The sequence below is a fragment of the Erinaceus europaeus genome, chromosome 13, assembly GCF_950295315.1.
Source record: "Erinaceus europaeus chromosome 13, mEriEur2.1, whole genome shotgun sequence".
Taxonomy (NCBI): Eukaryota; Metazoa; Chordata; class Mammalia; order Eulipotyphla; family Erinaceidae; genus Erinaceus; species Erinaceus europaeus.
In genome coordinates this window covers 33,523,660-33,595,748 of record NC_080174.1, presented here as the reverse complement: position 1 = coordinate 33,595,748, position 72,089 = coordinate 33,523,660, and positions in this window count along the sequence as shown.

Genomic DNA, 72,089 nt, shown 5'->3' with positions numbered 1-72,089 from the left:
AGGAATTTATGCACCCCTATGTTCATAGCTGCATTAATCACAAAAGCCAAAGAGTGGACTCAACCTAAATGACTACTGACAGATGGCTAGATAAAGAAGTCATGGGGTATATATACTCCATGGAATGCTACACTGCAATAAAAAAAAGACAATATTGTGTCATTTGCAACAAAATGGATGGAACTTCAGGTGACTATGCTTAGTGAACTTAAAGAAATAAAAGACAACTACAGGAGAGTTTTACTCATATGTGTAAATTGAGGGAAATGATACATTTGAACTTGCAAAAAACAAGAAGAAGCAAACAAACTGTTTCTAAAACTTTGTGAAAACTATGATGATTATCTTTGCAAAGTGGGAGGATAGGGACACAGAACTTTGGTGGTGGGTTTGGTGTGGAACTAAACCCTGTAATCTTACATTCTTGTAAACCTACTATCAATCACAAAAAAATTAAATTATTATTAAATAATTAATTAATCCAGGCTAGAGACACAGCACAATTAGAAATTCAGGTGAAATAAGCAGGAGAGGGAAGCCTTAAATAAATAGGTCTATGACTTGCATGGTGTGGAGAAGGTGTGGGTATATCAGTTCTTGTGTGTGCATCAGACATATAAGTATGTACATTCTGCTTGCATAGGTGACTTTGTGTACACATGTATGTATGTTGCACCTGAGGGAAGGAAGACAGAGCAAGAAGGACAAAGTGATGCAATACCTAGAGGCCTTGTTACCAATATAAATCTCCACTTCATTTATGAAAACATCCATCAGTTTATTTGTTTGTTTCTCAGCTCATGAGGCCCTGGTAGTAGCTAAGTGTGTGCAGTGGGCTATGGTGTTGTTTCTTTCCGGCAGCTGGAGCTTTTTTTGCGTGGCCATGCTCACAGAATGGCCTGTGGGTGGGGAAAGGCTGACAACATCTCAAGCCTGTTGTAATGAAAAGATTCCTGGGTGGGGGGATACATTGTATCCTTGTGCAGAAATACGTTGTTTCTATTCCCTGGAGCTGAATTGTATAAAGGAGACTCATAGGGTTCATTTCAGATGTTCCCTTTTAAAGCTTCCATGTGGTGCTGTTGCCAGTTAAAAGAGAGTTTCATACCACACAGAGGCTGCCCTCTGGCTTTGAAGAAACATATGAACCTCTGTTTTGAAATGTCTGGAATGGGAAGCCATAGCTGGAATCTATTCTGCAGAAAATGTTTGCTTTTTTTCACTCATTTTACTATTTTTTTATATTTGGTTAATTAATTAAGTTGCTACAGACAAACAGAGGGAAGGGGCAATGACAGATAGAGGATGGTTAGATAGGTGATCATAGATAGATGGATAGATAGATAGATAGATAGATAGAGAGATAGAGAGATAGATAGATATAGATACATGATAGACCAGCAGAACTGCTTCACAATTCTCCCCTCCTCCAGGTGTAGATAGGGGGTCCTTGTACACGGTAATGCGTGTGCTCAACCAGGTATACAACCACCTGGTTCCACTTTGACTATTATTTCTGATTATTGTGATCATAATCTTTTTGTCTTTCAGATCTGGAAAACAAAAAAAAACTTTAAAATAATTCTATATTTCACAAGATATCATTTTATAGAAATGGCAAGGATTACATCAGCATTATGTAAAGAACAGTCTTATCAAAAGGAATAGCATCAAAAGGTATTGATATAAGAGATAAAAGACAACTACTGGATGGTTTCGCCCACATGTGGAACCTAGAGTAATGTACACATGTACCTGCAAAAAAAAGTTACAGAAGCAGGTAAACTCTTCCTAAGACTTATGAACTATAGTGGTTATCTTTGGGAGATGGCAAAGTGGGAACTCAGAACTTTGGTGGTGGGTATGGTATGTTAAATACTATAATCCACAGAGTTGGGTGGTAATGCAGTGGGTTAAGCACACATGGCGCCAAGCGCAAGGACCAGTGTAAGTATCCAGGTTCGAGCCCCCAGATCCTCACCTGCAGGGGAGTCGCTTCACAAGTGGTAAAGCAGGTCTGTAGGTGTCTATATTTCTCTTCCCCTCTGTCTTCCCCTCCTCTTTTCATTTCTCTGACAACGACAATATCAATAATTACAACAATAAAACAAGAGCAACAAAAGGAAATAAATACAAATAATTTTTAAAATACTATAATCCACTATTAATCACAAATTAAAAATGCAAAAAAATTTTTTAAATAGTTAAAATAAGCAAGAGTCCAAGGTAAAAAAGGAGGAGGAAGAGGAACATGAGGAGGAGGGGAAGAAAAATAATAGCAGGAATGTTAAGGGATTGGACACCAGGACGCTAAGGAGGGTAATGTGAAGGGGATGACGGTTGAGGGTGGCCTCTGGTAACTGTCTCCAGAAAATTAGTTTCAGGCCCTGATATAGAGCAAAGGTGAATAATTTGATGGGCCTGGATCTCTATTTCTTCATGTGTTATAGAGAAATAATTGTTCATAGCATATTGTTATTTCAAAAAATATAATGACTATTTTGCAGATAAGGACATATTATATAAAATATAATTAACATATGATACATAATCATTATAGTACTTATCTTACAACCAGAGTTACCACTGGGGTTTAGTGGCTGCACAATGAATCCATTGCTCCAAGTGACCTTTTCTTTCTTTTTCTTTCTTTCTTTTTAGAAGCAGAAAAGAGGGAGGGAGAGAAAGATACAGGGGCCTGGCAGTAGTGAACCCAGTTAAGCCCACATAGTACCAAATGCAAAGACCACACAAAATCTGGGTTTGAGCCCCCAGCTCCCCACCTGCTGGGGGGGGATGTTTCAGTAAAGCAGGTTTGTAGGTACCTCTTTCTCTCTCCCTCTGTATCTCCCCCTCCCTTCTCAATTTCTCTCTGTCCTTTCTAATAAGATGGAAGAAAAATGGCCACCAGGAGCAGTGGATTTGTATTGCCAAAACTGAGCTCTAGCAATAACCCTGGAAAGAGAGATAGAGAGAAAGAGAGGGAGAGAGAGAGAGAGAGAGAGAGAGGAATCATAGTCTTTTTGTAACCAAACCTCAGAAGCAGTTTGTTTACAAGTATCATAGTTCCTGCCAAATACTGATCATCAGAAAGAAGTAGGCAAACGCTAGAAGAAGAAGAAATAAATAAATAAATTTAACTCAGCTGCAAGGGGATCAGATTACACATAGGAGGCAGGCATCTGTGGGGGCATCTTAATGTCTGTCAATCACAGCACATTAAGGAGAATCATAGGGGAATTGCCTCAAAATTGGGATCCTGTAATTTGTATCTATCTATTGGTCTTTCCTTTGGGTCCACTCACATAACATTTCTCATTGCCTTCCACAACCAGGCATTGTGTTATGTGCTTTGAGACTATAAGACAATAAGAAAGTCCCTGTACTGTAAGACAATAAGAAAGTCCCTATACTTGGACTTCTCAGTGAAGTGGACTAGAAATAGATCACCTTGAGCTATTTTAACTCACATTATATGAATATGCTTTACTGCTAAGAATTCCCAATGAGAAGTAAGAAGTGACATTATAAGATATGGGCATATTATATAAAATTTAATAAAATAATATAAGAATAATAAATAATAATATAAACAAAATGTGGTCTAAGGATCACAGAATAAAGTAAAAAAAAAAAAAAAGAAAGAATGTTAAAAAGATTCTCCTATTCTCAGATTCAGGCTCAGCACTCAGAAGTCCCTCCCCAAGGGAACACTTCTGCACTGCTGGTGGCAATGTAAATTGGAGAATTCTCACAAGACTAGATATGGACCTTCCATATGACCCAGTAATTCCTCTCCTGGGGATATACCCCAAGGACTCCATAATACCCAACCAAAAAGATGTGTGTACTCTTATGTTCATAGCAGCACAATTCATAATAGCTAAAACCTGGAAGCAACCCGGGTGCCCAACAACAGATGAGTGGCTGAGAAAGCTGTGGTATATTTACACAATGGAATACTATTCAGCTATTAAGAACAATGAACCCATCTTCTCTGACACATCTTGGATGGGGATAGAAGGAATTATGTTAAGAGAGCTAAGTCAGAAAGACAAAGATGAGTATGGGATGATCCCACTCATAAACAGAAGCTGAGAAAGAACAGAAAGAGAAACTCAAAGCAGGATCTGACTGAGTTTGGAGTAGGGCACCAAAGTAAAAATTTCTGGGTGGAGGGTGAGGGTGGATGTTCAGCTTCACTCAGGGGAGGGGGGTGGGGGGGAGATCGGGTCCTTTGGTGGTGGGAATGGTGTTAATATACACTCCTATTAACTTGTACTCTCATGAATCACTATTTAATTAATATGAGAGGGGGAAAGCTGATTGGATATCTCAAACCTTTTAATGCACAAATCATAGGCTGAGTATATGTTCCTTTAATCTAAGCACTTAACTTCAAACATGTAATCAGACTAAATTTTAACAGTGGTCTCAAAATGTTAATACACTTCTAGTAATGACTTGTTCTTTGAAATGTTAACTCTCCTGAAAGCTTAGACCAGGGAGTCGGGGCAGTAGCGCAGCAGGTTAAGCGTTTGTGGCTCGAAGTGCAAAGACCTGCATGAGGATCCCAGTTTGAGCCCTGGCTCCCCACCTGCAGGGGAGTTACTTCACAAGTGGTGAAGCAGGTCAGCAGGTGTCTACCTTTCTCTCCCCCTCTCTGTCTTCCCCTCCTCTCTCCATTTTTCTCTGTCCTATCCTGTTGTTGTAGCAGTCAGGTGTCGGGCTGCACCGCAGAGAAGAGAGTGGACGTCCAGAGCAAAGGGGTACACAAATCTTTATTATAGCCGTCCCCACTACCTGACCACGGGGCGAGAGAAGAGGGCAAGATCTGAGAGAAGGGGGAGCTGAGAGCCCAGGGGGGGGTGGTGAGGGGGCTTTTTATTGGGCAACAACCAGGGGTGACATATGGGGCCAGGATTGGTTGAAGGGGGCACTGCTAGGATTTCGCTGAGCATAGTAAAACCTGGAGGCAGAGACTGCATCAGAATAATTCCTCAGCAACACTATCCAACAACAATGACATCAATAATAACTATAACAACAATGAAAAACAACAAGGGCAACAAAAGGGAAAATAAATTAATTAATTAAAATGAAAGCTTAGACCAGGGAGAACAGAAGCAATCAGCGGCATTACTTTATAATTTATGGTGATGTCATGTATGATAAAGCAAATCCTAACAGTGGGATTTTTAATGTTAATCTTTTTGCCAAATAATTTGATTATAGCAATAACTATCTGTTGCCTTCTTTTTTTAAAAAACTTTTTTTTTTAAATATTTATTTTATTTATTTATTCCCTTTGTTGCCCTTGTTGTTTTATTGTTGTAAGTTGTCATTGTTGGATAGGACAGAGAGAAATGGAGAGAGGAGGGGAAGACCGAGAGGAGGAGAGAAAGATAGACACCTGCAGACCTGCTTCACCGCCTGTGAAGCAACTCCCCTGCAGGTGGGGAGCCAGGGCTCGAACCGGGATCCTTATGCCGGTCCTTGTGCTTTGCGCAGGCCGGTCCTTGTGCTTTGCGCCACCTGCGCTTAACCCGCTGTGCTACAGCCTGACTCCCTTCTGTTGCCTTCTTAAACCCTTAGAACGCAGGAACCTCAGGAGTCAGGTGGTAGTGCAATGGGTTAAGCGCAGGTGGTGCAAAGTGCAAGGACTGATCTAAGGATCCTGGTTGAGCCCTTGGCTCCCCACCTGCAGGGGAGTTGCTTCACAGGTGGTGAAGCAGGTCTGCAGGTGTCTGTCTTTCTCTCCCTCTCTCTCCTCCCCTGTTGAGGAATTATACAGATGCTGTCTTTGCCCTCAGGTTTTGCCACTTCCTGCAATATTCTCGCAGTGCCCTTTTCAACCAATCCTGTCCCGACACGTCACTCCTGGTTGTTGCCCAATAAAGCCCTCCCACTTCCACGCTAGTTCTCTCTCTTGCTTGGTGGTGAGGTAGCGGGGACGGCCATTTTCGGCTGACTCCATGTGGCCTGAGCCACCCTGTTTGATCTGTAATAAAGATTTGTATACCCCATTTGCTCCGGATCTCCTTTCTCTCTTCTCCGCAGCACAGCCTAACACTCCCCTCCTTTCTCCATTTCTCTCTGTCCTATCCAACAACGATGACATCAATAATAACTATAACAATAAAAAAGGCAACAAAAGGGAATAAATAAATAAAATAAAAAAAGAAAGAAAGCAGGAGCCTCCCACTTCCTCTATAAATCTCCCCCAGTCCTGGAACCTCTAGGGAGGGGCTCACTTTCTTGCATGCTTCTCTCAATTGATACCAAATGCTATTACATCTGCTGTTCTCAACCTAATCAATACAACGAGTACCACCTGGGCATGCTTCACTTGCGACTGTGTCCAGATGTCAGGTATGTAATGTCACCCCTTCACCCTCATTACTTGAGTGAGATCTTTCCTTTCTCATAGGATTCTCTAATTTCATTTTGGGTGCTTCACTTCCTAATAAAGCCCCAAAACCTAGAAATAGGCAAGGTCCCATGAGATAGGGCAAATGCACACATGTATCCATAAATTAGAGAATATATTTACCTGAGAGAAAAAGTGCACAATAGTCTTCAGTGAGTCAATAAATGAAGCAAGCAAGTAGAAAGACCTAAAAAGATACCATAAAGTACCTAGTGAAATAGTTTCTACTGAGACCTACATATGCTCCTCACCTACTTCCTATTATACTTCCCTCAGTCACTTCAAAGCTAACCTTATCAAAGTAAGGATTACAAAAGCTGAATAAGGGCAAGAGACTGGCATACCTTAATGATGACTCTCTAGTCACTATCAAGCTAGCCCATCAGCTGGGGCCCTAGTCAGGGAGTCCTGGGATTCCCACACAGACATGATGGCCCTAGACCTCAAATAGATCCCTTTCTCCATTGTTACTGGTCATCTCCATAAGGAACAACACAATGGACCCCTTTGTGGGCCCCCACAGGACCTTGCCCTCAATGTGAATCAACAACAGTAGAAAATGTTCCATCCTGCAAAGGAAGGATGTACAACATATTATATCTACCACCTGAGGAAGATGGATCCTGAAATGGGGCTGCTTGGAACATTCCTATTCATGACCATAGAATGTGAGCTCAGACCTACAGGGATGCAGAGGTTACATAAGTTCCTAATTTAAATTATGAGCCCAAGATCAGATCAAATTGATGGGGTTTATAGTCAACAATATTTATACACCTTTCCTATATTTGGGAGCTACGCTCTTCCCTGATCCAGCTTTCTGGTCCTTTTTACAGCCATGACATCATCTCCCCAGACAATAATTTGGGTCCACCTGCATATCAGATGTCAGGCTCAGGGAAAAAACTAATATAGTGATGGGCCCTTTGGAATATAACTAAAATATGCCTACTAGCTATCTTCAAAACGAAGACCCCAAATCTTCATCTGCAATATTCTAGCCTTTAGGTTTATGATTAGTCAGCAATGTGTTCGGCAACTCTTTTTTCAGCCACTTGGTTCCATGATGCCAACCAGACTTTCCTGGGCCACCACCAATGTGTCCTGATGACCCCACCAATGTGTCCTAATGCCCTGCTTCCCCAGAGCTCTGCCCCACTATAGAAAGAGAGAGACAGGCTGGAAGTATGGATCTACCTGCCAACAGCCATGTTCAACTGGGAAGCAATTACAGAAGCCAGACCTTCCACCTTCTGCACCCCATAATGACCTTGGGTCTATACCCCCAGAGGATTAAAGAATGGGAAAGCTATCAGGGCATGGCATGGGATGTGGGGTTCTGCTAGTGGGATTATGTGGAGTTGTAACCCTCTTATCCTATGGTTTTGTCAGTGTTTCCTTTTTATGAATAAAAAAAAATTAAAGTGTTCCACTTAGAGACCCTGGGAGAAGTTACTGAAAGAAGCAAGTGCAATCCAGTGCCTACTTCCAATCAGAAAATAAGGTGGTTGCTTCCATACCAAACATTCCCAGTGCCCTCAGTATTCTGATGTCTTCTTTAATTATTTTTGTATATCCATTTTCCTCAGCAGATGGGAAACTCCGCTGAAAGCACTCTCTCCCTATGTTATATAATGTATATACCCTCCTGTAGCCCAGCAATTGTCTTCTTTCTAGCCAATCTCCCTCTTTAGTTGATTTCATTTAATGTTCTTTCTGTCAATATGAAGTAGATGCTCAATATATTGCTGTTAACTTTAAAAGTAGATAAAATGAGAAGTAAATGACTACAGAGGTCAGAGAGATAACTCAGTCTGTCAGAGTAGAAACTAGCATGCCTGAGGCCTTAGAGGACACAGCCTCAATCCCCAGTCCTATCATATGTCAGAGCTGATCAGTGTTCCAGTTCTTTCTCCCTCCTTCCTGCATGCGCCCTCATTTTCTCACATAATAAAATAATAAATCTCTATGTTAAAAAAGGATTACAGAAGTTTAGAAGAAGGATACACTTAAGTAGGAGACTTACAGAGAGAAATTAAAAACAAGCTGAGATGGACAGCCAAGGGGAGCAAAGAGAATCAAAGGTATTTGTGCTGGTTATGTTCTCTGGCTTTGAGTCCCTGCTTTGCTTCTTAGCAATAATCTTTAGTTTTAGATGACTCTGAAACAAAAACATCCTCACATCTTCATAGACTGAGAGCTTCTATCTTATATGGTTGCCATGAAAGTTGATGCGATAATGTTTAGCGAACATAAGATTATGGGCTTAGTACAGCTTAATAAATGTTAATTATCATCATTGTTATCCTGAGTTAGGATACAGCATTAGCTCAAGTGATCTGAATTGGAACTATCCTGAGAAACAGGAGCAAAGAGTCTTGTTTGATTGGATTAAGGACTCCAGAGGGGGTCAGTCAGGCTTAATAATGAGATCTTCTTGCTTTGACCCCTAACCTGTTCCCTTTAAATTGAATCAGTAGGGTACAAATGGGCATTTATTTCTGTTATGTGAAATTCTGTAATAATTGATGATTCAGAAAACTTTGCTTTCTCTATAAAAAATTATTTAAAACCTTTCAAATTATTAAATAGGAACATAGAACATATCTTAATGAGAGAGTTAGCTAGCTTATTTTAGAAACAATGCCATTTTATGTTCTCTTGAGTCACAGTATCAGATAATTTAAATAAATATAAGTCTTTATTTATTACATATGAGATAGAAAGAGAATCAAGAGGAGAGAGAGAGAGAAAGAGGGACAGAGAGAGAGAGAGAGAAAGAGGGAGAGAGAGAGAGAAAGAGAGAGAGAGAGAGAAACTAGAGTACAACTCTAGTACATATGGTGCCAGGGATCAAACTGAGACCTCAGGCATATAAGCCTATTGCTCTTTCAATTGAGCTATTTCCCAAAAAGTTTCAATAAAAATACAGGCTAACCATTGAGTTACAATATCCACTATAGTAGCCACTGGCTAGAAATGGCTATTAAAATCTTGGGTGATAATTTGCAGTAGAGCATCAGACCTGCATATCAAAAACACCAGATCCAATCCCTGCCATATGCCAGAGAAATCCTTCCTCTCCCTCCTTCTCTCTCCCTCTCTCTCCACCTCCTCTCTTTCACACGCACACATTAAAAAACAACAACAACAACATTAGTAGTCAGGCAGTAGTGCACCAGCTAGAGAGCACACAGTACCATACAAAATTACCCTGATTCAATCCTTAATCCCCAACTGCATTAGGAAAGTGCTGCATGTGTCTCTTCTCTCTGCCTCTCTCTGACTTTCTCTCTCTATTTCTCTCTCAAAAAAGAAAGGAAAAAATGACCACCAGGAATAGTGGAATTGTGCAGGTACCAAGTACCAGCAATGACACTGGTAACAAAACAAAAAAGATTCAAATATGAAATGTGTCCAGTCTGATTTGAAATATGTTTTAACTGTAAGACTCCACTCTGGAGTTTCAGAACTTTATAGTAAAAATAAATTTAAAATATCTCATTAATAATTTTATATCGACTTTATTTTTTTAATTTTTTATTTAAGAAAGGATTAATTAACAAAACCATAGGGTAGGAAGGGTACAGTTCCATACAATTCCCACCACCCAATCTCCATTCCTCCCCCCACCCCCGATAGCTTTCCCCCTGGGAGCATGGACCCAGGGTCATTGTGGGTTGCAGAAGGTAGAAGGTCTGGCTTCTGTAATTGCTTCCCCGCTGAACATGGGCATTGACTGGTCTGTCCATACTCCCAGTTTGCCTCTCTCTTTCCCTAGTAGGGTGGGTCTCTGGGGAAGCAGAGCTCCAGGACACATTGGTGGGGTCTTCAGTCTAGGGAAGCCTGGCCGGCATCCTGATGACATCTGGAACCTGGTGACTGAAAAGATAATTAACATACAAAGCCAAACAAATTGTTGTGCAATCATGGACCCAAAGCTTGGAATAGTGGAGAGGAAATGTTAGGGGGGTACTCACTGCAAACTCTAGTGCACTTCTGCTTTCAGGCATATATTTTGCAGTAGTTTACGAATACGTGTGAACATATGCTCTCTCTCACAGAAACTTCTTCAAGGAAGTTCATCTACGCCGATGACATCTGCTGTGCAACTCAGGCATACAAGTTCAACATCCTCAAGGAAACACTCACGAAAGACATGTCTCTGATATCTGATTACTGTAAAAAATGGCGACTAATCCCTAGCACTGCAAAAACGGTATCATCTGTTTTCTATCTACACCATGCCTTGGCCTCGAGTGAGCTTAATGTGCAGCTTGGCGATACGAGAATCCGGCATGAAGCCAGCAAGTCTATCTTGGCGTTACTCTCGATCGCACTCTGTCATTTCACAAACATCTCATAAAAACTGCAGCAAAGGTGGGCGCGAGGAATAACATTGCAAGACTGGCCAGCTCCTCATGGGGCACGAGCGCTTCCACACTACGATCATCATATCTGGCATTATGCTATTCCACTGCAGAATACTGTGCCCCAGGATGGTTCCGTAGTCCCCATGTCCACTTGGTCGATTCCAAATTATATTCCTCCATGAGGATAATTTCTGGAACCATCCGTTCCACCCCGGTTCCATGGCTGCCAGTTCTTAGCAACATCGCCCCGCCAGATATTCATCGGGATGCGGCATCATCTAAGTTCATTTCCCACGTCTACGCTCGACCGGACCTGCCAATATACGCGGATATCTTCGCCCAGCCTGTTCAACGCTTGGCGTCTCGTCACCCAATCTGGTCCCCTACGCCTACACTGAACTTCTCTGTTCCAGTCTCTTGGAAACAGAGCTGGCAGTCAGCTGAGGTAAAGAACAAACGCCTCATCACAGACCCCTGCAAGCGTCAACCCGGCTTTGACCTAGCACGTTATGATTGGGCCCTCCTCAATCGCTATCGAACAGGCCATGGCCCGTGTGCCGCTATGTTCCATCGCTGGGGAGCCAGAGACGACCCGAACTGCCCCTGTGGCTACAGACAGACTATGACCCACATAGTCAACGACTGCCACCTCTCCAGATTCAAAGGAGGTCTCGAAACTTTACATCAGGCTCAACCTGATGCTGTTGACTGGCTACGGAAGAAGGGCAACACTAGAAGAAGAAGAACAGAAACTGGTGTATATCTAGGTTTGGGGACTTTGTTAGAAAGTGAAACACCTGAGATGGAATTAGAGTATACTATGAAAGGAAAGGTCTCACCCAAGTAATGAAGCTGAAGGGTTGTCATTCCACACGTGAAGTCTCTGGACATAGTCTGAAGTGAAGCATGTTGAGGTGGCAATCGTTGTGTTGGTTAGGTTGTGATCAGCAGATGCAATATTATTTTATATGGATTGGGAGAGGCATACAGGAAAGTGGGCCTGGGAAGTGTTCCAGGACTGGGGTAAGTAGAGGCTCTATAGTGGAGATGTGAGGTTCCTGCAGTCTTAGGGTTCAAAAAGACAATTGATAGTTAATGTTAACATCACATTGTTTGGTAATTGGGTCAACTTTGAAAAGTCCTTTTGTTAGGGTTTGCTGTACAGTACCCAGTATCTTGTATATAGCTGTGCTATTGGTTGCTTCTGATCTACTTGGTCTAGGCTTTTGAGAGAGTCTGCATATCAATTACACAGCCTATATATTGAAAAGATTCTGTTTGTGTTTTGAAAAACTTCGAGACATACAATTAATTTTCCCCCTATCGTATTAATTAACTAGTGATTTATATGACTACATTTTACTAGGAGTGTACATAAACACCATTCCCACCACCAAAAGACTGTGATCCATCCCTCCCACTCACTCCCACCCCATACTGGCCCAGGAAGCTGCATGTCTACTCCTTACCACAGAGTTTTTACTTTGGTGCCCTACTTACAATTTGGTCAGGTCCTGCTTTTAGTTTCCCTTTCAGATATTCTTACTCAACTTCTGTTGATGAGTGGGATCATCCCATACTCATCTTTATCTTTCTGACTTAGCTCACTTAACATAATTCCTTCTAGCTCTGTCCAAGATGGGTCAGCGAAGGTGAGTTCATTGTTCTTGATAGCTGCATAGTATTCCATTGTGTATATATACCACAGCTTCTCAGCCACTCATCTGGTGTTGGGCACCTAGGTTGCTTCCAGGATTTAGCTATTATGAATTGTGCTGCTATGAACATAGGAGTACACATCTCTTTTTGGTTGGGTGTTATGGAGTCATCGGGGTATAACCCCAGGAGAGGAATTACTGGGTCATATGGAAGGTCCATGTCTAGCCACCTGAGAGTTTTCCAGACTGCTCTCCACAGAGGCTGCACCAATTTACATTCCCACCAGCAGTGTAAAAGGGTTCCTCTGTCCCCACAACCTCTCCAACATTTGTAGCTGCTGTCTTTTTTGATGTATGCCATTCTTACAGGAGTGAGGTGGTATCTTAGTGTTGTCTTAATTTGCATTTCTCTGACAATCAGTGACCTAGAGCAGTTTTTCATATGTTTGTTAGCCTGTTGGATCTCCTCTGAGGTGAATGTTTTGTTCATATCCTCTGCCCATTTTTGGATGGGGTCATTTGCTTTTTTGGTACTAAGTTTGCTGAGCTCTTTATATATTTTGGTGATTAGTTTCTTGTCTGATGTATGGCATGTGAAGATCGTCTCCCATTCTGTGAGGGGTCTCTTTGTTTGTTTAATAGTTTCTTTGGATTTGCAGAAGCTTTTCAATTTGATGTAGTCCCATTGGTTTGTTTCTGCTTTAGTCTTCCTTGCAATTGGGTTTGATTCATCAAAGATGTCCTTGAGGTATAGGTGGGAAACTGTTTTACCAATGTTTTCCTGTACGTATTTGATTGTTTCTGGTCTGACATCTAGGTCTTTGATACATTTGGAGTTGGTTTTTGTTTCTGGTGAGATAAAGTGGTTCAATTTCATTCTTCTGCATGTTACAACCCAGTTTTCCCAGCACCATTTATTGAAGAGAGCCTCCTTTTTCCATTTAATTCTTTGGGCCCCCTTATCAAAGATTACATGTCCATAGATGTGGGGGTTTAGTTCTGGGCTTTCAATTCTGTTCCACTGATCTGTGTGCCTATTTTTGTTCCAGTACCATGCTGTTTTGATGATGATGGCTTTATAATATAGTTTAAGGTCTGGGAGTGTGATGCCTCCATTTCTGTTTCTTTTCCTCAAGATGGTTTTGGCAATTCTAGGTGTTTTCATGTTCCAGATAAATGATTTTAGTGTTTGTTCTATTTTCTTAAAGAAGCTTGGTGGAACTTTGATGGGTATCACATTAAATTTGTATATGGCTCTGGGAAGAATATTCATTTTGATGATATTTATTCTTCCAATCCATGAGCATGCGATATCTTTCCATTTCTTGGTATCACTTTCTATTTCCTTGAGTAGCGACTCACAGTTTTCCGCATACAAGTCTTTGACTTCTTTGGTCAACATTATTCCTAGATATTTGATTGATTTTGCTGAAATAGTAAACAGGAGTGATTTCTGGATGTCTTCTTCAACAGATTTAATATTTGCATAAAGAAATGCCACTGATTTTTGTATATTGATTTTGTAGCCTGATACCTTGCTATATTGCCTAATAACTTGCAGTAGTTTTCTGCTGGATTCTTTAGGTTTTTCTATGTATACTATCATGTCATCTGCAAATAGTGAGAGCTTGACTTCTTCCCTTCCAATCTGTATTCCTTTGATTTCTTCCTCTTGCCTGATTACTATGGCAAGAACTTTCCAATACTATGTTGAAGAGTAATGGTGACAGTGGACAGCCCTGTCTAGTCCCCGATCTGAGGGGGAATTCTTTCAGCTTCTGTCCATTGAGTATGATATTGACTGTAGGTTTGCTATATATAGACTCCGCTATCTTGAGGAATTTCCCATCTATTCCCATTTTTTTGTAGAGTTTTGAGCTTGAATGGGTGTTGTCAAAGGCTTTCTCTGCATCTATTGAAATAATCATGTGGTTTTTGGCTTTGCTTTTATTGATGTGGTGAATGACATTGATTGACTTACAGATGTTGAACCAGCCTTGCATTCCTGGGATGAACCCCACTTGGTCATGATGAACAATCTTTTTGATGTGCTGTTGTATCAGGTTGGCCAAGATCTTGTTTAATATTTTGGCATCTATGTTCATCAGAGATATTGGCTGTAGTTTTCCTTTTTTGTTCTGTCTCTATCAGCTTTTGGTATCAGGGTGATGTTGGCTTCATAGAAGGTGGAAGGGAGTATTCCTGTTTCTTCAATCTTATGGAAAAGCTTAAGAAGTATGGGTACTGTTTCCTGAAAGTTTGTAGAATTCATTTGTGAAGCCATCTGGTCCAGGACTTTTGTTGTTGGGGAGGTTTTTAATAATAGTTTCAATTTCTTTGTCAGTGATTGGTGCATTTAGATTTTGTAGTTCTTCTTGGTTCAGTTTTTGAAGGGCATAGGTTTCTAGGAATTCTTCCATTTCTTCAAGATTCTCTAGGTTGGTGGCATATAGTTCTTTATAGAAGTTTCACAGGATTCTCTGGATTTCTGTGGAGTCAGTTGTGATATTTCCTCCATCGTTTACAATTCTATTAATTTGAGTCTTCTCTGTTTTTTGTTTGGTGAGTCTGGCTAGGGGTTTCTCAATTTTGTTTAATCTTTAAAAACCAACATTTGTCTTCATTGATCTTTTGTATGGTTCTTTTATTTTCGATGTTGTTTATTTCTGCTCTAACTTTAGTGATTTCTGTCCTTCTGGATGCGTTAGGGTTCCATTGTTCCTCTTCCTCTAAGTCCTTGTGGTGTGCAGTAAGGTCGCTCATTTGAGCTTCTTCTTGGTGTTTAATATGTGATTGTATGGCTATAAGTTACCCTTTCAGTACTGCTTTAACTGTGTCCCAAATATTTTGATAGGTTGTGTCTTCATTTTCATTTGTTTCCAGGAACATTTAAATTTCCTGCTTGAGTGAGTCTCTGACCCTGTGGTTCTTAAGGAGTATGTTGTTTAGGTTCCAAATTCTGTGACTTTTAGTAATTGTCTGTTTGTTGTTAAATTTTAGTTTTACTCCACTGTGGTCTGAGAAGATACTTGGGATGATTTCAATGCTCTTGAATTTATTGATGCTGTCTTTGTGGCCTAATGTGGTCTATCCTTGAGTATGTGTTATGTGGATTTGAAAAGAAGGTGTATTCCAGTTTTTTGGGGTGAAGGACTCTGAAAATGTCCAAGAGTTCTAGTCTGTCAATCTCTTCATTCAATTCTCTTGTATCTTTGTTGGTTCTCTGCTTTGTTGATCTGTCTATTTGTGAGAGTGGGGTATTGAAGTCTCCCACTATTATTGTATTAGTATTGATGTATTTTTGAAATTCTTTCAGTAAGTGCTTGACGTATTTAGATGGTCCCTCCTTGGGTGCATAGATGTTAATGATTGTTAAGTCTTCTTGGCTGATTGATCCTCTAATCATTATGTAGTGTCCTTGCCTATCTTTTATTACTTTATTTAATTTAAAATCTATCGTGTCTGAGAAGAGAATTTCTGTTCCTGCCCTTTTTTGTGGTCCATTAGCCTGTGTGATAGTTTTCCATCCTTTCACTATAAGTCTGTGTTTATCTTGTTGTGTCAGATGGGATTCTTACAAGCAGCATATGGTTGGATTATGTTTTCTGATCCATCCCCCCACTCTGTGCCTTTTGATGGGTGAGTTTAAGCCATTGACTTTTATTGATATTATGGATTTAGTGTATTTTAATGCCATTGCTAAAAAAAATTTTTTTGTTGTTGTTGCTCTGATATATTGCCAGTATTATAGGGATGTTCTTGTTTATAAGAGGTCTTTTAGAACCTCTTTCATGGCCGGTTTTGGTGATAGTTGCCTCCTTTAACTGTTGTTTGTCTAAGAAGGTTTTGATCCCTCCATCTAGTTTGAATGAAAGTCTAGCAGGATATATTATCCTTGGTTGAAACCCTTTTTCATTCAGGGCTCGATAGATATCTTGCCATTCTCTTCTAGCTTTTAGAGGTTTTTTGGAGAAATCTGCAGATAATCTTATGGGTTTTCCCTTGTATGTGACTTTTTGTTTCTCTCTTGCAGCCTTTAGGATCCTTTCTTTATCCTTACTTCTTCTCATTGTGACTATGATGTGTCTTGGTGTCTTCAGGTCTGGGTTGATTCTGTTTGGTACTCTCTGGGCCTCTTGAATCTTGATGTCCTTTTTGTTATTCAGGTCTTGGAAGTTTTCTTCTATTATCTCCTCTATAATGTTTGCTTCCCCTCCCCCTCTTTCTTCCTCTGGCAGGCCAATTATACGAATGTTACTTCTTTTGAGATCATCCCATATGTCTCTGTTGTTGTTTTCAGTGTCTCTTAATCTCTTTTTAAGCTCTTTCACCTCTTTCTTCGTTTTCTCTAACTCATCCTCTGTCTGACTAATTCTGTTTTCTGCTTCTTTTAGTCTGCTTTCCCTTGCCTCAGCTTCTTTCTTCATTACAGCTCTTTCAGCTTTCAGTTCTCTAATTGCCCTAAGATAATCAGTATTTTCCTTGGGGGTCTCAACTGTTGTTTCCCTAATACTGCCATTCCTTTCCTCCAATGTTGTTTTCATTTCTGTGATTAATAAGTTTATTATTGCTTGCATACTTTTCTTTTTTTTTATTGTTGTTGTAGTTATTATTGTTGTTGTTATTGATGCGGTTGTTATTGGATAGAACAGAGAGAAATGGAGAGAGGAGGGGAAGACAGAGGGGGGAGAGAAAGATAGACACCTGCAGACCTGCTTCACCGCCTGTGAAGCGACTCCCCTGCAGGTGGGGAGCCGGGGGCTGGAACCTGGATCCTTAAGCCGGTCCTTGTGCTTTGCGCCACCTGCGCTTAACCCACTGCGCTACCGCCCGACTCCCTGCTTGCATACTTTTCTAATCTATGGTTACTTCTGGCTGATTCATGGTTTCTTCTGGGCTATTGTCTTCATTCACTGGAGTAGCAGTTTTATTTGCTTTTGATCTACCCATTTTTTGATTTATGTGTTTCTTTTTTATGCTCTGTTGTTCCTCAGTTGTTGTGTTTTGAGCACAAGCAACACTGTACTAAATACCTTTATGACAATTGCACTCACCAACCTCAGGAATTACAGTAGCAACTGAAGCAAGTATTGAAGCAGTTTAATCACTCTCAGTTATCCAAACAATTTCTCCAGTCCGTGAAAAAATAGTAACCATATCCCAATGAAGAAGAAAGAGAAAAGAAAGAAGGGATAGCAAGAATAGACAGTTATGCAAATCTACTATCCACTGTATATTCTAAGGGTAACAAGAGGGGAAAGGGAACTAGAGCAGAGATACACACATAGAAAGTCCACTCTGCGTCAGATTTCTTCCCCAAAATAATTCACAAATTCAGAAAGGCAAAGAAGAAGAAAGGAAGAAGTGTATGACAAGATAAAAAAAAAAAAAGAAAAAAAAGAGACAAGTGAGAGAAAAGGGAAAAGAGAAGAAAAAGAGCTGTAATTAAAGAGCAGTGAAAAGAAAAAAAACCCTCAGGACTAGACAAGGATGGCTGAAATGGATAGTTATGCAAATCTACTATCCACTGTACATTCTAGGGGTGGCTAAAGGAGGAAGGGAAGTTGAGCAGAGACACTTGCAGTGAGAGTCCACACTGAGTCAGAATTCTTCCCCAAAATAGTTCCCAAATGTGTATCAGTGAATTCAAAAAAGGACACTGTTTGGTGGTGTGGGGGCTGGGGCCTGTGGCTTTGGAAGCTGTAGGATTAAGGAAGAAAGGATGACAGGAATGAGAAAGAAGGAAAAAGAGAGAGAGAGAGAGAGAGAGAGAAAGATAAGAAAAAGAACATTCATAAAAGAGCGGTGAAAGGAAAGATTTATTTATTTTTAATTATTTAATTAGCTATGTGGGGTGAGGTGGGGGTGTTGGCTACTTAGAAAGAAAAAAGGCCAGAGGTTTCAGAAGGGTATAGACTTAGAATGAATGATACTCCCTGGTGGGACAGGAATTTGGTAAAGACAGAAGCTCAGCAAGGGAGCCTGCTAGGAGCTGGTCCCCAGGGACTGGTTATGGGTGGGTGGGGAGGGGGAGGAGGTGTGCTTTATAATTAAATGGGAAAAAAATTTCCCCCTTTTTTTCTACTCTATTTCTTAACCCAAATTAAGTTATAGTCACCTCCTTGGTGTCACCACTAGGACACCTTATTGACTGGCCTACTAAAGGCAGAAAATCCTACCATTTCCAGAAGGTGTGGTCAGAGCTCAAGCCACTAGCAGCTTCTCAGTCCGCCATCTTCCGGGAACTGCCTTTATATCGACTTTATGCCAAAATGATAGCATTTTAGTCATGATGGGCTAAATAAAATATATGGCTGCAATTAATCTCACTTGTTTCTCTTTCCTTTTTTTTCTCTTTACTTTTTTTTATATTTCCTATAAAGTTTTCAGTTACATACATATCTTTCATTTTAAATTACATACAGGTGTCGTATTTGCACCTCCTATGATATCTTACTAGATATTCTTGTGCTAGTCTATGAGAGGGTAAAAAGCCTTCCATTTTTCACTGATATGTTATATCAGTAAAACTGATATCCTGCCATCATCAGTTCTTTGAACTGAGAATTTTATTATCAGTTGGGCAGTCTGCACCCTCGGGCTGAGGCAGGAAGTAGGGAGACAACCACCTGAAGCCAGAGCCACATTTCTACCTCTGTGCTCTGCATCCTGTGTCCCCATAGCAGGTCTCACTCTGCTCTGCTCTCTTTTGCTGGTTTTGTTCTTTCTATGTCACCAGCACTTATACCACTCCTGGCCTACTACCACTAAGATCACAAGGACCACACACAGAATCGTATCATCCTCATAGAACCTGCATGCTATAAGTCACTCCCCAAGAACCTATCAGAATCCTCAATTAAAAAGCTGCAAGGTCCTTTGCTGGAGGACTTGCTTCATAACACAGCTTTATTAAGGCAACATTAGTTTACATTATTTTGCAAGTTCCAGGAGTGGATTTTCTTTTTTATTATTTAATTTTATTTTGTTATTTTGATAGGAGAGTGAGAAATTGAGAGGGAAGGGGGAGATAGGAACATAGAAGGAGAAACACCTCTAGCCCTACTTCAGTACTTGTGAAGTTTCCCTGCAGGTTGCTTGAACCTGGATCTTTGTGTATAGTAGTGTGTGCACTCAAACTGGTACGCTGACGTCAGGCCCCTAGGAATGGTTTTGCACTTGTATTCTAAAGTAAGTTATTACACCATGTTCACCACCTTCATCTGTTGGGTATCCTTCTGGAGAGAGATTGTCTTTTAGAACAAACTATGCTAGACAAATACAAGCATTATTAATTCTCAGCCTTCTTGTGCACTTCTCTCTTCCACACCTCACCCTTGTCATCCTGCAAAGTCCTATTATCCCGTTCTAATAACCACCTCAGTATCTAATAATATAACGCCATAAAAGGTCATGACTTTTGAACACCTGGATATTCCTTAAGACAATCATATTCCTATACTGTACTAAAAGAAAGTAAACAACCTGCCCAATCAAACTTCATACATTTATTTGAGTTTGCAAATAATTCACAGATTGATCTTCTACTCTTTTCACATTGAATATATTCAACTTTTATTTTATCTTCCTATATTTGCAAGTTCATGGTAAGATAAGTGGTTGCTGATTTGTTTAGACTTTTCTCATACATCCTCCAAACTCACTGAAGTCCTCTTCCATTGACGTTGTGTCAAAGAAAAGCATAAGGGTTGTTGCTTTGAAGTCTTTGGGAAGCTTCCACTGCTCTATTGTTGTATTTGCACCTGCTATGATGAATTACTAGATATCCTTGTGCTAGTCTATGAGAGTGTAAAGAGCCTTCCATTCTTCACTGTATTGGGCTCTATTGTATTGGGCATCTCCCTGGGCTTCTGTCTTATTTATAGTCATTCATCAGTGTGAATGAGCTCCGCTGTCTTCTCACTGTTCCTGGTGCTTCATCAAGGCCTGGGCCGGTGCTCTATGAACAAGCAGACTTGGGTGGCATCAGTTCATTGTCAAGTGTGCCTGAGCAGTCAGCTGCTCAGCAGGAGAGGTTACAGGGACCAGGGCAGGGTCTGGAGAACCCATATTAGGGAAAGTGTAAGAGAAGACAGGGCTTTAGTGCCAACTGATGATAGAGTGTGCACTCTAGAGTTGGCAGGGGTAAAGTCTGGTGGTCATGAGCCAAAAGGGAGCACAGTAGACAGTCCCCCCCCCCTTACAAGCAGGCTATGTTTTGGGTAGTTGTGGGCTGCTTGCTGGCTATAGGAATGCAACTTGCTTGCTAGCAGTAATAAAGAGACTGGCAGAATAAACCATTCTTGATAAATGTCTTCCAACCCAGCTAATCCAACTACTGGGTGTTGGTGAAGCTTCCCTTAGAAATTTGCTTCCATGTCTGTTACTGTAATAAGTGAGTTCCGGGAATGATGATATCATTTAAGAGACCTATCTTAACTATATCAGAAATAAAACATTTTTAAATATTTATTTATTTATTTATTCCCTTTTGTTGCCCTTGTTGTTCTATTGTTGTAGTTATTATTGTTGTCGTTAGTGGATAGGACAGAGAGAAATGGAAAGAGGAGGGAAAGACAGAGGTGGGGAGAGAAAGATAGACACCTGCAGACCTGCTTCACCACCTGTGAAGTGACTCCCCTGCAGGTGGGGAGCTGGGGGCTCAAACCGGGATCCTTATACCAGTCCTTGTGCTTTGTGCCACCTGCGCTTAACCCGCTGCTCTACTGCCCAACTCCCCAGAAGTAAAACATTTAAAAGAGGGCCAGCAAAATAGCCCACCTGGATAGTGCCCCACTTTTCCATGTACAGACCCAAGTTCCACCCCTTCCCCTTCCCCAACATTGAAAGGAAGTTTCTGTACAGTTCTCTCTCTCTCTCTCTCTCTCTCTCTCTATATATATATATATATATATATATATATATATATATATATATATATATATATATTAATTCAGTCTGGAATGGTATGGCTCTGGTAAAAAAAAAAAATGGTCACCAGAAATGGTGAATTTGTTGTGCAGGCACAGAGCCCCAGCAGTAACCCTAGTGGCAGGAAAGAGAGAGAAAAGAAAGCAAATTAACAGTAAGTCCCAATATGATATCCAAATGAACTAATTTCAACAGGGTTGTTAGATATTGTCAAAATGACATTTACCAATAACTGCAACCCAGTTTATATTTTAGTGATTCTTATTACCCATTCCAGTTTTGTAATACAATCGTAAGATTAAATTGCCAGGAGGTTGGTACACTGCCAGAGTAAAGCTACAAAGAAATGGGATTTCTTTGTCTCCCATTCACTTGAGAGCTCTTTTTTTCCTTTGTCATGGATGCCCTTTCCATCAGGATTCCAGATTAGTTTCTGTATGGACCGTTCCATATTTTGATGGAGGTTTTTTGTGCTTACAAGTAGAGTTAAATATATGTTTTCCCTATTCAGCCATCTTAGCTCACCCGTCTAAGTACAATTTTTATTATTTATATTTTATTTGCTTATTTAAGAGGCAGAGAGAGAGAGAGAGAGAGTTTATGGTGCTGGGGATTGAACCCGAGAACTCAGAGCCTTAGACATGAAAGAGTGTTGCATGACCACTACCCAACCAAGATAACAGTTTTTCTTCATTTTTCATCTGTAATTAGGTTACTAGATAGTTCCAAACTGTACCCACCACCAAGGTTCTGTATCCTCACCCTCCTATCTCCCAGTGAACAGATAGCCACCATAGTTCTCAAAAAAAAAAAAATCTTAGGAACAATCTGTTTGCTTTTTTATTTTCAATTTTATGTATGCCACATATGAGTGAAATTATCCAGTACTTGTCTTTCAATTCTTTACTTTTTTTGCTAAGTAAAATCACCTCCAGTTCTAACCATTTTATTCCAAAGGACACAATATCTTCATTTTATTGCAGAATAGTACTCCATGGAATACATATCCCATGACTTCTTTGGCCAGTCATCTGTCAGTGGACATCTGACTGCCTCTACTCTTTGGCTACTGTGAATAATGCAGCTATGAGCACAAGGGTATATAAATAGTAATTTAAAATAGTAATTGTTTATCCTTTGGGTAAGTGCCTAATATTTAGGAGCTACTCTCTTCTCTGATCCAGTTTTCTAGTCTTATTTCCAACTCTGACACCATATCCTTAGACATAATCTTTAGCTCACCTGAATGTTAGCTGTCACGCTCAGGTAAAATTGATAAAGTCCCTTGGAATATACCTAAAATAGAACTACTAGCTTTTTCCAAAATGGAGACCCCAAATCCCATCTGCTCTATCCTTGTCTTTAGGCTCCTGATTATTTAACAATTTGTTATGCCTTACCTTAATTATTTTTCAGCCACCAAGTTCCAGATGCTACCATGATGCCAACCTGACTCCCCTGGGCAGATGACCTCACCAATGTGTCCTGTCCTAGAAACCCAACTCTCCAGAATTGTGTCCCACCAGAGAAAGATAGAAACAGGCTAGGTGTATGGATTGGCCTGCTAATGCTCATGTTCAGCTAAGAAGCAAATACAGATGCCATACCTTCCACCTTCTGTACCCCATATTGATCCTGGTCCATGCTCCCAAAGGGACAAATAGGAAAGCTTCCAATGGAAGAGATGGTATATGAAGCTCTGGTGGGAATTGTGAAGAATTGTACCCCTCATCCTACAGACTTGTCGACAACCATTATTAGATCAATAAAATAAAATTTTAAAAATTTTCCTCCTAGAGGTTTGTTCATGGATTTTACTATCTAATGTGATTCTAAACTATTTCATGAAATTTCTATACCTCTTTTTTTCTTTATTTTGGGAGTTAATGGTTTACAGTTGACAGTAAAATACATTAAAATACAGTCTCAGTTTTCCACATAACAATTCAACCCCTACTAGGTCCTCCTCTACCATCATGTTCCAGGACCTGAACCCTTTCCCCAACCACCCCAGAGTCTTTTACCTTTGTGCAATACTCCAACTCTAGTCCAGGTTCTGCTTTGTGTTTTCCCTTCTGTTCTTATTTTTCAACTCCTGCCTGTGAGTGAGATCATCCCATATTTATCTTGTCTTTTTTATTATTATTATTGCCTTCAGGGTTATTGCTGGAGCTCCCTGCCTGCACTACAAATCCACTGCTCCTGAAGGCCATTTTTCCCATGTTTGTTGCACTTGTTGTTGCCCTTGTTTTTGTTATTGTTGCCATTGCTGTTGTCGTTGCTGGATAAGACAGAGTGAAATTGATATAGGAAAGGAAGACAAAGAGGGGGAGAGAAAGATACACACCTACAGACCTGCTTCACTGCTGTGAAGCAACACCCCTGCAGGTGGCTTGAACCAGTATCTTTGAACAGGTACTTGCATGCTGCACCATGTGTGCTTTACCAGCTGTGATACCGCCTGGCCCCTGGAAGTTTCCCTATTCCCTATTCCCTATTCCTCTGAGAGTATTGAACAAAATTCATTATAGGGTGAAGAAGGTGGAAGATCTGGCTTCTGCAATTGCTTTTCCACTGAGCATATATCATACTCCAAGCCTGTTTTTATCTTTCCCTAGTGGGGTAGGGTTTTGGAGAGGTAAGATTTTTTAAAAATTTTTATTTATAAAAAGGAAACACTGACAAAAAACCATAGGATAAGAGGGGTACAACTCCACACAATTCCCACCACCAGAACTCTGTATCCCATCCCTTCCCCTGATAGCTTCCCTATTCTTTGTCCCTCTGAGAGTATGGACCCAGGGTCATCATGGGGTGCAGAAGGTGGAAGATCTGGCTTCTGTAATTGCTTCTCAGGTGAACATGGCAAATGCTAGAAGAAGAAGAAGGTGAACATGGCTGTTGGCAGGTCAATCCATACTCCCAGCCTGTCTCTCTCTTTCCCTATTAGGGTCTTTATTGGTCCCTCTTTTCCTATTCCCTCTGGGGAAGCAGGGTACCAGGAAATATTGGTGGGGTTGTCATCCCAGGGAAGTCTGGTTGGCATCATGGTAGCATCTGGAACCTGGTAAGACTTTGAGAAAGCATTGGTGAGGTCTTCTTCCCAGGGAAGTCAGGATGGTGTCGTGGTAGTGTCTGCAATTTGGTGATTGAAAAGCAATAAGATATAAAGCAGGAAATTTTTTTAATAAACAGGAAACTAAAGTAAGAATAGAGCAGATGAAACTAGAGACCTTCATGTGGGAAGAAGTTAGAAAGTCTATTTTAGATATACTCCAAGGGGTCCATGACTTTACTAATTTTTGCCTGAGCCCAATAGCTAACAGCATGTGGGTTAAAAGTATTGTCTAGAAAAAAAAAAGTGTAGTCTAGAAAGATGATATCAGAGTTGAGAATAGGACTGAAACTCTGGATCAGGGCAGAGGGTAGCTCCCAAATATGAGGAAAGTATATAATGCTGTCAACTGTTAACCCCATTGATCTGGCACATGTCTGTTCACATTTAGCATAAAAGCCTGTGTAACCTCTGCATCCCTGTTAGTCTGAGCTTACGGTCTATGGTCATAGCTAGGAGCATTCTAGGCTGCACTCATTTCAGGAACAGTTTTCCTGGAGTGGCATAATAGGTTAACCCAGCCTCCCTTTGGAGAGTGGGGAAGTCCCTACCATTGCTGTTCTATATTGAGGGCAAGGTCATGTAAAGGCCCACAAGAGAGCTTATGATGATGTTCCTGTTGCAAGTGACCAGTGATGGTAGAGAGGGATCTATCAGAAGTCTAGACCCATCATGTCTATATGGGAATTAAAGGATTCTTTGACTAGAACTACAGAAGATGGGGTGACCTAGGATTTACCAAAAAAAGCCACCATTAAAGTGAGCCAGTCCCTAAGAGCTGTTTTTAAAGTTATTCATTTGGTATGGCCCATGGATGATGTTATAAATATTCCAAGTCCCAGATTCAGAAAACCCACTTTTTAATTGGGTTATTATTATTTCTTTTTGTTGAGCTCTACCTGTTCTTTATAGATGTTTGATATCAGTTGCTTGTGAGATGTGTAAGATACAACTCTTAATTTTTTTTGCTTAGTTTTTTAGGAATAAATTATTTCAAATATTTCAAAGTTCATTTTCCTAAAATGTGTTGCTATTGGTCTTTTTAAAGTTTTACCCATATCCTACAAATGTCTTGATATTCCACCTAATTAATGAAACACTATGTAGAGCACCGGGTGTTGGTGCACGAGGTTAAGTGCACATAGTACAAACTGCAAGGACTGGCAAAAGGATCCCAGTTCAAGCCCCAGCTCCCCACTTGTAAGGGGGTCTCTTCACAAGCAGTGAAGCATGTCCACAAGTGTCTATCTTTCTCTCTGCTTCTCTGTCCCTCCCATCTCAATTTCTATTTGTCCTATACAATAAAAATGAAAAATGACCCACCAGGTGCAGTGGGTTTGTAGTGCAGTTACTAAGCCCCAGCAATAACCCTGGAGGCAAAAATAAGTAAGTAATTTTAAAAAACCACTATGTTAATTGTCAGTAGAATGAACAAAGAGCTCTAGTAGCTTCTGTGTTTTGTGCTTTTCTTTAGCCTTGCCCAGTGTTCCCCCATCAGAGTAGCAGAAATATATTATTGATTCATGTTCTATTTCCAAGCCACCCCCATTGCCATTTTTATGCCATTTGTCATTTTTATAGTATCTGCAATTCCCAGCAGACCATTTGTTTCACTGTGTCTCCAGCTCTACATTTTCTTTTCATTCTGGATTCCATTCAAGTTGTGTTAAAATTGGCTTAAAAATTATTAAGAGTAATTATTTTGGATTATAAAATTTTACAAAACAGGATCTGTAGTCATTTTTAGCATATTCCCCAAAGAGAAAATTGCACTTGCCACTTAAACCATTATTCTTTTGGCTGTGGCTCCTTCGAGTCGAATTACCTCTTTGCTTCAAAAATAGCAAATACATCAAGAATGCTATTTCAGTCTATATATTGAATTATAGAATGCCCATGATCTTTTCTGACCCTGAAGACTTCTTACTGCTTGCAAAATTTAGTTTAATAATACAGTTGTTTACTTACAGCTCTGCTAAAGATGCATAAAGGGCAGGTAAATCTGTAATCAGAAAAAAAAGTTTATACACAATTTTATTTTTAGCATGTCAATACATAAGGCCAAATTTGGGGATTAGTTTATGGTGTTTCAGTGTGACTAAGAATAGTATTAGCAATTATGATAACTTAGTAGTTGAAAACAATATTTTTATCTAAAACTACATTATAAAAATATTACAGCCATATGTAAAATAAAAATATTTAACTGAAAATTGTTGTATGTTTCATATTGGTTTGGTCTCCTTCCCCCCAACTCTGGGAGAAATTGGTTTGGCCCTTGCTAGTTTCAGGCCTCTTTTTCTCCCCGCCCCCAATGCTACGTAGTGCCAGAGTTCTTGGCGGAGCAGTGTGAAGAGAAGGATGCAGGACAGATCTGTGTGGTGATTAGTTTGGGTTAGTTTATGAATTGTTGTTGTGAATAAAGAAATACAGCTTCCCGGCCCAGCCGTGTGTCCCCAAGTCTCTGTCTACCACCACGAAGCTAGCCCGGCCTGCTGGAGCCCCAAACCTTAACGACAGAAAATAAATGAAACTCTGAGCTTTAACTCTTTTAATAGCATCTATTGGAATATCCTGGCCCTTGAAAAAACTCTATTTCTTTTTATTTCTCATTTTTTTAAATTGGGGAGTTAATGTTTTACATTCAACAGTAAGCACAATAGTTCGTACATGCATAACATTTCCCAGTTTCCCATATAACAATACAACCCCCACTAGGTCCTCTGAATCCTTCTTGGACCTGTATTCTCCCCACCCACCCACCCCAGAGTCTTTTACTTAGGTGAGATACGCCAATTCCATTTCAGGTTCTACTTCTGTTTTCTTTTCTGATCTTGTTTTTCAACTTCTGCCTGAGAGTGAGATCATCCCATATTCATCCTTCTGTTTCTGACTTAATTCACTTAACATGAATTTTTCAAGGTCCATCCAAGATCGACTGAAAACGGTGAAGTCACCATTTTTTACAGCTAAGTAGTATTCCATTGTGTATGTATACCACAACTTGCTCAGCCACTAATCTGTTGTTGCTTCCAGGTTTTGGCTATTACAAATTATGCTGCCAAGAACATATGTGTACACAGATCTTTTTGGATGGATGTGTTGTGTTCCTTAGGATATATTCCCAGGAGAGGAATTGCAGGGTCATAGGGTAGGTCCATTTCTAGCCTTCTGAGAGTTCTCCAGACTGTTCTCCACAGAGGTTGGACCAATATACATTCCCACCAGCAGTGTAGGAGGGTTCCTTTGACCCCACACCCTCTCCAGCATTTACTGCTATTTCCTTTTCTGATGTGTGACATTCTCACAGGAGTGAAGTGTCTTTATTTGCATTTCTCTGACAATCATAGACTTGGAGCATTTTTCATTTTCTCGGCCTTTTGGACCTCTTCTATGGTGAATATTCTGTCCATGTCCTCCCCCAATTTTTTGGGTGGGGTTATTTGTTGTCTTGTTGTTGAGTTTGGCAAGCTCTTTATATATGTTGGTTATTAAACTCTTGTCTGATGTATGGCATGTAAAGATCTTCTCCCATTCTTTGAGGGGTCACTTGGTTTGGGTAGTGGTTTCTTTTGCTGTGAAGAGGCTTTTTAATTTGATGTAGTCCCATAGGACTTAATTTGATGTAGTCCCATAAGACTTGCCTTAGTCTTCTTATAATTGGATTCGTTTCATTGAAGATGTCTTTGAAATTTATGTGGAAAAGAGTTCTGCCAATATTTTCTTCTAAGTATCTGATAGTTTGTGGTCTAACATCCAAGTTCTTGATCCACTTGGAATTTACTTTTGTATTTGGTGAAATACAGTGATTCAGTTTCATTCTTCTGCATGTTTCAACCCATTTTTTCCAACACCATTTGTTGAAGAGACTCTGCTTTCCCCATGTAATAGTCTGGGCTCCTTTGTCAAAGATTAGATGTCCATAGGTGTGGGGACTCACTTCTGGGCTCTCAATTCTATTCCACTGGTCAGTGTGTCTATTCATGTTCCAGTACCAAGCAGTTTTGATGACAATGGCCTTATAATACAATTTGAGATCTGGGAGTGTGATGCCTCCAGTTCTGTTGTTTTTTCTCAAGATTGCTTTGGCAATTCTAGGTCTTTTCTGGTTCCAGATAAACATTTGTAGCATTTGTTCTATTCTCCTAAAAAATGTGGTGGTATCTTGATGGGGATAGCATTAAATGTGTATATGCTCTGGGTAGAATATTCATTTTGATTATGTTAATTATACTGTCCCATGAACATGGAATATCTTTCCACTTCTTTGTGTCTTTTTCAATTTCCTTGAGTAGTGACTCATAATTTTCAGTATACAAGTCTTTCACTTCTTTGGTTAAGTTACTCCTAGATATTTTATTGTTTTAGTTGCTATAGTAGAAAAGCTCTATTTCTATTATAGAAAATTTTATCATCTTGATAAACACACAAAGAAAAATAATTTTATTTTAATATTTTATCTATTTGGTATACATAGAGAGAAATTGAGAAGCAGAGAGTGAGAGAGAGACACCCACAGCACTGCTTCACACTCATGAAGATTCCTCCTGAAGGTGAAGACCAGGCTCTTGATTTCTGTGCTCTTTACCAGGTGCACTATAGTCTGTCCCTATGCAGAGGATATAGCACAAAAACATAGCATTGCTAAGCAGTGGTTTTTAAAAATAAATTCAGTGCAGGAAGATAAGAAACTGTCTCACAGAGGAGTGTCAAAAGCTAGAGAAAATAGAGGGATCAGAAGTCTCAACCTGGTAAAGCTTATAGTTTAGCATACATGGAAACCTGGGTTTGAGGAGTCAGAAATAAAATTATGTTAATGAGTCTTTATGTCTAGTTCCTAAAATGCTTTCAACTCCTGAAATCCTTCTTGCATATTTCTTCCATTTATTTTTACTGTGACGCCTTATATTCTCAATACTCAGTGAAGATAATATGTGGATTTATTTTTTATTCTTTTTTAAATTTTATTTATAAAATGGAAATATTGACAAGACCATAGGATAAGAGTGATATAATTCCACACAATTCCCACCACCAGAACTCCATATCCAATTCCTTCCCTTGACAGCTTTCCCATTCTTTATCTCTCTGGGATTATGGACTCAGGGTCAGTATGGGATGCAGAAGGTGAAAGGTCTGGCTTCTGTAATTGCTTCCCCACTGAACATGGGTGTTAGCAGGTCTATCCATATTCCCAGCCTGCCTCTCTCTCTCCCTAGTATCCCATCCCATCCCTTGAAAGCTTTCCTTTAATTGGTAATCTGATAGAATTTTAACAGTGGATTCAAATTGTTAATACATTTCTAATAGTGAATTATTCTATTATTCTTTTTAATTATTATCTTTATTTACTTATTGGATAGAGACAGCAAGAAATCAAGAAGGAGTGGGGTGATAGGGAGGGAGACAGCGAGACACCTGCAGCCCTGCTTCAATACTCTCAAAGCTTTCCCCCTACAGATGGGGACTGGGGCTTGAACCCAGGCCCTTGTACATTGTAACATATACACTCAATCAAGTGCGACACCACTCGGCCCCATGACTTTTTGTTTAAAATATTAAATCACCTATAATCTTAGACCAGGGAAAACAGAAGCAACTAGTAGCAACTATTGCCTTCTCAAACCGTAAGACAGCAAGAACCCTCCCCACTACCTATATAACCCATATTTCTCCCAGTCCTAGAACCTCTGGGGTGGGGCTCACTTTCCTGCATGCTTCTCTCAATTCATGTCAATTGATACTGCATCTGCTAAACTCAACCTAATCAATGCAACCAGTACCACCTGGGCTTGTTTCACTTCTGACTGTGTCCAGAGACATCAGGCATGGAATGGCAACTCTTCAGCTTCATTACTCTGGTGAGATCTTTCCTAGCTCATAGGATTTCTTAGTTCCATTTCAGGTGGCACACTTCCTAGCAATCCCTCAAAACCTACATATAAATCAGGGCCCATGATAGAGCGCATATGTACAGATGTATCCATAAATTAGGGCAACATATCTACCTTAAAGCAAAAGCATACAAGTTTTCAGTGAGTCAATAAATGCAGCAAACAAGCAGAAAGATCTAAAAAAAAGACACCAAAAAGTACCTAATCAATAGGTTCTACTTACACCTAGATACCTTCCTTACCTACCTCTGATTACACTTCCCTCAATCACTCTAAGACTAACTTTGTCAGGCACAGTATTACAAAAGCTGGTTACAGGCAAGAGATTGGCATCTTTGGTCATTACCAGGCCACCCCATCACCTGGGGCCCTGGTCAGGGAGTCCTGGGATTCCCAAACAGACATAATGGGCCTAGATCTCTAACAGATACCTCTCTCTACTGTCACTGGTCATCTCCATCATGAACAACATAATGGACCTCTATGTAGATCCCTACAGGACCTTGCTCTCTATGTGGATCAACAATGGTTAAGGACAGCCCCATTCTCCAAAAGGAGATTGGGCAACATACTCTACCACTCAAAGAAGTTGGGTCCTGAAATTAGTGCAGCCTGGAATGTTTCTAGACATGACTATAGAATACAGGCTCAGACCTACAAGGATGCAGAGGTTACACAGGCTCCTGACATGAATATGAGTCCCACATCAAATTAATGGAGTTTGCAGTTATCTATATCAATATCTATATACTTTTGCCATCTTTGGGAGCTATTCTCTTCCTGTTCCAGCTTTTTAGTCATTTATCCACCTCTTATACCATCTTCCCAAACAGTAGCTTTGGTCCACCTGCATGTTAGCTATCAAGCTCAGGGAAAAACTAGTAAAGTCATGGGCTCCTTGTAATTTACCTAAAATAGACCCACTAGATTCTTCAAAATTAAGACCCCAAATTTCAACTGCTATATTCTTGCCTTTAGGTTCCGGATTATTTAACAATTTTTTCTGCCTTATACGTTAAAGCTTTTTCTGCCACCAAGTTCCAGATGCTACCATGACACCAGCTTGAATTCCCTGGGCAGACAACCTCACCAATGTGTCCTGGAACCCTACTTCTCCAGAGCCCTGCCCCACTAGAGAAAGCTTTCGAGATGCTGAGTTCTGGTTGTCGGAATTGTACCCCTTTTGTCCTATGGTCTTGTCTATATTTCCATTTTATATATAAACTAAAAAAATAAAATAAAATCACATCATGGGAATGTTTTAAAAAGAAAAGAAGAGAAAAGGGGCTGGGTGGTGGTATACTTGGTTGAGCACACATATTATAGTGTGCAAGGATCAGAGTTCAAGCTCCTGGCCCCCACCTGCAGAGGAAAAGCTTCACAAGTGGTGAAGCAGTGCTGCAGGTATCTCTCTGCCTCTCTCCCTGTTTATCACCCCCTTCCCTCTTGAGTTCTGACTGCCTCTATAAAAATAAATAAATAAAGATTTTTTTTAAAACTTTAAAAAAATAAAAGAAAAAGAAAAAAAGATAAAGAAAACTTTTCTGTTGTTTATCCCTCTGGGAGCATGGACCCAGGGTCAATATGGGGTGCAGAAGGTGGAAGGTCTGGCTTCTGTAATTGTTTCTCTGTTTAACATGGGCATTGGCAGTTCGATCCATACTCCCAGTCAGTCTCTCTTTCCCTAGTGGGGCAGAGCCCTGGAGAAGTGGGGTTCCAAGACACATTGGTGGGGTCTTCTGCCCAGGGATATCAGGTTGACATCATGGTAGCATCTACAACTTGGTGGCTGTAAAACCACTAAGATATAGAACAGAACAAATGCTAGAGAGGTTATGGGGACAAAGGAACCCTCCTGCACTGATGGTGGGGAGGTAAATTGATCCAGCTTCTGTGGAGAGCAGTCTGAGAACTCTCACAAAGGTAGACATGGACCTTCCATATGACCCAATAATTCCTCTCCTAGGGATATATCCTAAAAACTCCGTAACACCCAACCAAAAAGATATAGGCATATATATGTTCATAGTAGCACAAGTTGTAATAGTCATAACCTGGAAACAACCCAGATGCCCAGCAACAGACAAATGGTTGAGAAAGTTGTGGTCTAATCAGTTATCAAGAATAATGAACCCACCTTCTCTGACCCATCTTTTTTATTCTTTTAATATCCATCATTAATTGTCTTTTCCTGAAGAAGTTACTCTGAGTGTTCTGGTAGATCTCTTTCAAGTAAGATTTGTGGGTTTTTTTGTGTTTTTTTTAATTTATCTACTCCCTTTTGTTGCCCTTGTAGTTATTATTATTGTTTTTATTGATGTCATCATTGTTGGATAGGACAGAGATAAATGGAGACAGGAGCAGAGACAGAGAGAGGGAGAGAAAGATAGACACCTGCAGACCTGCTTCACCTCTTATGAAGTGACTCCCCTGCTTCCAGGCTAGCGTGAGGGTGTTTCTTCCCAGGCACATGCTCTCTGGGTTGGAGAGAACTTGACCAGAGCCAACCTGGGCTGCTGCTTACTCAACAACGCAGGAGAGGAACCAGTAACACGTGGCTGAGCTGAACGCAAAGCAATGCCTTTATTGATCAGAGACAACGCCTTTACATCTTTTGAAACGAAAGTGGCATGTTGGAAAAGGAAATGGTTAGGAGAGGGGATGGAGAAAAGAAAAGAGCAGGAAGGTAAAAAGCTTCCATAGCAGCTGTTGCGAAGGTTCTAACCAATGGGATAAACCAATACCCTGCAGGCAGGGCGGGTCTCAGGCAAAACAATGATTATGTAAATAGACCACAGCATCAAGCAATGCAGGGGACCTGGCATAATGATTAACACCCTGAAGGTGGAGAGCCAGGAGCACAAACCGGGATCCTTACGCTGGTCCTTGTAGTTTGTGCCATGTGCACTTAACCCACTGCACTACCACCAGACTCCCTCAAGTAAGATTTTTTTCAAATGCCTAATAGTCATTTATGTTTCAAGAATTCATTACTAGTAGCTGGCATTGTGTAGGTCTTTCTGATCACTGTGGAAGTCATACTGGTTTGCTTCCCCTGGCTCATCTATCCTGTAGTTAATTTTCACAGAAACACAAGATTCTCCCTCACCTCACTCACTACTTTCCTTTCAAGAGAGAAGATTCAGGATCAGATCATATATTTCAAGATGTATCATGAGTCTGTTCTTGCCAATTTCCATGGAACTCTAATGTCAAATCAGGGAATCCATAATTTGAGGCACAAGATGAAAGCAATATTCATTTAATCTTATAAGAAATTTCAGTTAATTAGTAAATATCACAATCATTAGTGCCCACAATGGGAACTCATCAGAGGTCAAAAAAATCTAAGTTTCTACCAGGGTGACATAAATGCATATATGTCAGCAGTAATTTTCAAGAGAAACTTGAAACTCAACTACAAAGTGGAGACTCTAGAGTACTTAAGTTCAGCTTTACTTTCCTCAGTCATGATGCCTTTGCACCAATATTAATTATTGCTTGATTAATTAGTGCCTGACACTCTCAAAAGAAAGGTGTGTACTTGTGAGGAAGCTCTTCACACTTTGACTGAATGTAGGGTTAGGTGGTCAACGATAAATTCAAGATGATGTCAAAATGAAGCTGTGTATCAAGGGAAAAAGAAATGTAAATTTTAATTATATTAAATATTATCAAAAAATGGAAGCACACACCTAGGAAGCTATATTATTCACTGTCCTACTGTGTTTTTTTTATCAAATGTACAAAAAAAATTATCCTAAACCTTTATTCCCCCCACCTAAAATTTATCCTCTTTTTGATTTCCTTTATTGTCTTTTTTTGTATTGTAAACCTAACTCCTCTGCCTTCTTGATCTGTGTTCTTGTTCTGATCCTAGTTTTTGAAGAACTTTAAAGCAAAACCTACTTTGGCCAGGCAGCCACAGAGCCCGAACTAGGAATTTGAAGCACTCAGGTTTCCAGAGGGCTCCATCCCTAACAAACGACAGGACCTCAGGAAATTTCCTTTCTCACTCATAGTTTTCTCACCTATAGAATGCCAATGACAATACCCAAAGCATGTAAGCACATTACCAAAGTACCATGAGTAAAAGATCCAATTAGATAGGAAATAAGTGTGAATTTTTCCATTATTATTATCATTATTTTATTTTTTACTGAATTTTTTAGACTTGAGAATCCCAGAAGCTCCTTTCATAACCAATACTCTGCATGAGTGTTCCAGGAACACAAAACCTCCAGTATAATCACAGATCAACTCACAAGGCCACACAGAAACCCAGCTTGATCACAACGGAGCACTGAATTAAAGTGAATAAAAGTTCTTTCTGACAGAGCTCTCCTGGAGACAATACTGCATTTAATCCCAAATTCTTTCTGCATTTCACTGCCAGAGGCAAGGGCAGGTGACAATTTCATTGAACTCTGAAAGGCATTTAATCCCCTTCTGGGAACTATTAAAAGTCACCTCACACTGCTGTCCAGGCTCCCCTCTGGAGTATATGAGTATCTAAGGATAACTTTGACTTCTGAAAACTGTGAGGTGGGAGACTCACTAGGGTCTCCCTTGCTCCAGGGAAGAATCCTGTGATGCTGTCTGAAACTTCAAATCTTGTCCATCAATCTTGAGTTTCCTTCCATTGTAAGTAATGTTTCCATGCAGAAGTAATTCAGAATATTATATAAGATTCAGGTGGATGATATTGCAAGCTTCCTCTTCATTTTTACTATATTACTTCTGATTTTTTAATTTAATATTGATTGTTCTAAAATCAAACATTAGCATATACTGGAACATAAGAAAAACAAAAATCAAGAGTGAGCATTGGATTTTAAAGAATATATTATTTATTTATTTATTTATTTATTTGGATAGAGACAACAATAAAGGCTGAATGGGGAGAAAGACAGGAAAAGAGAGAGAGACCCACAGTACTGTTTCACCATTTTTGAAGTGCCCCCCACTTGTAAGTGGAAAAGTGGGGGGAGGATCTTAAACCTGGTTCCTTGCTCATTATAATATGTATACTCAAATGAGTGCACCACCAGGCCGCAGAACACCCACTTTTGCAAAACTAACTTCCTCCCACTTCCTTGACTCCAGAAAGGGTTTTCTTGATAATTCTGTTAAAAACTGAAAAGTAGGTTCCAGATTTTCTCAATGTTGGCATTTTAGATTTTTTTTTTTCCTAAAACACTATATTATACAGACAGACAATATCATGGAAGTGGACATCTGCTTCTACATGGTTGACCAGGTAGAGAATAAATGGAAAATTGAGATAGAGTCTGAGAGGGTTACAGGCTACCTGAAGTTCTAGTTGTTTTCCTCAGTCATTAGAATCATTAGAATCCAGTTCATCCAAGCTTCTGACAACAGAATGGTAGCTGCCAGAGAGGAAGTGGGTATGGTGGGATGAATGGGGAGACGGGGTCAATTGTATGATGGAAGGTAACAGTTGAGAGTGGTGGATGTGGGTGGGTATAGGCATGAGAAATTATGTTCCTGAAAACTTACAAAGTGTTGTAAACCAATGTGAGCAAACTAATAATAATAAAGAAAATAAAGAAGGGCAGGAGAAGGAGGATGAGGAGGGGACAACAGGAATGATGAAGACAGAGGAAAAGGAGAGAAAGGAGAGAAGAAAAAAGAAAGTGTTTACACCAAAAATAAAAACAGAAAAACAAAATCCAAATCTATCAAGGACTTTAAAGAGGGTTAGTGAAGTGAAATAACTTACTTGGATAATGCCCTACTTTGCCATGTTCGTGGCCCAGGTTTCAGCATAGCACCCACTGCATTGAAGAAAGATTCAATTCTGTGGTCTCTTTCACTCTCTTTCTCTGCCTTTGTGTGCCACTTCCAGACAGAGACAGATAAAAGCCCACAAGAAGGCTATCTCTCTCTTTCCCTGATTCCAGCCTTTCAGATGACAACCAGAGATGCCAAATGACAACAACCAGCAGTCTCCCTTGCTCTCACTGCTAGTCAAAACAGATTGGCCATGAGTACAAACAACATGGTTTTGGGTTTTCAGTTATTTGGCAAACAAGGCATCAGCTAGCCAAACCTATTTAGTGCTTCCTAAATCCAAACCCTGTTTATATCCCAGACAGGGAGAATTTCTCTTCTTTCCACCCAGAATTCTAAGTCATCTATCCATAAATGTGAGATGACTCATCCATAACTGTGAGTCACAACAATGCAGAAATAACATCTGACCAAATGCATATTGTGTGCATGTGCATTAATAATTGTCAGTGTTCACATTGGTGATTTCTAGATAGTAAGATTATGAGCAAATATTATTTTCAAGTCTTTAGACGTGTGTGTTTTTCTACTGTTCCTCGGTATATGTGTATATGATATATGTCTGGCATATATTATATATATATATATATATTCCTTTCTAATCAGAAAAGTCTATTAATATATTTAAAGCAATTAACTGCACTGAAAGCAATAAAACATATGACTATAGATGCATTTTCAAAAAACTGGCCCTTCGTCTTTACAAACATAATTTTCTTGTTCCCTGTCTGTGACCTCGGCTTCTCTGATTCCTGTGTGTGCTCAGGAAGGTCACCCATCACTGTATGGCCTTGGGTCTCAGAATTTACTTATCTCTCTCCTTGCACTGAAATACAAGCCCTGTGAGGGAGAGCCAAGATCATGGGAAAGCAAACTGTCAGGAGAATTGTGCTCCCTGCCAAGACTCTGGGGAAGAGTCTTCCCCCAACTTCTCCCCAGCTTCTGTTGATGGCCAACCTTCCTTGGTATACCTTGTCTGTGTTATCCAAAAATCCCTGGAACAGCTAAATAGACAAAGAAGGGCTCTGTTGGCAAGATAACTTATAAATTTGAAGACAAGTCTGGTCAGCACTGGTAGAAGAGCAAGTTTTGGAAAGGGGAAGATGGGAGTATGGATTTATGCCAGAGTTAACATGGTGTAGCAGTCTATATATGCCTAGAGGTTTTCTGGGAGGGAATATTGAAGGAATGGTGTACACACAGCTGGGGGGAACTAACAAAGAACAATCAAATGTTGCATGTACAGGAAATGGTGGAGAAATAGCACCATAACACCAGGACATGATCTTTTTTATTCAATTCCAATATCATATTATTGAGGGAATGTTGATTTAAAGGAGTTTTGTTGCCACAAGGATACATTTCCACATTTCCCAAGATTTCCACATTTCACACTCAACTAAATCACCATCATATCCTAACACAAGAATTGAGATCCACAACCTTCCCTTAGTAATCTTCCCTTCTGAGTCACCAAATCTACTGCAATAAATTATAGGCCATTTGAGGATTCACCTGCTATGCAGGACATGCACTTTAGTAGGATAATAAGTAAGTAAATAGGCAATTATTGGTCAAGCATATTTCAGTAGTGCTGTGTTCACTGACCAGTTCTGTGCATGAAGACTGTACCAATACAAAGATATTTGTAAGAATTTTTGTGTAGATATGGCATGGAGGTGGAGCCAATGGCGACTGGAATATAGCAGCACCCGTGGGCTCTGACATCAACTGCTAGAAAGCCTTGAAATCCTGGCCTTCAGCGGGACAAGCAAGGAGGCATCCTAAAGGTAGACCAGGGAGGTGATTATAATTCAATTTGGGTTAAAAATTAGAGCAAAAAGAAAGGAAATTTCTTGATTTTTTCTCTCAGCCCCCCTCTCCCCATAACCAGACCCCAGGGGTAGGGAGCTGCTGCTAGCAGGCTCCCTGTGGAGCTCCTTTCTTTACCAAGATTGCTGGCCCACTGGGGTGCCATTAAACCCTGCTTCCAAATTTCTAGGCTATTTCTGTTGTTCCTCTGAGTAAGGGACTTAGACCCATTCAAGTGACAATTAGCTAATCAAGCAAGCCTCACCCAGCCTAGGAAATAGTGCCTGAAATTTTTTTTCTTTTTTTTCACGTTTGTTTTGTATTGTGTTTTCTTTCTCAATCAGTTCTTCTTCTTCTAGCGTTTGCCCTTCTTCCGTAGCCAGTCAACACTGTCAGGTTGAGCCTGATGTAAAGTTTTGAGACCTCCTTTGAATCTGGAGAGGTGGCAGTCATTGACTATGTGGGTCATAGTCTGTCTGGAGCCACAGGGGCAGTTTGGGTCGTCTCTGGTTCCCCAGCGATGGAACATAGCGGCGCACGGGCCATGGCCTGTTCGATAGCGATTGAGGAGGGCACAATCATAACGTGCTAGGTCAAAGCCGGGTTGACGCTTGCAGGGGTCTGTGATGAGGTGTTTGTTCTTTACCTCAGCTGACTGCCAACTCTGTTTCCAAGAGACTGGAACAGAGAAGTTCAATGTAGGCATAGGGGACCAGATTGGGTGACGAGACATCAAGCGTTGGACAGGGTGGGCGAAGATATCCGCGTATATTGGCAGGTCCGGTCGAGCGTAGACGTGGGAAATGAACTTAGATGATGCCGCATCCCGACAAATATCTGGCGGGGCGATGTTGCTAAGAACTGGCAGCCATGGAACCGGGGTGGAACGGATCTCAATCAGTTGTCTAGACTAAATGTACATAGGCTAACAGGGAGCTGTCCAAGCTGTAGACCCACAGCTTGGGCTTTTTACTCTGTTCTATTTTACAAATACTATTATATATACACGCATATCCCTTCCCCCCCCTCAGATGACCAAAATTAACTCTTACTATACTTTCCATTGCTGGATGACAAGAATTATCACCCACTGTGAGAGAAACTTGTCTCACTTTTCATACCTCCTCTAAACACTATAGCCCTTCTCCCACCTCCAAGCCAATTAGAAAGAAATATATATACAACTCTCCTTTCACTGCCTTTTTTATTTTCTTGTTCCTTCTTTTTTCTTTTCTCTATTTTTTCCCCCTGTCTTCCTTTCTCTCTTCCTCCTCCCTCTGCCTTCTGAATTCACTGATACTTATTTGTGAACTATTTCAGGGAAGAAGTCTGACTCAGAGCGCACTCTCTTTGTGTGTCTCTGCTCTACTTCCCCTTCCCTCCTTGCTACACCTAGAATCTACAGTGGACAGTAGATTTGCATAATTGTCTATTCCTGCTATCCCATTTTTTCTTTCTCTTTCTTTTTCATTTAGATTTGGTTGCTATTTTTTCTTGAACTGGAGATATTGTGGGACCTACTGGTATTGGTTAAACTGTTTCAGTCATTGCTTTAGTTACTATTATAATTTCTGAAGGTGGTGATTGCATTTGTCATAAAGGTATTTAGTATAGTGTGGCTTATACATAAAACAAAGCAACTGAGGAACAACAGAACATAAAAATAGAAAACACATTAAAATGGGTAGATCAAGAGCAAATAAAACTGCTAATACAATGAATGAAGACAAGATCCTAGAAGAAACTACAAATCAGCCAGAAGTAACCATAGATAAGAAAAGCATGCAAGCAATAATAAATTTATTAATCACAGAAATGAAAACAACTTTGGAGGAAAGGAATAGCAGTATTAGGGAAACAACTGATGAGACCCTCAAGGAAAATAATAACTACCTTGAGGCAATTAGAGAACTGAAAGCTGAAATAGCTGTAATGAAGAAAGCAGGCAAGAGAAGGGAAAGCAGACTAGCAGAAGCAGAAAACAGAATTAGCCAGACAGAGGATGACCTAGAGAAAACTAAGAAAGAGGTGAAAGAGCTCAAAAAGAGATTGAAAGACACTGAAAACAACAACAGAGACATATGGGTTGATCTCAAATGAAGTAACATTTGTATAATTGGCCTGCCAGAGGAAGAAAGAGAGGAAGGTGAAGCAAGCATTCTAGAGGAAATTATAGTAGAAAACTTCCCAGACCTGAACAACAGAAAGGACATTAAGATCCAAGAGGCTCAGAGAGTCCCAAACGGAATCAACCCAGAACTGAAGACACCAAGACACATCATAGTCACAATGAAAAGAAGTAAGGATAAAGAAAGGATGCTAAAGGCTGCAAGAGAAAAACAAGAAATCCCATACAAGGGAAAACCTATAAGACTATCAGCAGACTTCTCTACCCAAACTCTAAAGGCCAGAAGAAAATGGCAAGATATCTATCGAGCCCTGAATGAAAAAGGGTTTCAACAAAGGATAATATATCCCACTAGACTTTCATTCAAACTAGATGGAGTCATCAAAACCTTCTCAGACAAACAACAGTTAAAGGAAGCAACTATCACCAAACCGGCCCTGAAAGAGATTCTAAAAGACCTTTTATAAACAAGAACATCACTATAATACTTGCAACATATCAAATAAAAACTTGTTGAACAATGGCACTACAACACATTAAATCCATAATATCAGTAAATATCAATGGCTTAAACTCACCCATCAAAAGGCACAGAGTGGGAGGATGGATCAGAAAACATAACCCAACCATATACTGCTTGCAAGAATCCCACTTGACCCAACAAGATAAACACAGAGTTAAAGTGAAAGGATGGAAAACTATCCTACAGGCTAATGGACCACAAAAAAAGGCAGGAATAACCATTCTCATCTCTGACACATCTCTGAACAGCCATTCTCGTCTCTGAGATTTTAAATTAAATAAAGTAATGAAAGATAGGCAAGGTCATTACATAATGATTAAAGGATCAATCAGCCAAGAAGATATAACAATTATTAACATCTATGCACCCAATGAAGGACCATCTAAATACATCAAACACCTTCACAAAGAACTTCAAAAATACATCAATAGTAATACAATAATAGTGGGAGACTTTAACACCCCACTCTCACACTTAGACAGATCAACAAAACACAGAATCAACAAAGAAACAAGAGGATTAAATGAAGAGATTGTCAGACTAGACCTCTTGGACATCTTCATAGCCCGTCAGCCAGAAAAACTGGAATACACATTCTTCTCAAATCCACACAACACATACTCAAGGATAGACCACATGTTAGGCCAAAGACAGCATCAACAAATTCAAGAGCATTGAAATCATCCCAAGTATCTTCTCAGACCACAGTGGAGTAAAACTAACATTTAACAACAAACAGAAAATTATTAAAAGTCACAGAATCTGGAAACTAAACAACATACTGCTTAAGAACCACTGGTTCAGAGAGACACTCAAGCAGGAAATACAAATGTTCCTGGAAACAAATGAAAATGAAGACACAACCCCTCAAAATATTTGGGACACAGCTAAAGCAGTACTGAGAGGGTAACTCATAGCCATACAATCACATATTAAACAACAAGAAAAAACCCAAATAATCAACCTTACTGCACACCTTAAGGACTGAGAGGAAGAGGAACAAGGAACCCTAAAGCAACCAGAAGGACAGAAATCACTAAAATTAGAGCAGAAATAAACAACATCGAAAATAAGAGAACCATACAGAAAATCATTGAAGCCAAATGTTGGTTCTTTGAAAAATTAAACAAGATTGACAAACCCCTAGCCAGACTCACTAAACAAAAAGGGGAGGAGTCATAGGAGTCTCATGCGAGACTTCTATGAAGAGCTATGTGCCACCAAGCTAGAAAATCTGGAAGAAATGGAAGAATTCCTAGAAGCATATGCCCTTCCAAAACTGAACCAAGAAGAACTACAAAACCTAAAGGCACCAATCACAGACAAAGAAATTAAAGCTGTTATTAAGAATCTCCCCAACAACAGAAGTCCTGGACCAGATGGCTTCACAAAGGAATTCTACAAAACCTTCAGGAAACAGTTAATACCCATACTCTTTTTTTTTTCTTTTTTTTTTTTTTAATTTTTTATTTAAGAAAGGATTAGTGAACAAAAGCATAAGGTAGGAGGGGTACAACTCCACACAATTCCCACCACCCAACCCCCATAACCCACCCTCTCCCATGATAGCCTTCCCATTCTCTAGCCCTCTGGGAGCATGGACCCAGGGTCGTTGAGGGTTGCAGAAGGTAGAGGGTCTGGCTTCTGTAATTGCTTCCCCGCTGAACATGGGCGTTGACTGGTTGGTCCATACTCCCAGTCTGCCTCTCTCTTTCCCTAGTAAGGTGTATCTCTGGGGAAGCTGAGCTCCAGGACACATTGGTGGGGTCTTCAATCCAGGGAAGCCTAGCCAGCATCCTGGTGGCATCTGGAACCTGGTGATTGAAAAGAGAGTTAACATACAAAGCCAAACAATTTGTTGAGCAATCATGGATCCCAAGTTTGGAATAGTGGAGAGGAAGTGTTAGGGAGGTACTCACTGCAAACTCTAGTGTAATCCTGCTTTCAGGTATATATTTTGCAGTAGTTTATGGATACGTGTGCACATACGCTCTCTCTCACAGAAACTGGTGTATGTCTAGGTTATGGGACTTTGTTAGAAAGTGAACTACCTGAGATGAAATTAGAGTGTACTATAAAAGGAAAGGTCTCACCCGAGTAATGAAGCTGAAGGGTTGTCATTCCACACGTGAAGTCTCTGGATACACTCTGAGGTGAAGCATGTTGAGATGGCAATCGTTGCTTTGGTTAGGTTGTGATCGGCGGATGCAATATTATTTGGTATGGATTGGGAGATGCATACGGGAAAGTGAGCCCTATCCAAGGGTGCCAGGACTGGGGGAAGTAGGGGCTCTATAGTGAAGATGTGAGGTTCCTGCTGTCTTAGGGTTCAAAAAGACAATCAATAGTTAATATTATCATCACATTATTTGTTAATTGGGTTAACTTTGAAAAGTCCCTTTGTTATGGTTTGCTATACAGTACCCAGTATCTTGTATATAGCTGTGCTATTGGAAGCTTCTAATCTACTTGGTCTAGGCTTTTGAGAGAGTCCGCATATCAAATACATAGCCTATCTATTAAAAAGATTCAGTTTGTCTTTTGAGAACCTTTGAGACATACAATTGATTTCCCCCTCTCATATTAATTAACTACTGATTTATATGCCTACATTTTGCTAGGAGTGTACATAAACACCATTCCCATCACCAAAGGACCGTGACCCATCCCTCCCGCCCACTCCCACCCCCCACTGGCCCAGGAAGCTACATGTCTACCCCTCACCACTGGGTTTTTACTTTGGTGCCCTACTTACAGTTTGATCAGGTCCTGCTTTTAGTTTCCCTTTCAGATCTTCTAAGTCAGCTTCTGTTGATGAGTGGGATCATCCCATACTCATCTTTAACTTTCTGACTTAGTTCACTTAACATAATTCCTTCTAGCTCTGTCCAAGATGGGTCAGAGAAGGTGGGTTCATTGTTCTTGATAGCTGCATAGTATTCCATTGTGTATATATACCACAGCTTTCTCAGCCATTCATCTGTTGTTGGGCACCTGGGTTGCTTCCAGGTTTTAGCTATTATGAATTGTGCTGCTATGAACATAGGAGTACACACATCTTTTTGGTTGGGTGTTATGGAGTCCTTGGGGTATAACCCCAGGAGAGGAATTATTGGGTCATATGGAAGGTCCATGTCTAGCCTTCTGAGAGTTTTCCAGACTGCTCATAGAAAGATATATCATATCTTTCTATGTGAGTTTTTGTTTGTTTGTTTTTTCAGTGAGATTACTTTTTTGTTTTTTCTTTAATTTATTTATAAGAAGGAAACATTGACAAAACCATAAGATAAGAGGGGTACAATGCCACACAATTCCCATCATCAGAACTCCACATCTCATCCCCTAACCTGATAGCTTTCCTATTCTTTATCCTCTGGGAATATGGACCCAGGGTCATTCATTATGATGTGTAGAGGTGGAAGGTCTGGCTTCTGTAATTGCTTCCTAACTGAACATGGGTGTTGACAGGTCAATCCATACTCCCACCCTGTCTCTTTCTCTTTCCATAGTGGAGCAGGGTTCTGGAGAAGTGGGCTCTAGACATGCTGGTGAGATTGTCTATCCAGGGAAGTCTGGTTGGCATCATGGTAGCATCAGGAACCTGGTGTCTGAAAAGAAAGTTAACATATTAAAGCCAAACAAGTTGTTCACTAATTATAAACCTAAAGGTTGTAATAGTGCAGATGAAGAGGTGGGGGGGGAATCTCCATTTTGTAGATAGCTACTAGGTCTATTTTAGTTATAGACCAAAGAGCGCATGATTATACTAGTTTTTTTTTTTTTTCTTGAACCTGACATATGATATGCAGGTGGATCCAAGTTATTATCTGGGGAGATTATGTTATGGCTGGAAAAAGGACCAGAAATCTGGATCAGGGAAGATAGTAGCTCCCAAATATGGGAAAGGTGTATAAATATTGTTGACTATAAACCACATCGATTTCATCTGATCTGAGGCCCATATTCAGCTTAAGAGCCTATGTAACCTCTGCATCCCTGTAGATCTGAGCTCACATTCTGTGGTCATGAGTAGGAACATTCCAAGCTGCCCCTATTTCAGGACCTATCTTCTCAGGTGGAAGATGGAGTGTGTTGTCCAGCTTCCCTTCAGGGGACAGAACTTTCTCTACTATTGTTGATCCAAGTTGAGGGCAAGGTCCTATAGGGGTACACAAAGAGGTCTATACTGTTGTTCCTGATACAGATGACCAGTATGAATGGAGTGTGTGATCTATTTGAGGCCTAGGCCTACCATGTCTGTTTGGGACTCTCAGGACTTCTCTAATAGGGCCCTAGCTCATGGGTGGCCTAACAGCGACTAAAGAAAGACTCATGGTTAAAGTATGCCAGTCTCTTGCCCTTATTCAGATTTTTCAGTTCCATACTTTGATAAGGTTAGCTTTGGAATGATTAAGGGAAGTGTAATAGAAAGTAGGTGAGGAGTGTATCTAAGTCTAAGTAGACACTATTTCATTATGAACTTTATACTGACTCACTGCAGATTATTGTGTAATTTTGCTTTCAAGTATATATTCTGCACTAATTTATGGATACATGTGAACATATGCTCTATCTCATGGGACCTGGTATATATCTTGTATCTATATATAGCTTCCAGGGTTATTGCTGGGGCTCGGTGCTGGCACTATGAATCCACTGCTCCTGGAGGCCATATTTTTCTCATTTTTTTGTTGTTGTAGTTGTTGCCCTTATTGATCTTGAGGCTGTTATTATGTCATCACTGTTTGATAGGACAGAGATAAATGGAGAGAGGAGGGGAAAGACAGAGGGGGGGAGATAAAGATAGACACCTGCAGACCTGCTTCACCACTTGTGAAGCAACCCTCCTGCAGGTGGGGAGGCAGGGGCTCAAACCTGGATCCTTACACCGGTCCTTGAACTTTGCGCCATATGTGCTTAACCTGTTATGTTACTGCCCAAACCCTCTTTGTGAGATTTTTAACAATACATGTTATTTTATATAGGGTTCATCAAAATAATTAGAATTATTATTAGATAATTATTGTATATAGTTATCCTGGAAAATGTCTTCCAGGATAAAGTTCTCTCAATATCCTGAACTTAGTCACATGTTTGCCACAGAAAATAATATTCACTTATTCTAGGGATTAGTATTTGAATATTTATTGGGTTGTCAGAAAAGTCATGGTGCATTTTTGCATAGAAAAATAAAGCATGACTATTCTGAACTTTTGCTAATACTACAATAAACTCCTTGCATTCTCTTTAAAACCCTCATTTTTCCTAGTACTGGAACCTCTAGGACTATACCCATACTTCTTGATATTTCTTCTTTCTGATTCCTTACCATCATACCACCTCTGTTGACCACAACCAAATCGCGACTAGTACTGTCATTCCACATTATGCCGCTACTGAATTCTTTTTTTAAAAAATTTTTTATTTAAGAAAGGATTAATTAACAAAACCATAGGGTAGGAGGGGTACAATTCCACACAATTCCCACCACCCAATCTCCATTTCCCACCCCCTCCCCTGATAGCTTTCCCATTCTCTATCCCTCTGGGAGCATGGACCCAGGGTCATTGTGGGTTGCAGAAGGTAGAAGATCTGGCTTCTGTAATTGCTTCCCCGCTGAACATGGGTTCTTAACTATAGATACCAAGCCTAAGCTGTCAGCCTCACAACTCTTCAAACCTTGTGGGATCTTCCCTAACACATGGGACTACCTACATCCATGTTAGACAACACATCGTTTAACAAAGTTATAGATACTAGATATAGGCTATGGTTTAGGGTATTAGATACAGGTGTACCTGTAGACATAAGCAAGAGGCAACTATATAATTCAGTGATAGCACTTATTAGTCTTCAGTGACTAGTCTTAGACCCAATAAACCTGCAGTCCTAGTTGAAGTGCCTAAAGAAGTCAACATAAATTCTCTAATCAATTAGACTTAGACCAAATTAGCTTAGTAATTCTGCAGAAAGGTCCAAAGAAGATAGATCCTAAAAACACTAACTCTGGTTGGGTTCAGTAAATGACACTCAATGCTTAAACAACTGGGAGAAAATCTAAGGTCACAGATAAAGAGTGGACTACAAAAATTGGATAAGGGCAAGAGATTGGCCCATTTAATAATGCTCCTTTTGGTCAACATCATACCATGTCATCATCTGGGGTGTGTGTCAGGGAACACTTGGGTTCCCACATAAACATGATGGGCCTAGACCTCTAATGGATCCCTCTCTGCATCATCACTGGTCACTTCCATCAGGAACATCATCATGAGCCCTCTTATGGGCCTTCCCAGAGCCTTGCCTTCACCATAAAGCAGTGATGATAGGGATTGCCCCAATCTCCAAAGGGAGGTTGGGGTATCCTTCCCTGCCACGCAAGGAAGATTGGTCCTGAAATGAGAGCAACCTGCAATGTTTCCAGTTGTGACCATTAGCTGTGAGCTCAGACCAATAGGGGTTTAGAGGTTACACAGGCTCTGGTGATGTGTGTGTGTGTGTGTCCTGGATCTGACTGATCGAGGTAAATAGTTAATTTTATACACAAATCTTTTTAAATAATTGGAACTATTGCTGCTGCCCTAATCCAACTTTATAGAATATATATTTCTATATATGTTATATATATTTCTATATAACATATATAGAAATATATAGAAATTTCTATAGCTGTGGGCCTCTAGAAACATCCCTAAAATGGACTTCCTAGCTTTCTTCCACCCTAAAATCCCTAGTCTTGTCTGCTCTGTTCCTACTTTTTGGTTCCTGTTTATTAACTATTTTGTACCACTTTATGTCCTGCCACCTTCCAGACACCAGGTAGCAAATACTTCCATGATTCCACCTTGATTTTCTGGGCAGACAACCTCACCAGTGTGTCCTGGAACCTTGCCTATCTAGAGCTCTAGTCCACTAGGGAAAGATAGAAACAGGCTGGGGGTATGGATCAACCTGCCAATGCCCACGTCCAGTAGAGAAGCAAATACAGAAGCCAGAACTCCTACCTTCTGCACCCCAAAAACAATCTTGATCCATACTCCCACTGGGGAAGAAGTGATAGGGGGAGGAAGAGTATAAGAGGACTCTAAACTCCAGCTCCATCAGCACCCGGAGAGAGAGGAGGAAAAGGAGAAAGACATTTGGATATAGTAATTGTGTCATGAGTAGCTTGGAGAGGAAGAGAGGACTAGACCTGAAAGAAAAGGGAGCAACTGTATACAAATGTAAACAGATAGTTGTAGAGATGATAGTTGCCCCATGTCTGCAACCTTAGGAGAACTGAAGTGGCTTTCAGTGGAGAGATTGGAAATTCAGAACTCTGGTGGTAGGACCAGTGTGGAATTATATCCCTGTAGAAATGTAATTTTGTAAATCACTAATAAAATAAAAACAAAGAAAAGAAAAATGCAACATGACTTTTCCAACAAGCCAATATTTCCAGGAACTGCCATTCAGCCTACTATACCTCCTAACATAAGATAAAATTAGTATTCCATAATTTCAAAATTGAATGGGCTCACCAACTAGAAATGAGTGAATGACTTTTCCAAGAAATCAGCCCTCTCTGTGATATCTGATTTTTGCTTCCTCAGGCTTAACTAGGCTCCTCTTGTCCACCCTAAACTCACTAGATGCAATCTGATCACATATGAGAGCACATGACTAAAACATGTGCATCTGAACCTGGACCTGTGGCCTCTGACCAGATGAATAATTCATTTCTTTTGGTGTAGTGGCTCTTTAGGAAGAGGAAAGGTTTTGTTTCTCTCTGTACAATTGGTTGTTAATAAAGTCAGTAGCATGCTTAGCAAGACCACATGGCGTCTGTAGCCTTTTCTTTCAAGGCTGATGGGAAGATTAATTTCCTTTGGTAAGAGTCTTTCCTTTACAGGCAAGTCAGCAGGAGCTCTCAGTCCAGAATGAACCTCACCAGATGGAAGGCTGGATGTCCAGGCACTGTCCCACATAGAATCAACATTATAATTATTAGTCACATTAAAAAATCAAAGTCATCCAGTAGAGAGACCTGCTGCGGTAACTATCATATGAATAACTAATGGGGGGAAGAAAAATGTATATCTCTTAATGAACAAAATACCATTATTCTCCTTGTACGTAAATCACAGGTAATCCCAAGTAATGATCAATTTACTTCTTCTAGGACCATGCATCACCCAGGCGCTACCCAAAGATTTGCATTTCTGGTTAAACTTATTGTTGGCATAATGTAATATTGTAAAACCAAAGGGAAGAGATGAGCTGATTTTACCCCTATATCTCCTTGTATCAAATCTCGGAGGTTGGGTTAGTATTAATAGTCATCATCTTGAGAAGACTAGAAGAATAAGGCCTACCCTTTCCTCCTGCCCAGCCTCCCCTGGAGAACAGACTACTGACAGGAGACTGTCCTGGTCCAGACAAACGTGACAGAACACAACATGTGTTTGCTGACACACATTTCTTTTTTTTTTAGATTTTTTATATTTATTTATTTTCCTTTTTTGTTGCCCTTGTTTTTCATTGTTGTTGCAGTTATTATTGTTGTTGTTGATGATGTTGTCATTGTTATATAGGACAGAGAGAAATGGAGAGAGGAGGGGAAGACAGAGATGGGGAGAGAAAGACAGACACCTACAGACCTACTTCACCACCTGTGAAGCGACTCCCCTGCAGGTGGGGAGCTGGGGGCTCGAACCAGGATCCTTATACCAGTCCTTGTGCTTTGTGCCACCTGCGCTTAACCCGCTGTTCTACCGCCCAACTCCCGACACGTGTTTCTTAAACAACCCCCACCCTCGAGGTTTAGAGATCAAAGGACAGGGCACACTCCCCTTATCAGGGGAGCAAGGGCCACAGAAAAGAAAGATGAAGCAAAATGACCTTATGGCATAGAGGCAACAAGTTCTCCTTGTGTAATGTGACAGCCCTGGACAGAGCAGGCACAGGGAAGCATGGGAAAGACCTGAGAAGTCAAGGGGCACTCCTTAGTCACAGATTTTCCTGCTGTCTCCAGGCCAGACTCAAATTCTCCCAGTTTAGAGCTGTGCCAAGACACACACACACACACATACACACACACACACACACACACACACACCATTAAATGCAAGAATGTCCATATTTCCAAGTCCCCTCTCTCTCCCTCTCAACCAGCTTGTGTCAGCCTTTTCCTTCTTTCAAACACTTACTCTTTTTTTTTGTTTGTTTATATTTTACTTGTAAAAAGGAAACACTGACAAAACCATAGGATAAGAGGGATACAACTCCACACAATTCCCACCACCAGAACTATGCATCTCATCCCTTCCCCTGGTAGCTTTCCTATTCTTTATCCCTCTGGGAGTGTGGACCTGATGTCATTATTGGGTGCAGAAGGTGGAAGTCTGACTTCTGTAATTGCTTCCCCACTAAACATGGGCACTGACAGGTCAATCCATACTCCCAGTTTGCCTCTTTCTTTCCCTAGTGGGGCAGGGTTCTGGGGAATCAGAACTCCAGGAAACACTAGTGGGGTTATCTGTCGAGGGAAGTCCATTTGTCATTATGGTAGCATCTACAACTTGGTGGCTGTAAAAGAGAGTTAACATATAAAGTTGACATATAAACAAATTGTTGACTAATCATGAACCTAAAGGCTGGAATAGTGCAGATGAAGAGTTGGGGAGGTCTACATTTTGTAGATAGCTAGTAGGCATATTTTATTTCTATTCCAAAGGGCCTGTGACCATACTAGTTTTTTTTTTTTCTCCCCTGAGCCTGAAATCTGATATGGATCCAAGTTATTGTCTGGAGAGATGATGTTATGGCTGGGAAAAGGACCAGAAAGCTGGGTCAGGGAAGAGAGTAGCTCCCAAATATGGGAAAGGTATATAAATATTATTGACTGTAAACCCCATCAATTTGATCTGATCTGGGGCCCATATTCAGCTTAGGAGCCTATGTGACTTCTGCATCCCTGTAGATCTGAGCTCGAATTCTGTGGTCATGAGTAGGAATGTTCCAAGCTGCCCCAATTTCAGGACCCATCTTCCTCCTCCATAAAGTATGTTGTCCAGCTTCCCTTCTGAGGATAGAACATTCTCTACTATTGTTGATCCAAGTTGAGGGCAAGGTCCTATAGGGGTCCACAAAGGGGTCTGTTTTGTTGTTCCTGATAGAGATGACAGGTAATAATGGAGAGAGGGATTTATTCGAGCTTTAGGCACTTCATGTCTGGGAATCTCAGGACTCCCTCTTTTTTTTTTTGTTGGTTTTAACCACTGATCACATTTTTTAAATTTTTAAAAAAATTTTAATGTTTTACAGTCAACAGTAAATGCAGTAATTTGTACATACATAACATTTCCCAGTTTTCCACATAACAATACAATCCCCACTGAGTCCTCTGCTATCATGTTCCAGGACCCAAACACTCCCCCCCACCACTATTCACCCCAGAGTCCTTTACTTTAGTGAAATATACCAACTCCATTCTGAGTTCTGCTTAGTATTTTCTCTTCTGATCTGGTTTTTCAACTTCTGCCTATGAGTGAGAACATCCCATATTCATCCTTCTTTTTCTGACTTATTTTACTTAACATGATTTCTTCAAGCTCCATCCAATATGGGGTACAAATGGTGAAATCACCATTGTCAATACCTGAGTAATAAACCACAACTTGCTCAGCCACTCATCTATTGTTGGACACCTAGGTTGCTTCCAGGTTTTGGCTATTACACATTGTACTGCTATGAACATAGGTATACACAAATCTTTTTGGATGGGCATGCTGGATTACTTAGAATCTATCCCCAGGAGAAGAATTGCAGGGTCATAGGGTAGGTCCATGTCTAGCCTTATGAGAGTTCTCCAGACTGCTCTCCACGGGTGTTGGGCTACTTTACATTCCCACTAACAGTGCAGGAGGGTTTCTTAGTTCCCACAGCCTCTCCACCATTTGTTGCTGCTATCTTTTCTGATGTATGACATTTTCACAGGAGTGAAGTGGTGTCTCATTTTTGTCTTTATTTGCGTTTCTCTGACAATCAAAGACTTTGAGTATTCATGTGTTTCTCAACCTTTCAGCTCTCTTCTGTGGTGAATATTCTGTCCATGTCCTCTCCCCATTTTGGGATGGAGTCATTTGTTTTCTTGTTGTTGAGTTTGGCAATCTCTTTATATAATTTAGTTATTAGCCTCTTGTCTGATGCATGGCACGTGAAGATCTTCTCCCATTCTGTGAGGGGTCTTTTTGATTGAGTAGTGGTTTCTTTTGCTGTGCAGAAGCTTTTTAATTTAATTAGTCCCATTGGTTTATGTTTGGTTTAGTATTCCTTGCAATTGTATTAATATCACTGAGGATGCCTATAAAATTTAGATGAGAAAGAGTTCTGCCAGTATTTTCCTCTAAGTATCTGATAGTTTCTGATCTAACATCCAAATCCTTAGTTCACTTGGAATTTACTTTTGTGTTTGATGGAGTATAGTGGTTCAGTTCCATGCTTCTGCATGTTTCAACCCAATTTTTCCAACACCATTTGTTGAAGAGACTCTCTTTTCCCCATTTAATAGTCTGGGAACCTTTGTTAAAGATTAGATGTCCATAGGTGTGGGGGCTTACTTCTGGGCTCTCAGTTCTATTCCACTGGTCAGGCACAAACTCACTCTTTTAATTTTTTCTAATTTTTTGTTTTATTTACTTATTAATCATTGGATAGAGACAGAGAGAAGTTGAGAGGGGAGGGGAGATAAAGAGAGAGCCAAAGAGACAACTGCAGCCCTGCTTCAGTAATTGTGAAGCTTTCCCCCTGCAAGTAGGAACCAGATGCTTGAACTTGGGTCCTTGTGCATTGTAATGTGTGCCTTAGCCAGTTGTGCCACCTCGTCGCCCCCACACTCACTCTTGCAGAAAGCTGTCACTACTCCTTTTGGGCTGACTGTCTCTTGCCTCACATACCATAGCAGCAAAGGCTGCCCTGAAAAAAAAGAAAGAGATCCCACTGGTTTATTTCTTCACAACCACTAGGCAAATACATCAGCACCCCCACCCCAAAATGACTTTTGTTAAAACAACTAACATACATTTTTGGTGTATTCGCACAGGGATGTAAATGGTGACCAAGAAGAAGAAAGAAGAGGAAGAAGAGGAGGAGAAAAGGAAGAAGAAGAGTAGGAGAAAGAGGAGGAGGAGGAAGAGGAAAGATAGAGCATATTCTTGCCTCACTTCTACTTTGATTTTTTTTTTGCATTGATTTCAAATTATTGTGCATTTAGAAGAAATTGATGAGGGTATTTTCTATACAAAAAATGGACAAATTCATGTTTGTCCCTCCCTGTGACCAGATAGGTATATTGAGCCATGTGAAGCTCTTGCCCTTCTCATGATGATTAAGAATGTGTGCATAGGGCTGAGCAGTGGCTCACCCAGTTGAGTGCACGTTACCATGCATGAGAACCCGATTTCAAGTCTCTGCACACAAGCTGTGAAGAGGTACTACAGTTGGTTCTCATTGTCTCCCTTTCTATCTTCCCTTTCCCTCAGTGTCTATCTGTCTCTATCCAAAAGTAAATAAATAAATGTTTTCTAAGCATCCATTGCATGAGGATTTGGGGACCAGCTCCTCTGAGATTTTGAAGGCTATGCTCTCCATCTGAAAGGTACAGATAGAGTAATTGCCTCATGTGAAGTCCCCTGTTTGTTCAGAAAGCACAGTCAGTATCAATTGTCCCTGTTACAGCTATGCAGAAGGACCTAAGTGTCACTCAGAGACTAGGGCTGCTTTTTGTCTGTGCCTGGACTCTTTATGGAGGAGATAGCGCACTGTGTATGAGCACCAACAGGACATAAGCAGCAAAAACATAAAGCTGTTAATCACAATGACACATCCCAATAACCAAAAATGTGCATGTAAATAAATATTGGGATAAAAAAAAGTGAGGGGATTGTAAAGAGTCAGGGAGGAGCATTATTAGCATAATTAGAGATCAATGTTGCTAATGTAAAGATGACCAAAATTGTGATTTGGAAATAAAGAAATTCTCCTAACGCAGTTTTTTTTTTCTGGTTTTACCTTGGAAACTTGGACAGCTGGAAAGCATGTTGCTTCCAGGTTTATAACAAGAAAATCTGGTGCCAAAAGCAAACTGACAAGTCTTCTAGCTCATGAGGGAACTGAGGCCACAGGGTAAATAAACAACTTAAAATGGGGGCAGACAGACACCTGCCAGAAGAAAAACAGCTGTTTTGTTTACCTGGGAAAATACTACAAACCACCAAAAAAATCAGACTTAAGAATTGCTAAAAACTGAGTGTAGGCTAGAGAGAGAGCCACAGATGCATGGAATTTCATAACCTACTGCAGGTTTTGGTTCACCAATCCCACTAGACACTAACAGAGAAAATTGGGGAGAACCCTGAGAAAGCTTTTTTAGCCCTGTGTTAACTAAAATCTGAGGGCAGAAGTCAGGGTATGACTCATTTTTCCTATTTCCTTAAAGTTAAAGTTCTCATCTACAGTGGTAAGTACAGTATTGGTATAATAGTGGACATAGCTGTCTTCATCTGCACTGGTAGAACCACAAGGACTGACATCTTAGATCACTACAAGAAGCCTATTGCTGCTATGAGAAAGTAACAGATTCTTCTTTCACTGAGAGAGCACCAGTCTATTTTACATAAAGCCAGTGCTAGGGACAGAATCCAGGGACTCATGCATATAAACATAGGCACTACCATGGAATCACTTCCCCAAACTAGAAATACATTTTTAAAAAGTCTATCAATGGGAAGGATGGCAGCAGGCGGTAGAACACCCAGTTGAGTGTACATGTTAAAATACACAAGAATGTGGGTTCAAGCCCCTGGTCCCCACCTGCAGGGGAAAGCTTTGTGAGCAGTGAAGCAGTGTTGTTATCAGATTCTCAGGCAGAGAAATGGGACATGCTGAGGCTTTCATTCAGGAAGCAGTGTTGATGCTGGCAGACCCAGCCTGACTTGTGTCCACAAAAGACTGGGCCCTGAGCACAATGGTGCTTGTACATTTATTTATACAGTTATTAACTTTCCCATAGTAACTCATAGCAACAATCTTAACAGGTTACTTTTTCTATTGTGTATACAGACAGTATGATTTTTTGTGTTGTCAGCAGACTCTTGGACAAAAGTATTAAGATTCTAAGACCACTACCAACCAAGGCCACTTTGACTATAGCAGTAGAAAGCCCTGTTTATGCTGGGAAGAGGGGGGGAATATTGACACCAACTGCATTTTTCTTTAATAAGTTAACTTTTGATTTTTTCTCTAAAAGAGAAAAGTACCAAAATGACTACAAGAAAGAGAGAAATACATCTGAGGGTCACATTCCTGAGAATGCTGCTTAAGACTAGGGCTAAGTCAGAACATCAGAAAATATTCCCTCCCTTCCTCCACAGTCATTCTCCCAACCACAGCACTGACAAAAAGAACAGTGGAAGACAGTTGGAAGAAGTGCAAATGACAGTTTCTCTCTGGAGAGTAAATACTAAGGAAAAAATCCTCTGACAAAGTTGTTCACAACATAAAAACAAGGCATCATTAGAAAAATGTGAAACCTATGGTACACTAAAGGTAACTCAGCATAAAAAGAAACTTCAAACTCAACCCAACTAAAACATATACCTTTGCACTAAAGGCACAAGGGAGAAAAAATGTGCTCACATCATAGCATAAAAAAGTAATTACTTCAGTATCTTCTAGCCTAAAAATGCATACATTTTCCTACATAAAAATGAGACATAAAGACATAAGAAGGATGGGAGGTAGTTCAGCCTGTTAGACCATCAACTTGTGAGGCCCCAAAGAGCTCAGGTTCAATCTCTGATACCACCTTATGCCAGAGCTGAGCAGTGTTCTAGTTTCCTCTCTCTTTCCTTCCCTTTGCTTTCTTTCATAATAAATAAATCCATAAGAACTAACACTTTATTGAAGATGCTACTTTGACATCATCTTGACTTCCCTGGCAGATGACCTCACTAATGTGTCCTGGAACTTCACCTCCCCAGAACCCTACTCTGGGAAAGATAGAAACAGGATGAGGGTATAGATCAGCTTGCTAATGTCTGTGCTCAGTGGAGAAGCAATTTAAAAACACCAGATCTTCCAGCTTCTACCATTCATGAAGAATTTTGGCCCATACTCCAAGAGATAAAGAATAAGGAAGCTTTCAATGGAGGAGACAGGATGTTGAACTCTGGTGGTAGGAATTGTATGGAATTTTACACCTGTTATCCTACAATCTCATCAATCATTATTAAATCACTGATAAAAATAAAATAATAAATATAAATAAATTAAATAAATAAAAAATAAAAAGTAAAACTTTAATTTTTTAGTAAAAAGGTAAAGAAAAATCCAATGTGAATAAACAGAACAATCAGAAGAAACAGTCTAATATATGACACCAATAGTGGAAATCAAAGAGGGAACATAAAGCAATAATAACTAATATAAAGAGTATAATAGAAAAATAGATAATATTCAAGATCGGACAGGTAAATTCAGCTGAGAAATAGAAATTATGCGAAAGAATGAAATGAAAATGGTGTCAAAACCAGGGTAGCAGAAATGAAGGATGCCTTCAGCAGAGCATCTGAAGATATGTGACATTCAATGGCAAGAAACTAAAAGTTTTCTCTTTTCAATCAGGTTCAAGACAGAGCTGCCCACTGTCATCATTGCTATTCAGAATAATCTTTATCATAGCATTTAGGCAAGAGAAAGGAATTAAAGGGGTACAGATTGTAAAAGAAGAAGTCAAGAATCCAGTTGAAAAGTCCTGGAAATTATTAAGAAATATAGTAAGACAGCAGGGTACAAAATCCAGAAATGAATTCCTTTTAAAAATATTTTTATGGAGGGGAATTAATGGTTTACAGTAAATACACTTGTTGGCACGCCTAAGGCTTCAAAGTCCCAGGTTCAGTCTTCTGTCCCACCATAAACCAGAACTGTGCAGTACTATGATAAAAAATAAAAAATAAAAATACTCACCGATAATAGTGGATAAGTACCTTAGCTCTTTTGCCCTATAGGCAGATAATTATAAGGCATACCTTTAGATTGCTTCTTAAAGTTTTCCAGGGGAATTAAGTACCAGCTGCTCATGGTGGCAGATTTTTGAATAAAACATCTGCATTGACTATCTTTCCTTTCTCTTTCTCACTTCTTCTGTGACTTAACTAGTATTTCCAAGATAAGTCCCTGCATACTATCTGTGCTCAAGAAAATATGCTTTATGCTAAATTTTGAGACGCCCAATCTAAATTCCTGTGCTGAAACCTAATCCCCAGCATGATGGTGTTTGGAGATGGGGCCTTGGGGAAGTGGTTCTATTATAAGGATAGAGCTTTCATGGATGGAATTGGTGCCCTTATAAAAGAAACTCCATTGCCGCTTCAGCCATGTGAAAACACAGTAAAATCACAAATGTATGCAAAACAGAAGTTGGTTTTCATAAGAAACTAAATCTATCGGACAGACTGATCTTGAACTTCTCAGTCTATGAGAAGTAAAATTCCATTGCCTATAAACTATCAGTCTACAGTATATTGTTATGGCAGCCAAATGTACTAAAATAGTATATAAACCACTTACACTCAAATTCTCTTCTCACAGACTGCATCTGGGTAGCCCAGATGTTGGCTACAAATTAGTGCCTTCTACATTTTTTAATTTAAAAAAATCTTTAACCTGATTATGGTTGATGAGAATACAAAGTCCTCCACTTTCTTCCTTTCTATAAAGAAAAAGATAGTTAACAGGCCTTCACATTTTAACACCTATTCACTTACACCTCATCATGACAATGATTGTTATTAGGTAGTTCAGGAAAAAGAATTGAGTGTGTTTGGCTGGACAGATCCATCTGGATCTGGTCATTTTTACAGATCTGTTGGCGTCATGGTAACATCTGCAACTTGGTATCTGAAAAGCATTAAAATATAAAGCAGAACAAATTGTTTAATAATCAGGAACCTCAAGTTAAAAATGTTGGAGAAAACTAGGAAGTCTATTTTAGGTATATTCCAAGGGGCCATGACTATACTAATTTTTGCCTGAGCCCGACAGCTAACATGCAGGTAGGCTAAAAGTATTGTCTGAGAAGATGGTGTCAGAGTTGAGAATAGGACTAGAAAACTGGATCAGGGCAGAGGGATGCTCCCAAATATAGGGAAAGTATATAAATACCATTAATTGTAAACCCCATCAATCTGACCTAGGTTGCCGGGATAGCCTGAGGGTACTTCTTCCCGAGCCGGTGCTCTCTGGGTTGGAGAGAACTCAACTGGAGCTGATCTAGGCTGCTGTGTGGGAGAGGGATCAGGAACGCGTGCTGCACCAACTTCCGCAGGAGATACACTCTGGAACTCTCGGAGCCGGAAAGCAATTTCCAAGTGTCTTTAATCAGAAGAGCAGCTGTTTTTATACTCTCCAAGTAGGGTGGAAACAGGATGTGATATAGAGAGGGTGGAGAGAAAAGTGACTGGTGAAAATCAGAGTGTGACAAGGAGGGGGCGGAACAGGCGAGAATCCTATAACTGAACCACCAATGCCCTGGAGTGCTTTATGTAAAAGTGATTTATGTAAATAGACCAAACCTTTGGATCAGTAAATCCCTATATAGGCATATGGATAAGAAGAAGCCAGGGGGAGATGGCAACTACCCAACATCTCCCCCTTTCTTTTTAACTTTTTGCCATAGTATCAGGAGTGTGGGGCACTTTGTGAGGCAGGGAGACTGATAAGAGGCACACCTTTTTTGGGGTTCTACTGTCCCTCCTTGCTCAACCTCTCCGTGGAGAGAGAGACTAACAGGATTGACACACCCCTCAGGCTCAAGCCCTTCCAAGCTCAACCATATCCTCACAATTCCCCAACATCTTCCTCTTACTTAATGGCCATATATAACTGGGTCAATGTCTGTAAAAGGCTTCATCTCTGTCAGGGGAATAGCAGTGTAGGGGTGAACGGAAACCTGTTGGGAAGAAAGCAGAATGATAGTGTGTAAGTGTCTTTAAAAAGAACTAGCACAAGACGGAGGGATAAGTAAGAGTAGCAAGAGACAGAGTGAGCCTGATGGGTGGAGGAGTGGGGGCCTGATAAGCCGAGGGGCTAGAGGGGTGATCTGGCATTGCAAAATCCCGAGTCAGCCTGCTACAGTCATTCTTCAAGAAGTCCAGGAGTATAAAAGGAGTGTCCAGCAAGTTCTATAGAAGCATCAGTCCAATGTCAACGGCCAGGAAATAAATGCCACACGTCTATCTTGATGGAGGAGGACGGCCACCGGAACTTTTCTTCTCTGTAGAGAGTGACCTGGAACCGCCAAAACATGATGGGCGAAACAGAAGCAGGAAGAGCAGACACCGATGGTTGAGAGAAAGGCAGTAGGAAAGTCTTGTCCTTCGGAGTCTGTGAATCAGGTTCTCCAGATCGTGTCAGGTCACATCATGGGTTTCTGGGGATGGCTGTAATTGTGGGTGATGTCAGAGGTCAGGGGTCCAAGATGGATTTCTGGGGATTCTATATGAGCAGATGCTTCTTTATGCGAAGGCTTGTCATAGCTGTAGTCAATTACTTATGAAAAAAACTTTGTAACAAATTAGAAGTTTACTACAATTGATAACTCAATGATTATAACTGGTTTAGGTATCTTTATAATTTTGTGTAAAGGTCATCTTACGTGACCTCATGTAGCAGTCTTTATATAGCAAAGTTTTCATACCGAGTTTAAGTTACATATATTGATTCTTGACTATTTTTACATTGGGTTTTTAAGCAAACTCATTTAGAGTTAACACATTTTAGTGACAATTTTTTTTTTGGTACATTTACAATATCAGATTGATGCCAAATTTGTTGTGGATTAATTTCCACAAGATAGCTTACAGGACATTTTTGGGGGCCCTCCAAAAATGTCCTGTATAGAGCATTTGTATTTTAACTTAGGAGATGATGAATTGTCACATTGAATATTTAGAGTTTTACCTTAAACACTCAGTTACTTAAATGAATTGATTTTACCTCTTCTCGCAAAAATGTAACTTCGAAGTTACGATTTAACTGTCAAGTTAATGTTTACCAAACTTGAAACACGCATATTAAATATATAGTTTATAACACACAGGAGGAGAAAAACTTGTAAATAAGATATATCATTTCAAATGTGAATTTAGAACTACTGTCATAGTTGAACCATCTTTACTCACACAGTTTAAGACTAAACATTTCATATTGATATCAAGACGTAAAAAAGAAATCAAAAGGGGGAATGAACAATTTTTGGACTGTTTCTGGACGTCTCCAGAAACCATGGCTGCGTCCAGCCGTTTGATATAAAGTCAGTTAACTTTCAGAGTACTCTGAGCACAATGGGTCATACAAAAATTTTGGTCACTCAACTCACTCAATTTTTTTTTTTCACTCACTCACTCACAAAACACAACTGGCCAGTCATAGCATAAGACATTCATTTGGGGGGGGGAGAGTTCTGTGAATCAGATTTTTTTTTTTTTATTCTGCCATGCTGTATTATGGATCCTGGGGTGCATCCTGTAGCCAGTCCTCTTGCAGCCAGTCTTCTTGCAGTGTTTCTTGTTCTTCAGGGATATCAGCACCATCATGTGGGTATTGCCGGACATGGCGGGCAGGAACCCAAACAGGCTTGGAGTAATTTTGTGGAAAAATACATGCGAAACCCCTCCCCATAGTCAACAGGGGGTCAGGTCCTTTCCAAATTTTATCAAGTGGGTCTTTCCATTTGACTTTAATAGCTGGGAGGGTGGGTGGTGTTTGCCAATGAAGAATTATAGGAGGTTGGTCGGAGTTTTTGTAAATATTAAAGAGATTTAATGTAGTTAAGGCTTTTGCCAGCTGGATATTAGGGGGGTACATTTCCCCTTTTTCTTTATTTAATTGAGCCTTAAGAGTTTGATGGGCCCTCTCAACAATGCCTTGTCCCTGTGGATTATACGGAATGCCTGTAGTATGAGTAATGTTCCAGAGGGAACAAAAATCTTTAAATTGTTTGCTGGTAAAAGCAGGTCCATTATCCGTTTTAAGTTGAAGAGGTAAGCCCATTACAGCAAAACAGGAGAGCATATGGCTTATAAGCTTTTTTGAGTTTTCTCCAGTCTGAGCTGTAGCCCACATAAACTTAGAGAAGGTATCAATTGAGACGAACACATATTTTTGTTTGCCAAAGTTAGGTATGTGGGTAACATCAATTTGCCAAAGAGCGTTGGCTTTTAAACCTCGAGGATTAACCCCCAGAGTCTGAATAGCAGGTGTTTTGATTAGACCTGCACAGGAGGAACATGTAGCAAGAATACGTTTTAACTGTGGCAGAGGAATATCAGGAAATCGAGCTCGAAGACCTTTAAGATTAACATGGGTTAGGGAATGAAAGTCAGCAGGATTAGAGACAGAGGCTAGGAGAATTCCTGTGGAGGCAAGGCGGTCAGCTGCAGCATTCCCTTCAGACAGGGGACCAGGAAGAGGGCTGTGGGAATGTAGGTGCTGAACATACAGTGGATGGGTTCGAGAACAGAGCATAGAGGCAATTTGAATTAAAAGAGGAGAAAGTGGGTTGTCATCAATTCTTACATAAGATCGAGCAAGCCATGGAAGTAAGTTAACAGTATACACACTGTCAGAAAAAAGGTTGAAGGATTCTGGTACAGCTTTTAATGCAAGGAAAACAGCATAAAGTTCTTTGTACTGAGGGGAATTATCAGGAAGTTCAGTAAAGAGAGGTTTGGGGTATTGCTGGTCTGGATAATATATAAGGGCAGCAGCTCCCTTTTTTCCACCATCAGTGAACACTGTAGGAGCAGAGGGGATGGGATCTTGAGAGAAAAGTTTAGGTACTAGTAGAGGCAACAGAGGTAAAGAAGCTATCAAATTATTAGAGGGAAAATGATTATCTAATTGTCCTGGAAAACCCATTAAACTTATGGCAAAATGAGAATGGTGGTGTATGAGCCATTCTGTATCAGTGAGAGAAAAGGGAAGAATGATTGAATCTGGTTCCCTTCCTAAGACCTGAACCGATCTGTTTCTTCCTTGGCGAACCATAAATGCTAAGGCATCAATCTCGGTAAGGAGTCTTGGAGCTCCGCCTACTGGCGTATGAAGCCATTCGAGAACGCCATGTTTCTGCCACAATGCCCCCACTACCGTGGGGGTGGAGTTAAAGATTAGATTTACTGGAGAGGAGGGGGAGAATCGAACGAGGTGCATGTCCTGGAGAGCCTGGTTAACTTTTTCCAGAGCCAAGGATGCTTCGGGGGTTAACATACGCTTTGAGGAGGGCTGTTTGTTTCCTTTTAACAGATCGAACAGTGGTTGCAGGCAGCTCGTAGGCAGATAAAGATACTGCCTAAGCCAATTCAAATTTCCAAGAAAACTTTGTAAAGAAGCAAGAGTGAGATTAGAAGGAAAAGTAACACAAGGTTTTAAAGGACGGATCTGCGTTAGGGAAATCTCTGAGCCTAAGAAAGATATTGGAGGGATTAGCTGTATCTTCTCAGGAGCTACATTAAGTCCACTTCTCTTTAAGGCAGGGATTAGAAAATCACGTAGGGCGGAGAGATCTGTATCTAATTCTCCCCATATTAACACGTCATCCATATAATGAAAAACCTTAAGGCCCTTATGAATATATGGAAAAAGGGCAGATTTAACAACCTCTTGACAAATAGTAGGACTATTAGCCATGCCCTGGGGCAGTACCACCCATTCAAATCTATCGGCAGGGCTGGCATTATTAATAGAAGGAACAGAGAAAGCAAAACGTTTACAATCTTGTGGGTGTAAGGGAATAGAGAAAAAACAATCCTGTATATCAATAGCTATGATTGGAATTCCTGTGGGAATTGCGGAAGCAAGAGGCAAACCCCTTTTGGAGGAGCCCCAAACCTGCATGGTTTTATTAACTGCACGAAGATCTTGGAGGAGGCGCCATTTTCCTGAGCGCTTTTTAATCACAAAGACTGGAGTATTCCATGGACTCCGAGAATGACGAATGTGTCCCAAAGATAACTGCTCTTGGACGAGTTCTTTTAAAATTTCTAGCTTCTCCCTAGGCAAAGGCCACTGTTCCACCCAGACAGGCTCATTAGAAAGCCAATCTAAGCGGGGAGTTCTGTTACGAACAGTGGCAGTTAGTATTGGGGGTGCTGGTTGGGTCTAGCAGTCTCACAGGAGTGAGTGTGGTGTCCTGCAGAGGTGTCTGAGGATATCACTACATCTAAAGATTCCAGCAAGTCTCTTCCCAATAAATTGGTGCTTATATCAGCTATTAAAGGCTGAAAGCGTCCGGTAGTCCCTTCTGGATCTTCCCACACAAGGGAATCTCGTGTGCGGAATGCCTGAGTCAATCCTCCAACACCATGTAAGCGTGGTCCTGGGAGGAGTTCCCAACTCTGGGGAACCTCTGCTTGTTTTAATATTGTCTTATCTGCTCCCGTGTCAATCAAACACTTAAAAGGAATATTACCAATCTTTACTGTCATAGTTGGGTGACCCCTTTCTAAAACAGGGGTGGTCCATAAAATCTCAGGCTCTGAATTCGAGCTGTTCTCTTGCACCAGCCGGTTATTTCTATGCTGGAAGTTCCCACATACCACGGGTTCCTCCTTCTGCTCACCCTCTGTTATTGTTACTTGGCGTGGTGGGTATAGCGATGGATTGGGTCCCAAGCTGGGCTTCTGTTTGTGGAAGAAGGGCACAGCACCAAGCAGGCGACCTGCTTCCTTCCCTCTTGGGGGTGGGGCTAAGGGAAGCCCCATACCTAGTTTAAATCCCTGTTTACATTTGGTAGAGGCATGCCGTTCCTATGGAACCTTGACCAACAATCTCTCCTCCAGTGAAATCCTTTCTGGCATCTGGGACAAGGCATTCGTGGTCTCTGATTCCCTGTCTGGATGCGGGGTTGCCCTGATTGGAGGCGGGGTTGCCCTGACTGGAGGTGGGGTCGCCCTGACTGGAGGCGGGGTCGCGGTCTATTTTCTGGACATTGGTTACGCCAATGCCCTTGGCGACCGCACTGAAAGCAAGCTCCTTTTTGCTTATGTAAGGTAGCTGCATAGGCCTGTAACATAGGTCCTTGAAAAGAGCTTGATCTGAGATCCTGTGTAGCTAGAATCCAAGTATCTGGGTGTTCATTTTTAAGAGTGATACAGGCCTGTCGAAAATGCGGAAGCATTCCATCCCAGACTATGGATCGCAGGAGGAGAAAACGAGCGTCAGGATTATAAATCTTCCTTTCCAAACTCGACTGGACCCTGGCAATGAATTTATCGAGGGATTCATCAGGTTCTTGTTGCAGGGAGAGAATGGGGGCTGAGGCTGCTCCCATGGGTGGTGTTAATCGCTCCCATGCTTTTAATGCACACAGGCGTACTTGATCAAAATACCCCGCTGGAAACTTGGCTTCCGCCTGTTGAATCCCTGTTTCTAATTGGCCTGTTCCAAACAATGCATCAAAATTACCCTCTGGCTGATTTTGAATATTTTTCCGCGATTGTTGTAAACATTCATCGCGAAAGAATGCCTCCCATTGCAGGAAGAGGGGGCCTGGGAGCGTAGCACGAGTCACATCTCTCCAATCTTGGGGGGTATTAAGGTTCTGAAGCAGGCCTTGTAAAATGGACCTGGTCCATGGGGCATGAACACCGTCATCTTTGATAGCCTGGCGTAGTTCCTTCAGGTCTGTGGCGGAATATGGATACCATTCCTGAGGTTTTTGTCTATTGGGGGCAACATTGACTGGAAATGTGTGGACTTCCTCTGATAAGTGTGTAGCGGTAGGAGGAGTCACTGAAGTGGAAGCTTCTGGACAAGTGGCCGAAGAAGTGGTTTTGGAGGCTACAGGAGAATTCGGACATGTGTCTATCAAAACAGGGTGGGGTGAAGAAGCAGCCGTGGAGGCAGCAGGAGGTTCCGGACACGTTTCTGCCAAAGTGGGGGTGGCCGAAGAAGTGGCTGTGGAGTCCAAAGGAGAATTCGGACACGTGTCTGCCAAAATAGGGGCCTCAGGGCAAGATGCCAAAATAGGGGCCTCAGGGCAAGATGCAGAGGAATTAGGGTGGGTCAAGATCACGACAGGCCTTTGCTTCTTCTTGTTTTTAAGGTGCTGGTTAAGTTCTATGATTACTTCCTTTATCTCTTGGACCTCAGCCTCTAGTTTCTTAAGCCTTTTGAGAGGTTGCCCTATATATCCCTTAAAAGCTGCTATGATGATCAACAGGATATAAGGTGAAGCCCCGAGAAAAATGTCCCAGATATATAAAAATTGTATACTGGAAAAAGAATGCAGGATTTGGAAAAGATTTTCCATGGTGGAAAGATCTCCGGAAAACAATAAAAAAGAAAAAAAAAATCACAGTGCCTTAACACAATATTGCAGATACCCAAAAGGTGTGTACTTATCTAAGATGTCTTCTTGTAAATCTGCTGCTTACGGGTCCCTGTTCCGGGCGCCAGATGCCGGGATAGCCTGAGGGTACTTCTTCCCGAGCCGGTGCTCTCTGGGTTGGAGAGAACTCAACTGGAGCTGATCTAGGCTGCTGTGTGGGAGAGGGATCAGGAACGCGTGCTGCACCAACTTCCGCAGGAGATACACTCTGGAACTCTCGGAGCCGGAAAGCAATTTCCAAGTGTCTTTAATCAGAAGAGCAGCTGTTTTTATACTCTCCAAGTAGGGTGGAAACAGGATGTGATATAGAGAGGGTGGAGAGAAAAGTGACTGGTGAAAATCAGAGTGTGACAAGGAGGGGGCGGAACAGGCGAGAATCCTATAACTGAACCACCAATGCCCTGGAGTGCTTTATGTAAAAGTGATTTATGTAAATAGACCAAACCTTTGGATCAGTAAATCCCTATATAGGCATATGGATAAGAAGAAGCCAGGGGGAGATGGCAACTACCCAACACTAGGTCACATATTCATTCATATTTAACATAGGATCTTACATAACATCTATACCCTTGTCTGTCGGAGCTCACATTCCATGGTCATAGCTAGGAACATTCTAGGCTGCACTCATTTCAGGAACCATCTTCTTCAAGTGGAATAGTATTTTGATCCAGCCTTCCTTTGGAGAGTGGGGCAATTTCTACCATTGTTGTTCTACATTGGGGGCAAGGTCCTATAGAGGTCCAGAAGAGGGTTTATGACGTTCCTGATGGAGATAACCAGTGATAGTGGAGAGAGGGATCTGCTAGAGGTCTATAATTTCTCTAGTTCTTAGAATAAGCTTAGATCATGGATTTTTATTTTTCAAAATGTCCTTGATTATTTCCCCATGTTTTTCTTGTTTGTTCATTTGTTTTTGCCTTGATGGTTACCACTAGGGCCCAGTGATTTCACTATGAGTTCACTACTCCTGGTGGCCATTGTTTCCATTCTACTGGATAGGAGAGAGAGAAATTGAGAGGTGAGGGGAAGATAGGGGAAAGAGATATATACCTGCAGACCTACTTTACCACTTGTGAAGCAATGCCTCTGCAGGTGGGGAGCTGAGTATCAAACTGGGATCCTTGTGTGGGACCTTGTGTTTAGTACTATGTGCACTTAATCTGGCACACTAATGCCCAGATCCCTGATTATTCTTTTTAAGAAGCAAGTTTCTCCCACAATGGATAGGACATCCAGTCACCTATCACTAGAAAAACCAACAACAGTTAATTTTGTTCAACCTGAAGTGGAGGGAAAAAGGACATGTGTATATAATAATAGTAATATAAAAAACAGAGTGAAAAACCTTAATAGTCAGTCTGAAGCTTAGACTGCTCCACATAGGCTGCATGCAGCTGGTCCCCTTCCTAAACCAAGCAAAGACATCCAATTATAAGAAGTATCAAAACAAATTTTTTCCAGCCACCAAGCTAGAAAATCTGGAAGAAACAGAAAAATTCCTAGAAACATATGCCTTCCAAAACTGAACCAAGAAGAACTACAAAACCTAAATGCACCAATCACAACAAAGAAATCAAAACCGTTATTAAAAATCGCCCCAACAAAATGTCCTGACCAGATGGCATCACAAACGAATTCTACAAAACTTTCAGGTAACAGTTAGTATACATACTTCTAAAGCTTTTCCATAAGACTGAAGAAAAAGGGACACTTCCTTCCACCTTCTATAAAGCCAACATCACCCTGATTCCAAAAGCAGAGAGGGTCACAACAAATCTCACTGAAAAAACAAACAAACAAACAAAAACTCACATAGAAAGATATGATGTAGGGATAAAGAACTTATCTACTAGTAGGAATATAAATTAGCCCAATACCTATGGAAAAGATACTGGAGTTTCCTCAGAACACTAGAAATAGATCTACTTTATTATCTGACACTTCTCTTACGGATTTATCCAGAGAACACAAATATACCTATCCAAAGAGATCTATGTACATCATTTTTCATTGCAGCACAATTTGCAATAACCCAAACTTGGAAACAACCCAGATGCCCAATGGCAGATGAGTGGCTAAGAAAGTTGTGGTATATAGCCATAATGGAATACTACTAAATTGTAGGAAATGATGAAGTCAACTTCTTGGCTTCATCTTGGATGGAACTTGAAAGAGTAATGTTAAATGAGATTAGCCAAGAGAAAGGTGAGTATTTGAATATTAGATGATCTCACTTACAGATGGAACATTAGAAACAAAAAAAAAAAATAATAAGATAAAATTTGAGCTGGGTGTACAATATTGCAGTAAAGCCAAGGATCTGGGAAAGAGAGAGACAGGAGGGGATAGGAAGGATGTTGGAGACTCAGTGCACAGTGGTGGAAAAGGACTTAAACTAGTGGTGGGAGTAGTGTAGTGTGCAGACACTTATCAAGGAGGAAACAAGAAATAGCCTGTCAACAACTCTCTCTCTCTCTCTCTCTCTCTCTCTCTCTCTCTCTCTCTCTCTTTTCTTCTGGCTTATGGTCATACTGGGGATTGAACCTGGGATTTCAGAGACTCAGGCATTAAAGTCTTTTGTATAACCACTATGATATCTCCCCAGCCTTAATAACACTTAAAAACCATTGTTTCCGAATATATATTTTTTAAATACAGAAAGGGAGAGACAGGAGGGATAGACAGATAAAGAGAAACACTAAAGCACTTCTCTACAATTGATGGAGCTCTCCCCACACCCATTTTATGGAGTTCCTATATGATGTTGGGGCTTCATGCATACCTTTCTGGGTGTACTTTCTTCTGGTCTCACACATAACCATGTAAGAAGAGAGAGTGATATGAAAATGGAGGCAGGGATTGGAACAAGGTAGCTGTAAACTGGAATCAAATGATGGATTTATTTCAATGTTCCATGTGACTTTATTTCCCTTTATTCTCCTCAAAGCTGAGCTGAATACTCTGAGGTGAAAAAAAGCAATGAGACTAGCCTGAGGTTGTAGTTTGGATGATCTGATAACCTTATCTGGAGAGCAATTGCATTGCTATATTCTCTTGGCTTTGTTTGGACTCAGACAAAAATTCTTTTTATTTTTTTTATTTAAGAAAGGAGACATTAACAAAACTATAGAATAAGAGGGGTACAATTCTGCACAATTCCCATAACCTGATCTCGACATCCCACCCCCTCCCCTGATAGCCTTCCCATTCTCTATCTCTCTGGGAGTATGGATCCAGAGTCCTGGTGGGTTGCAGAGGGTGGAAGGTCTGGCTTCTGTAATTGCTTCCCTGCTGAACATGGGCGTTGACTGGTCGATCCATACTCCCAGTATGTCTCTCTCTTTCACTAGTAGGGTGGGGCTCTGAGGAAGTGGAGCTCCAGTACACATTGATGGGGTTGTCTGTCCAGGGAAGACTGGTCAGCATCTTGCTGGCATCCGACACCTGGTGGCTGAAAAGAGAGTTAACATACAAAGCCAAACAAATTGTTGAACAATCATGGACCTAAAGACTGGAATAGTGCAGATGAAGTGTTGGGGGTATTCTCTGCATGCTCTTGTGTACTTCTGCTTTCAGGTATATATTTTCCCCCTGGTTTATGGGCAAGGGTGAACCTATGCTCTATCTCAGGGGACCTGGACTCTATCTAGGTTTGGGAACTTTATTGGGGAGTGGAACACCTGGAATGGAATTAGAGAATACTATGAAAGGAAAGGTCTCACCTGAGTGATGAAGCTGAAGGGTTGTCATTCCACACCTGAAGTCTCTGGTCACAGTCTGAAGTGAAGCATGCTGGGGTGGCACTCTTTGTGTTGATTAGGTTGCGATCCGTGGATACAATATTATTTGGTTTGAATTGAGATCAGCATGCAGAAAAGTGGGCCCCACCCTAAGGTTCCAGGACTGGGGGAAATATAGGCTTTATAGTGGAAATGTGAGCTTCCTGTTGTCTTAGGGTTCAAGAAGACAATGGATAGTTATTGTTATCATCACATTATTTGGTGATAGGGTTAACTTTGCAAAGTCCCTTTGATAGGGTTTGGAGTATAGTACCCAGCATCTTGTATATAGCTGTGCTACCAGTTGCTTCTGTTCTCCCTGGTCTAGGCTTTTGGGAGAGAACATATCAAAGACAGCCTATGTATTCAAAAGACTCAGTCTGTGTTTTAAGAAGTTCTAGACATATCATCAGTTTTTCACCTTTCATATTAATTAAATAGTGGTTTATATAATGTTTACCCTTTAATAGGATTGTACATAAACACCACTCTGACAAACAAAAGACTGTGTCCCATCCCCACCACCCACCCCCGCACCCCCACCCTCCACCATGCCGGGAAGCCCAATGACCACCCTCCCCTTCACCAGTGTTTTTACATTGGTGCCCTGCTCTCGATTTAATCAGATCCTGCTTTTAGTTTCCCTTACTGTTCTTCTTCCTCAACTTCTGTTGATGAGTGGGGACATCCCATACTCATCTTTATCTTTCTGACTTAGCTCACTTAACATAATTCCTTCTAGCTCTGTCCAAGATGGGTCAGAGAAGGTGGGCTCATTGTTCTTAATAGCTGCATAGTATTCCATTGTGTATATGTACCGCAGCTTTCTCAGCCCCTCCTCTGCTGTTGGGCACCTGGGTTCCTTCCAGGTTTTTGCTATTATGAATTGTGCTGCTATGAACATAGATGTACACACATCTTTTTGGTTGGGCATTATGGAATCCTTGGGGTATATCCCCAGGAGAGGAATTACTGGGTCATATGGAAGGTCTATGTCTAGCCTTGTAAGAGTTCTCCAGACTACTGTCCAGAGAGGCTGGACCAATTTACATTCCCACCAGCAGTGTAGAAGTGTTCCTCTGTCCCCACAGCCTCTCCAACATTTGTTGCTGCTGTCCTTTTTGATGTATGCCATTGTCACAGGAGTGAGGTGGTATCACAATGTTGTCTTTATTTGCATCTCTCTGACAATCAGCAACCTGGAAGAGTTCTTCATATGTTTGTTAGCCTTTTGGATCTCCTCTGAAGTGAATGTCTTGTTCATATCCTCTGCCCATTTTTGGATGGGGTCATTTGCTTTTTTGGTGCTAAGTTTGCTGAGTTCTCTGTATATTTTGGTGATTAGTCTCTTGTCTGATGTTTGGCATGTGAAGATCTTCTCCCATTCTGTGAGGGGTCTCTTTGTTTGTGTCGTAGTTTCTTTGGCTGTGCAGAAGCTTTTCAATTTGATAGTAGTCCCATTGGTTTGTTTCTGCTTTAGTCTTACTTGCAATTGGGTTTGTTTCATCAAAGATGTCCTTGAGGTTTAGGTGGGAAAGTGTTTCACCAATGTTATCCTCTAAGTATTTGATAGTTTCCGGTCTGACATCCAGGTCTTTGATCCATTTGGAGTTGATTTTTGTTTCTGGTCAGATAAGGTGGTTCAATTTCATTCTTCTGCATGTTATAACCCAGTTTTCCCAGCACCTTTTATTGAAAAGAGCCTCCTTCTTCCATTTAATACTTTGGGCCCCCTTATCAAAGATTAGATATCCATAGGTGTAGGGGTTTAGTTCTGGGCTTTCAATTCTGTTCCACTGGTCTGTGTGCCTATTTTTGTTCCAGTACCAGGCTGTTTTGATGATGATGGCCTTATAATATAGTTTGAGATCTGGGAGTGTGATGCCTCCATTTCTGTTTCTTTTCCTCAAGATAGTTTTGGCGATTCTAGGTGTTTTCTGGTTCCAGATAAATGAATGTAGTTTCTGTTCTATTTTATTAAAGAAGCGTGGTGGAACTTTGATGGGTATCACATTACATTTGTATATGGCTTGGGAGAATATTCATTTTGATGATATTTATTCTTCCGATCCATGAGCATGGGATTTCTTTCCATTTCTTGTTATCACTTTCTATTTCTTGAAGAGTGACTCATAGTTTTCAGTAGACAGGTCTTTCACTTCTTTGGTCAGCTTTACTCCTAGGTACTTTATTGATTTTGTTGCAACAGTGAATGGGAGTGATTTCTGGATGTCTTCTTCTTCAGTTTTAGTGTTTGCATAGAGAAATGCCACTGATTTTTGTACATTGATTTTGTAGCCTGACACCTTGCTATATTGCCTAATAACTTCCAGTAGTTTCCTGCTGGATTCTTTAGATTTTTCTATGTGTACTATCATGTCATCTGCAAATAGTGAGAGTTTGACTTCTTCCCTTCCAATCTGTATTCCTTTGATTTCTTTCTCTTGCCTGATTGTTATGGCAAGAACTTCCCATACTATGCTGAAGAGTAATGGTGACAGTGGACATCCCTGTCTAGTCCCTGATCTGAGGGGAAATGCTTTCAACTTCTGTCCATTGAGTATGATGTTGGCTGTTGGTTTTCTATATATGGATTCCACTACCTTTAGGAATTTCCCATCTATTCTCATTTTTTGTAGGGTTTTGAGCATGAATGGGTGCTGGATTTTGTCAAAGGTTTTCTCTGCATCTATTCAGATAATTATGTGGTTTTTGGCTTTGCTTTTATTGATGTGGTGAATGACATTGATTGACTTACGGATGTTGAACCGGCCTTGCATTCCTGGGATGAATCCCACTTGATCGTGATGAACAATCTTTTTGATGTGCTGTTGTATCAGGTTGGCCAAGATCTTGTTTAATATTTTGGCATCTATGTTCATCAGAGATATTGGCCTGTAGTTTTCCTTTTTTGTTGTGTCTCTATCTGCTTTGGGTATCAGAGTGATGTTGGCTTCATAGAAAGTGGAAGGGAGTGTCCCTGTTTCTTTGATCTTATGGAAAAGCTTAAGAGTATGGGTATTAACTGTTTCCTGAAGGTTTTGTAGAATTCCTTTGTGAAGCCATCTGGTCCAGGACTTCTGTTGTTGGGGAGATTCTTAATAACAGCTTTAATTTCTTTGTCTGTGATTGGTGCCTTTAGGTCTTTTAGAATCTCTTTCAGGGCCGGTTTGGTGATAGTTGCTTCCTTTAACTG